General features: G+C 42.0%; 1 protein-coding gene across 1 annotated transcript; it reads right to left on the bottom strand.

The window, feature by feature from the left end:
* Positions 1–26999: 26999 nt before the first annotated feature.
* Positions 27000–56547, bottom strand: LOC124699656 (achilleol B synthase-like). The gene is made up of 18 exons (XM_047231923.1): positions 56350–56547; positions 54362–54547; positions 42172–42261; positions 41890–42084; positions 41703–41787; positions 40623–40789; positions 39970–40158; positions 39769–39882; positions 36705–36827; positions 36511–36630; positions 36304–36402; positions 35059–35115; positions 34569–34615; positions 34326–34469; positions 34055–34232; positions 31348–31422; positions 31131–31214; positions 27000–27116 (listed from the first exon to the last, which is right to left on the bottom strand). Exons 1-18 carry the CDS (start codon positions 56545–56547, stop codon positions 27000–27002), a joined length of 2268 nt encoding a protein of 755 aa, XP_047087879.1.
* Positions 56548–72089: the final 15542 nt, after the last annotated feature.

Genomic DNA, 72089 nt, shown 5'->3' with positions numbered 1-72089 from the left:
AATTCCAAAATCACTCTGTTTTTTCTTCCTCGGGTCATGTCGTGGCAGAGCAGAACCGTCGCAGTATCCTTCATCATGATGCCCTGCCTTCACAACTTCTTTGCAAGATTTGATAGCTTTAACATCACTTCCTCGGAAACCGTAGTGGCATTAAATCTCCACTATACCCCCCTTATTTAACTGTGCCGAACGGTTCGCCCCTTCATCCCCTTGCTCTGTTCTGGCCATCAGCACCTAAAAACCCTCTTTCCCTGTAGCAATGTCTTCCTCTTCCTCCATCTCATCAGGCCTCTCTTTCCAATCTTCTTCCTCGAGCGAGCAGGAGTGGAACTTTGACCACGTGCCCGATGGCCCACCCGAGGCACTCGTCGGGTCAGATGGTGACTTACCTCTGACCGATGGGGAGGACGACCTCCAGTTCCTCATCGAAGGGGAGCTGGAGAGCGAGAGCGAGGACGACCTCCACTCCTGGGCGAACTCCACCTCCTCCGACGAGGAGGAGGAGGAAGAAGAAGCGGAGGAAAAGGAGGAAGAGGAGGAGGATGACTCCTCCTCCTCCGCTGGGTATCCGCCGGCGAAGCGCTTCCGCGCTTGGGCGGACAGCGAGGACGATGATGATGACGAGGAAGAAGAGGCTCCGGCCGAGGGCTGGGGCAGCAGCGACGAGGAACTCTCCGGAAGCAGCGCCGACGGCAGCTACGATGCCGACGATGAGGCCAGCGAGGATTAGTAATGTAGGATTAGTAGTTCCTGAGCAATCGACTCTTCTTTTGTTCTTCCTTTCTTGAGCAATCGGCTCTTCATCGTAAAAAACCCCTCTTATTAATGAAGAAAACATCTCTAAGCCGATTCTGTCCTTTTTCCAGTTTTGCCGATTGTTAAAGTAAGTCAACACACCAAGAGCCGATGGCAGCGCATCGGCCCTTGCCATAAAACGCGAGCAAGGCCAGCTCTATTGTCTATTCAAATGGTAACCTGCGACTTATCCGAAAGAGCAACACTCAGATCCCCAAATCGCCGCTCGAACAGATCCAACCCACGGCCATATGAACCTCAGATGTCAATCGCGCAGGTTCGCACCTACAACGGACCCACTGGCGGAATCATCCAATGCCCACGCTATGGTCTCCGGCCTGAAGGTGATCCTTAACCGCTCCTTGCTGTCCGAACATAGCGCCAGAATCAACAATAAACATCTGAATTAATGCTTCGCCCCATCATTAGTTTCTAGGTATCAGACATTCTACCGCCCATCCTTCTCTTCCGAATTCTCCCTGTCTTGGCCCTCGTTCTACCGTGAATCCTGTCCATCTGACTTCATGCGAAGCAAATAGAATCCCTTTTATAACCTTGCTCTATCTTTTTGCAGCAACAGAACGGTCCCGACCCTGTAGATGATGACGGCTCCCCTTTCAGATTCCTTCCAGCAGCTCTGGTGGTCTTCTTCTGCAACAACTCACCGCCTTTGAAGAAGGTTATCATGCAGGGCCAGCCGATGACACCCCAATCGGCTTCCAAAAACAGAGTGTCTACCAGGTCAGCTGCCCCCCGAGCCTCAGTCAAGGCGAGAACAGTGGTGAGGACACACAGTTCAGTCGAAGGGACTCGAGCTCGAGCAATTCGAGAAAAACACCACGCAGAGCCAGCCAGACTTGCCACCGTCGGCTTCCAAGAAAAGGTCAGCCACTGAACCTACCGTTTCCCAAACTCCCATCAAAGCGGGGCAGGGCAGCCCACGCACAAAGAACCGATGCATCAAGAGAGCTCGCAAGGAACCGCAAGACTCTCCATCAAACCAGGAGATATCAAACGTAAATCCATCCCCTCCTCGGCTCATTTTGGATGCTGACCCCTTGTCGTTCTTATCGGCTAACCTCTTCCTCTGCAAACTGATGACACCTTCAGTGGGGAAGTCGAGGAGGTACCCATGCCATCCGCCACTCTGGTCCTAGCAATTTCTACGAGAGTAGTTGAGAAGGTGGCCAACTTGGCTAATCCGACAGCAGAAACACCAGAGCCGATCATCTCTTCTTCCGTTGAAAGCCGATATTGCAGACCAATGCCAACGACTTAATGAGCAGAAGGCTGCCTTGGACGCCAAAACTGACACATCTGACAGCACTGCTGAACTGGCGACCTTGCGTAAAGGGTTGGAGGTCCTCGAAGAGAAGGTTCGGGCAACGAAACAGCTCATTGAAGCTGAGGAAGCCCTCATCGTTCCCTCCCTCGAGGGAGCAGGAGGCCTCGAAGCTGATCTAAAGACCGACTTGGCCGAAATCCGCGCCTTGCACACGCAGCCGGTAGATCCTGTGTAACTTGTACTAGAGTCGATGGCTGTGCATCGGCTTTGTTTCTTAGTTCTAAAGTCGATGTCTGTGCATTGGCTGTGATTTGCATGTACACATTTTTTTTACTGGCCGATTTTTCTATCGGCCCCCAATATTTCACTGCACATGTATCACACATGTTCATCTGATTAGATATTTCACTGCACATGTATCGCACATGTTCATCTGATTAGGTGCCCCCCGAGCCGAATCTGTCAGGTAACTGCAGATATCGGCTCTGTAGTTAGCCAAGGCACTGTATTTGAATGTCGGCTCCGTTAGGACCAATGTTGACTTCTTCCAGCTCATCAACCGACGTAAACTCGTTGCCCGTTAGATCGACGTTGAACGCAGGCAGAACGTATGGTGAGGATAATTTTGGCCGATTGCTTGGAATCGGCCTCCATGTTGATTGACTCGCTCAATGAAGGTTTACATCTTGGTCTTGCTTCAGTATAACTACGTGACATGCTTGAGCCAAGATTATCCCTTTTTATTTTTTGGGGCCGATCACAAGGATCGGCCTTGCCACGTCCATAGATTTTGCTCTTGTTACACGGTCAGGCCGGTGGATAAGACCAGCCTCACTCCGTCCTTCGTCACGTCGATGCGCTCGCAGTCGTCCAAATTGATGCCTGAGAGTGGCTCTTGGCCTGTTGTCTCCCAAACGTTTATGCCAGCCGTTGAAATCTCGGCTGAGTCATCTGCTTAGACAACCTCTACTTCGTCTCCATCCCACTGTATTAAACATTGGTGCATCGTGGATGGAATGCAACAGTTGGCGTGGATCCAATCTCACCCTAGCAGGACAGCATAGGTGCTCTTGCTATCGACAATAAAGAACGTCGTAGGGATGGTTTTCCTTCCTACGGTCGGATCCACGTTCGGAACACCTTGTGCGTCGGATGCTTGGCCGTTGAAATCGCTCGGTGTAACGTTGGTCTTGATCGGATCCGAGCTAGAGCGTCCCAACCGACGTAGCATGGAGTATGGCATAATGTTGACTGCCGCTCCGGTGTCCACCAGACATCTTGTTGACGGGCTGCCCATTGATATAATCTCGCAAGTACGGGGCCTTCGGGTGTACGTAGCTTCTTTCTCGTGGCTTCTCGAAGATAACTGGCCGTGGGCCGCAGTCAAGTTGTGCCACGGGTGCTTCGTCTAATCCTGGAGCACTAAACTCCGCCGGAAGGATGAACACCATGTTTGTGCCAGCCGATGTCTCATCATCGGCTTTCCTTTGTCTGGGGCGCCACTCTTTCTTTTGTGGCCGACCTTCTTCGTCCAGAGTTCGCTGAATTTTTGCGGCCAAATCAGGCCGCGCCTTCCTTAACGTGTACAGGTATAACCTTTCGGCTTCCTCCAAACCACGTAGTCGCTGAACCCTACGCTTTTGGGAACGGCTGAGTCCATCAGGGCACCACCTTGGCCGGTGGTACTTATCTTCTTCTTCTTCTTCATCGTCTTCTAACTCCTCGAGATCTTCCACCCGAGAGGACTCGGCGTGCTTGTTCCGAGGCGGGAGAGGCCCTAGACGTTTGAACACGGACACGTCACCTGCATCCTTCTTCTTCTGTCTACATTCTGGGCAGTTGCCGATTGTAGGCAATCGGCTCATTCCTTAATCCCAGCAGTGTCTGAAGAAGGGACAGTCCCAGTGCCTATCCACATCGTCTTGCTCTCTTGACTTTTCCTTGGCGTGGCGCTCATATCTCTCCTCGTCGCGATCATGCCGACGATGTCTCTCGGCGTCCCCGCTAGCCGGACGATCTCTTTCGTCATCGTTGTCGTATCGTCGGCGTTGGTCGTATTGACTCACGTATTTGTTGAGGAGGTGATCAGAGAGAGGTCGCTGATATCTCACATTCTTCACTTCTCCCTCTTTGATGTAGCCCTTGCCATCGTGCCGGAGCCGATCGCGTGGAGCGGCTTCCTCTTTGTCCTTGTTATGAGAGCAGCTGCCCTCGTCTCTGTCCTTACCAGGGTGGTGCACAGGTCCTACCATATTGATGTTGAACGAGAAACCTGGCTGGCACCTCCCAGGGTAAGTGCACTCCACCATGTTAACGGCGGGGAAGGGGTGTGTGTCGACTTTCATGGCGTGCCGGCTGAAAATTAGACACCCTTGTTCTATCGCCATTTGGATCTGCCGACGCCACACCCTGCGGTCGTTGGTGGCATGGGTGAACGTGTTATGCCACTTGCGATCGGCTTTCCGTTCAGCTCCTGCGCTGTGGGGATTTTGTGGCCTTCGGGTACCTTTAGCTGCTTCTCCTTAAGCAAGAGGTCGAAATTTTGCTCAGCCTTGGTCACGTCAAAGTCAAACCCTCTTGGAAGACCTTGTGGCTTAACCCATTTGCAGGACACGGGGCTTGCCCCCCGAGTCCATTCAGCCACTGCTACCTCTTGATCTCCCGCAGAGCCTTCATCTTCATCTGCATCAACCAGGACCACCGCACGCTTGAATTTATCCTGGTACACCTCCGGATGGCGCCTGTTCATATAACGGCGACTTCGCACCATATGCGCCGGTGAAGGGTAGTACGCTTGGGAGGCCACATCCTTGATCGGTGATGCGAGACCCACCACCGCCAACTCGACTGCTTCTTTTTCGGTCACACGAGCCGAATAGCATCGGTTCCTAACGGTCCTGAAGCGCTGGATGTATTCGACACTCGTTTCTCCGCGCTTCGTCGTACTTGTGCTAGATCGGCAATGCCGGCCTCGGAAGCCTCTAAGTGATACTGAATGTGGAACTTGCTCTTCCAAGCGCTTCCAAGTCCGGATTGAGTCCGGTGGCAGCGATGTGTACCACCCGAAAGCCGATCCTGTGAGGGACTGTGCGAAGAACCTCACACGTAGTTCATCGATGTTGAGATTGTGCCCGAGTTGTGCCAAATATCGGCTCACATGCTCGATTGAGCTGGAGCCATCTGATCCACTAAACTTGGAGAACTCAGGGAGCCGATATTTGGGTGGTAGTGGGATCAAATCGTACTCGTTGGGGTACGGCTTGAAATAGCCGATTGCCCTCCTTTTCGGCACCATGCCGAACTGGTCTCTCAAGATTGTGCTGATCGATCCGCGGCGCCGGCTGCGAGAGTCGAACTGCGAAGATTCGGCGGAGTGGCATACTTAGCCAGCCACGCTTGCTTCTCAAGCTGCGAGCCAAGCTGCAGGAGTTGAGCTACGGAGGTTCGTCGGAGTGGCATACTTAGCTAGCCACGTACGGTTCTTAAGATCCGTTCCCGAAGTTCCTCCTGCTCGTTCCCGAAGTCCCTGTTCGTTGCGGTCTAGTTCGTGAGTGCCCGATTCACTGCAATCGGCACGTATGTGCACGTGTATCCGTGAGGGATCTCCTTAGGCGCCTCGTACAAGAGCCGGTAATCACTCGGGTCACCACCGATCTTGTAGACGACGTATGCCGGTGAACTCGGCACTTACGGTGCTGCCAACGCGAACGGCAGCGGTGGTCGGGGCTCGGAGTGGTATCTCTCCTTGGTGAGTCCCTAGAGCTGGTCTCGACGGAGAGTACTGATGCCTCATGATTTCTGGATCACCCGAAGGGCGACACGCTCCAAAGTGTTTACCGAGGCTTTCGGAATGGCGGTGCGGCGAATGAGCTACCATGAAATTAATCTCCGACACGGAGACACGGTGCGTTCTTCGACGGGGCGGATAGGTCTACTCCATCGAGCGCGCCTTCGGGTGAGAATCCTTTCCACCCGATGTCGTGTGAGCGGAGTTCTCTGGAAAGAGCCGATGAGGTCGGCTTCGAGGATCGCTTTGACCTCGTCATACTTCTTCTTGAGCTCCTCGGTCGGATCTTCGTACGTGAGTCGGAGTACCTTCCGCCATCTCGGATGTAGATGGCGATGCGGTTGATGTCGAAGACTGTCCCACCGGGCGTGCCGAGAATGTGTTGCGGTCGGAAACCCACCGGCGAGCGGCGACGGGCAGCACGAGTAGAGCCGGGAGGCTCCCGGGACTGCGGCTGGCCCTGGTCCCTCGAGCGACGGCCCGCAAAGCCTCGGCACGCATGTCCGATGCTCTGGTGCAAGGGCGTGCCACCGACCTATACCTGGTCGGGAAGGTGATGGATTTGCTTCGCTTAGTTTCCTCCATGGCATACACGTAAACATTAAATACGAGCCTCGATCGGCTCTCGGGTTGTCTGTGAATCGGCTCAAGGAGCCGATCCGCCCATGATTCGTATGAGGTATACGATCACATGGTGGTCCTGCTTGATCAATATAAAGCTAAAACGACCTACGACGATTTAGGTTTTTCACCACATAATCGGAACATCCTACGAGTGATTGAGCCTGGCAGCCACGCACGGTGATAATAAACCGACCCTAGACAAGGCCTAAAAACCAACATGAAGTTGATCCCCGGAACATCTCATCTAGGGCTAGCAGACTACACCCTACGTGCTACTGGATCCTTCAACCCGTTTGCAAGGCCTAACTATGCAGATATTAAACTAATCCTTGAAGAACAAGGAGCAATCATAACGGATCAGATCTACTAAATAAGGATCAAGCGAGGTGCCGCCCTTACACCTAAGATAGGTGTAAGGGCGGCTAGACGTCTAAGGGTTGCATGGACGAAAGCATATGATACGATGAAACAATGCTAACCCTAACACATCTATGATAACTACGTTGCTCGCCATCAACAAGGCTTCAGCACGAGCAACGCATGAACAGCGAATAAACGTGTACTGCCTAGATAGGCAGCATGATGCTTACCCGGAAGAAACCCTCGAAACAAGGGAGTTGGCGATGCGCCTAGATTGGTTTGTGATGAACGTGATTGTTGTTTTTCTCAATAACCCTAGATACATATTTATAGTCCGTAGACTTTCTAACGTGGGAATAATCCCAACCGTGCACGAGCCAAATTCTATCTAACCGACACGTATCCTACTATATTTACAGATACACGGGCAAACTAGCCCAAACTTTGTATACAAAGCCGATTCATGTATATCTTCCATGTATATTCTTCAAGCCCATCTTAATCGCGGCCCACCTCTGATCCGGTCAAATTCTGGTGATAACAATGTTTCAACCAAGTGTCACAAAGGGGTACCTCTATGCCGCCTGTACAAAGGTCTAATGAGAAAGCTCGCATTGGATTTCTCGCTTTTGATTATTCTCAACTTAGACATCCATACGGGACAACATAGATAACGAGATAATGGACTCCTCTTTAATGCATAAGCATTCAACAACGAATAATATTCTCATAAGAGATTGAGGATTAATTGTCCAAACTGAAACTTCCACCATGGATCATGGCATTAGTTAGCGGTCCAATGTTCTTCTCTAACAATATGCATACTCAAACCATTTGATCATGAAAATCGCCCTTACTTCAGACAAGACGAACATGCATAGCAACTCACATGATATTCAACAAAGGTAAAAGTTGATGGTGTCCCCAGAAACATGGTTATCGCTCAACAAGCAACTTATTAAGAAATAAGATACATAAGTACATATTCTTCACCACAATAGTTTTTAAGGCTATTTTCCCATGAGCTATATATTGCAAAGACAAAGGAATAGAATTTTAAAGGTAGCACTCAAGTAATTTACTTTGGAAAATGGCAGCGAAATACCATGTAGTAGGTAGGTATGGTGGACACAAATGGCATTGTTTTTGGCTCAAGGATTTGGATGCATGAGAAGAATTCCTCTCAATACAAGGCTAGGCTAGCAAAGTTGTTTGAAGCAAACTCAAGTATAAAACGGTCCAGCAAAGCTCACATATGAACATATTGTAAGAATTATAATACTTTACATCGTCTTCCTTGTTGTTCAAACACCTTAACCAGAAAATATCTAGACTCTAGAGAAACCGATCATGCAAACCAAATTTTAACAAGCTCTATGTAGTTCTTCATTAATAGGTACAAAGTACATGATGCAAGAGCTTAAACATGATCTATATGAGCACAACAATTTCCAAGTATCAAATTATTCAAGACATTATACCATTTACCACATGCAGCATTTTGTGTTTCCAACCATACAACAATGGACGAAGCAGTTTCAACCTTCGCCATGAACATTAAGAATAAAGCTAAGAACATATATGTTCATACGAAACAGCAGAGTGTGTCTCTCTCCCAAACAAAGAATGCTAGGATCCGATTTTATTCAAACAAAAAAAAACAAAAACAAACGAGACGCTCCAAGTAAAGCACATAAGATGTGACGGAATAAAATATAGTTTCACTAGAGGTGACCTTATAAGTTATCGATGAAGAAGGGATGCCTTGGGCATCCCCAAGCTTAGATGCTTGAGTCTTCTTAAAATATGCGGGGATGAACCACGGGGGCATCCCCAAGCTTAGATGCTTGAGTCTTCTTAAAATATGCAGGGATGAACCACGGGGGCATCCCCAAGCTTAGAGTTTTCACTCTTCTTGATCATTTTGTATCATCCTGCTCTCTTGACCCTTGAAAACTCTCTCCACACCAAACTCGAAACAAACTCATTAGAGGGTTAGTGCATAATTGAAAATTCATGTATTCAGAGGTGACATAATCATTCTTAACACTTCTAGATATTGCACAAAGCTACTGAAAGTCAATGGAACAAAGAAATCCATCAAACATAGCAAAACAGGCAATGCGAAATAAAAGACAGAATTTGTCAAAACAGAACAGTCCGTAAAGACGAATTTTTCAGGGGCACTTCACTTGCTCAGATGAAAATACCCAAATTGAATGAAAGTTGCGTAAATATCTGAGGATCACGCACGTAAATTGGCAGATTTTTCTAAATTTTCTACAGTAGGGGCGGCTCAATTTCGTGACAGCACGAAATCTGTTCCTGCGCAGTAATCCAAATCTAGTATTGACTTTACTATCAAAGACTTTACTTGGCACAACAATACAAAAAAATAAAGATAAGGAGAGGTTGATATAGTAGTAACAACTTCCAAGACTCAAATATAAAATAGAAGTGCAGAAGTAAAATAATGGGTTGTCTCCCATAAGCGCTTTTCTTTAACGCCTTTCAGCTAGGCGCAGAAAGTGTGAATCAAGTATTATCAATAGACGAAGCATCAACATCATAATTTGTTCTAATAATAGAATCATAAGGTAACTTCATTCTCTTTCTAGGGAAGTGTTCCATACCTTTCTTAAGAGGAAATTGATATTTAATATTACCTTCCTTCATATCAATGGTAGCACCAACGAGTTAGAAGAAAAGGTCTTCCCAATATAATGGGACAAGATGCATTGCATTCAATATCCAAGACAACAAAATCAACGGGGACAAGGTTATTGTTAACCATAATGCGAACATTATCAATCCTCCCCAAAGGTTTCTTTATAGCATTATCAGCAAGATTAACATCCAAATAACAATTTTTCAATGGTGGCAAGTCAAGCATATCATAAATTTTCTTAGGCATAACATAAATACTTGCACCAAGATCATATAAAGCACTAAAATCAAAATCATTGACCCTCATCTTAATGATGGGCTCCCAACCATCTTCTAACTTCCTAGGAATAGAAGTTTCAAGTTTTAGTTTCTCCTCTCTAGCTTCTATGAGAGCATTTGTAATATGTTTTGTGAAGGCCAAATTTATAGCACTAGCATTGAGGCTTTTAGCAAGTTTTTGTAAGAACTTTATAACTTCAGAGATATGACAATCATCAAAATCTAAACCATTATGATCCACAGCAATGGGATCATTTTCCCCAATATTTCGAAAAATTTCAGCAGTTTTAGCAGTTTTAGCCAATTTTGCACGCTTTGCACTAGGAGTAGAAACATTGCCAACACCAATTATTTTATCATTAATAGTAGGAGGTGTAGCAACATGTGAAGCATTAACATTACTAGTGGTGGTAATAGTCCAAACTTTAGCTACATTATTCTCTTTAGCTAGTTTTTCGTTTTCTTCTCTTTCCCACCTAGCATGCAATTCAGCCATCAATCTAATATTTTCATTAATTCGAACTTGGATGGCGTTTGCTGTAGTAACAATTTTATTATCATTATCCTTATTAGGCATAACTTTCAATTTTAAAAGATCAACATCAGAGGCAAGACTATCAACCTTAGAAGCAAGAATATCAATTTTATCAAGCTTTTCTTCAACAGATTTGTTAAAAGCAGTTTACGTACTAATAAATTCTTTAAGCATGGCTTCAAGACCAGGGGGTACACTCCTATTATTGTTGTAAGAATTCCCATAAGAATTACCATAACCATTACCATTAGGCTGAAGGATATGGCCTATAGTTGTTACCGGAATTATTCCTATAAGCATTGTTGTTGAAATTATTACTTTTAATGAAGTTCACATCAACATGTTCTTCTTGGGCAACCAATGAAGCTAAAGGAACATTATTAGGATCAACATTAGATCTACCATTCACAAGCATACACATAATAGCATCAATCTTATCACTCAAGGAGGAGGTTTCTTCAACAGAATTTACCTTCTTACCTTGTGGAGCTCTTTCCGTGTGCCATTCAGAGTAATTTATCATCATATCATCAAGAAGCTTTGTTGCCGCCCCCAAAGTAATGGACATAAAGGTACCTCCAGCAGCTGAATCCAATAGGTTCCGCGAAGAAAAATTCAATCTCTGCATAAAAAGTTTGGATGATCATCCAAGTAGTTAGTCCATGGGTAGGGCAATTCTTCACCAAAGATTTCATTTTCTCCCATGCTTGAGCAACATGTTCATTATCTAATTGCTTAAAATTCATTATGCTACTTCTCAAAGATATAATTTTAGCGGGAGGATAATATCTACCAATAAAAGCATCCTTACATTTAGTCCATGAATCAATACTATTCTTAGGCGAAGATAGCAACCAATCTTTAGCTCTTTCTCTTAAGGAGAAAGGAAACAATTTTAATTTTATAATGTCACCATCTACATCCTTATACTTTTGCATTTCACATAGTTCAACAAAATTATTAAGATGGGTGATACGTCTCAAACGTATCTATAATTTCTTATGTTCCATGCTACTTTTATGATGATACTCACATGTTTTATACACATTATATGTCATTATTATGCGTTTTCCGGAACTAACCTATTGACGAGATGCCGAAGGGCCGGTTGTTGTTTTACGCTGTTTTTGGTTTCGAAATCCTAGTAAGGAAATATTCTCGGAATCGGACGAAATCAACGCCCAGCATCTTAGAATTCCACGTAGCTTCCAGAACACCCGAGAGCCACCAGAGGAGAGCCACAGGGCCACCAAACAGTAGGGCGGCGCGGCCAAAGGGGGGGCGCCCCCCTATTGTGTGGCGCCCCCGTAACCCTCCCGACTCCGCCTCTTCGCCTATTTAAAGGTCCCTGACCTAAAACATCGAGACGGAAAAGCATCGGTACGAGAAACCTTCCAGAGCCGCCGCCATCGCGAAGCCAAGATCTGGGGGACAGGAGTCTCTGTTCCGGCACGCCGCCCGGACGGGGAAGTGCCCCCGGAAGGCCTCTCCATCGACACCACCGCCATCTTCATCAACGCTGCTGTCTCCCATGAGGAGGGAGTAGTTCTCCATCGAGGTTAAGGGCTGTACCGGTAGCTATGTGGTTAATCTCTCTCCTATGTACTTCAATACAATGATCTCATGAGCTGCCTTACATGATTGAGATTCATATGAGCTTTGTATCACTATTCATCTATGTGTTACTGCGGTGATGTTATTAAAGTAGTCTATTCCTCCTCCATGATGTAATGGTGACAGTGTGTGCATCATGTAGTACTTGGCGTAGTTTATGATTGTGATCTCTTGTAGATTATGAAGTTAACTATTACTATGATAGTATTGATGTGATCTATTCCCCCTTTCATAGTCTGTCGGTGACAGTGTGCATGCTATGTTAGTACTCGGTGTAATTGCGTTGGTCTATCATGCACTCTAAGGTTATTTAAATATGAACATTGAATGTTGTGGAGCTTGTTAACTCCGGCATTGAGGTGCTCTTGTAGCCCTACACAATTAGTGGTGTTCATCATCCAACAAGAGAGTGTAGAGTGGTTTTATTATGTGATCAATGTTGAGAGTGTCCACTAGTGAAAGTATGATCCCTAGGCCTTGTTTCCAAATACTGCAATCATCGCTTGTTTCTTGTTCTATCGCATCTTTACTTCCTGCAATATTACTACCATCAACTGCACGCCAGCAAGCTATTTTCTGGCGTCGTTACTACTGCTCATATTCATTCATACCACTTGTATTTCACTATCTCTTCGCCGAACTAGCGCACCTATACATCTGACAAGTGTATTAGGTGTGTTGGGGACACAAGAGACTTCTTGTATCGTGATTGCAGGGTTGCTTGAGAGGGATATCTTTGACCTCTTCCTCCACGAGTTCGATAAACCTTGGGTGATCCACTTAAGAGAAAACTTGCTGCTGTTCTACAAACCTCTGCTCTTGGAGGCCCAACACTGTCTACAGGAAAAAGGAGTGTGCGTAGACATCAAGCTATTTTCTGGCGCCGTTGCCGGGGAGGAAAGGTAAAAGGCACTCACACTCCGGATCCAGGCAACTAAGCTATCTTCCAGGCCGTTGTAAGTGCTCAGAGCTATTTCCTTTAGATCCTGCAATTGCATCTTTTTGTTTCTTGTTTACACTAGTAAGGCATAATGGACAACAATGAGCTTCTTATTCTATTTCCTGAGTTAAGACATGGATTGTTTGATGCGAAAATTAAAAAACCTATGGAACCTTATTTGCATGCTTTGGTAGTAATATTAGTATGAACGCTTTGAACACCATTGTTGATAATGATATAGAAAGTTCTAAGCTTGGGGAAGCTGGTTTTCATGATCTTTTTAGTCCCCCAAGCATTGAGGAGAAAATTTTCTTTGATGATACTTTACCTCCTATTTATGATGATTATAATGATAGTGGTCTTTTGGTGCCACCTACTATGGAGGATAAAGTTTATTATGATTATACTATGCCTCCTATATTTGATGATGAGAATAATAATGATAGCTACTTTGTTGAATTTGCTCCCACTACAATTAATAAGAATGACTATGCTTATGTTGGGAGTAGTAATAATTTTATGCATGAGACTCATGATAAGAATGTTTCATTTGATAGTTATATTGTTGAGTTTTCTCATGATGCTACTGGATATTATTATGAGAGAGGAAAATATGGTTGTAGAAATTTTCATGTTACTAAAACACCTCTCTATATGCTGAAATTTTTGAAGTTACACTAGTTTTATCTTTCTATGCTTGTTGCATTATGCTTCATGAATTTGTTTATTTACAAGATTCCTTTTCATATGAAGTGGGTTAGGCTTAAATTTGTTTTGAATTTGCTTCTTGATGCTCTCTTTTGCTTCAACTCTTATTTCTTGCGAGTGCATCATTAAAACTGCTGAGCCCATCTTAATGGCTATAAAGAAAGCACTTCTTGGGAGATAACCCATGTTTTTATTTTACTACAGTACTTTTGTTTTATATTTGAGTCATGGAAGTTGTTTACTACTGTAGCAACCTCTCCTTATCTTTATTTTATTGCATTGTTGTGCCAAGTAAAGTCTTTGATAGTAAAGTCAATACTAGATTTGGATTACTGCGCAGGAACAGATTTCTTGCTGTCACGAATTTGAGCAGTAGTCTCTGTAGAAAATTTATAAAAATCTGCCAATTTACGTGCGTGATCCTCAGATATGTACGCAACTTTCATTCAATTTGGGCATTTTCATCTGAGCAAGTCTGGTGCCTCTTAAAAATTCGTCTTTACGGACTGTTCTGTTTTGACAGATTCTGCCTTTTATTTTGCATTGCCTATTTTGCTATGTTTGATGGATTTCTTTGTTCCATTACCTTCCAGTAGCTTTGTGCAATGTCCAGAAGTGTTAAGAATGATTGTGTCACCTCTGAACATGTGATTTTTTGATTATGCACTAACCCTCTAATGAGTTTATTTTGAGTTTGGTGTGGAGGAAGTTTTCAAGGGTCAAGAGAGGAGGATGATACAATATGATCAAAAAGAGTGAAAAGTCTAAGCTTGGGGATGCCCCCGTGGTTCATCCCTGCATATTTTAAAAATACTCAAGCATCTAAGCTTGGGGATGCCAAAGGCATCCCTTCATCATCGACAACTTATCAGGTCACCTCTAGTGGAACTATATTTTTATTCGGTCACATCTTATGTACTTTACTTGGAGCGTCTGTGTGCTTTTATTTTTTGTTTTGTTATTTTCATTCTCTGAATAAATGCTTGTGTGGGAGAGAGACACGCTCCGCTGGTTCATATGAACACATGTGTTCTTAGCTTTATTCTTAATGTTCATGGTGAAGGTTGAAACTGCTTCGTTAATTGTTATATGGTTGGAAACAGAAAATGCCGCATGTGGTAAATGGTATAATGTCTTGAATAATATGATACTTGGCAATTGTTATGCTCATATAGATCATGTTTAAGCTCTTGCATCATGTACTTTGTACCTATTAATGAAGAACTACATAGAGCTTGTTAAAATTTGGTTTGCATGATTAGTTTCTCTAGAGTCTAGATATTTTCTGGTTAAGGTGTTTGAACAACAAGGAGACGATGTAAAGTCTTATAATGCTTACAATATGTTCATATGTGAGTCTTGATGTACCGTTTTATACTTGAGTTTGCTTCAAACAACCTTGCTAGCCTAGCCTTGTATTGAGAAGAATTCTTCTCGTGCATCCAAATCCTTGAGCCAATAACCATGCCATTTATGTCCACCATACCTACCTACCACATGGTATTTCTCTGCCATTCCAAAGTACATTACTTGAGTGCTATCTTTAAAATTCTATTCCTTGTCTTTGCAATATATAGCTCATGGGAAAATAGCTTAAAAACTATTGTGGTGAAGAATATGTAGCTATGTATCTTATTTCTTATAAGTTGCTTGTTGAGCGGTAACCATGTTTCTGGGGACGCCATCAACTATTACCTTTGTTGAATATCATGTGAGTTGCTATGCATGTTCGTCTTGTCTGAAGTAAAGGTGATTTTCATGATCAAATGGTTTGAGTATGCATATTGTTAGAGAAGAACATTGGGCCGCTAACTAAAGCCATGAATCATGGTGGAAGTTTCAGTTTGGACACCAATCCTCAATCTCTTACGAGTATATTATCTGTTATTGAATGTTTATGCATTAAAGAGGAGTCCATTATCTGTTGTCTATGTTGTCCCGGTATGGATGTCTAAGTTGAGAATAATCAAAAGCGAGAAATCCAATGCGAACTTTCTCCTTAGACCTTTGTACAAGCGGCATAGAGGTACCCCTTTGTGACACTTGGTTGAAACATATGCTATGCAATGATAATCCATGTTAATCCAAGCTAATGAGGACAAGGTGCGAGCACTATTGGTATACTATGCATAAGGCTTGCAACTTATAGGATATCTTATACATAACACATATGCTTTATTACTACCGTTGACAAAATTGTTTCTTGTTTTCAAAATGAAAAGCTCTAGCACAAATATAGTAATCCATGCTTCCCTCTGCGAAGGGCCTTTCTTCTACTTTACTGTTGAGTCAGTTTACCTACTTCTTTCTATCTTAGAAGCAAACACTTGTATCAACTGTGTGCATTGATTCTTACATGTTTAGCTATTGCACTTGTTATATTGCTTTATGTTGAAAATTATCCATGAGATATACATGTTACAAGTTGAAAGCAATTGCTGAAACTTAATTATCCTTTGTGTTGCTTCAATGCCTTTTACTTTGAATCTATTGCTTTATGAGTAACTCTTATGCAAGTCTTATTGATGCTTGTCTTGAAAGTACTATTCATGAAAAGTCTTTGTTATATGGTTCATTTGTTTACTCATTGTCTTTACCATTGCTTTGAATCGCTGCATTCATCTCATATACTTTACAATAGTATGATCAAGATTATGATAGCATGTCACTTCAGAAATTATCCTTGTTATCGTTTACCTACTCGAGGGCGAGTAGGAACTAAGCTTGGGGATGCTTGATACGTCTCAAACGTATCTATAATTTCTTATGTTCCATGCTACTTTTATGATGATACTCACATGTTTTATACACATTATATGTCATTATTATGCGTTTTCCGGAACTAACCTATTGACGAGATGCCGAAGGGCCAGTTGCTGTTTTCTGCTGTTTTTGGTTTCAGAAATCCTAGTAAGGAAATATTCTTGGAATCGGACGAAATCAACGCCCAGCATCTTAGAATTCCACGAAGCTTCCAGAACACCCGAGAGCCACCAAAGGAGAGCCACAGGGCCACCAGACAGTAGGGCGGCACGGCCCAAGGGGGGCGCGCCCCCCTATTGTGTGGCGCCCCCGTAACCCTCCCGACTCCGCCTCTTCGCCTATTTAAAGGTCCCTGACCTAAAACATCGAGACGGAAAAGCCACGGTACGAGAAACCTTCCAGAGCCGCCGCCATCGCGAAGCCAAGATCTGGGGGACATGAGTCTCTGTTCCGGCACGCCGCCGGGACGGGGAAGTGCCCCCGGAAGGCCTCTCCATCGACACCACCGCCATCTTCATCAACGCTGTTGTCTCCCATGAGGAGGGAGTAGTTCTCCATCGAGGCTAAGGGCTGTACCGGTAGCTATGTGGTTAATCTCTCTCCTATGTACTTCAATACAATGATCTCATGAGCTGCCTTACATGATTGAGATTCATATGAGCTTTGTATCACTATTCATCTATGTGTTACTCCGGTGATGTTATTAAAGTAGTCTATTCCTCCTCCATGATGTAATGGTGACGAGTGTGTGCATCATGTAGTACTTGGCGTAGTTTATGATTGTGATCTCTTGTAGATTATGAAGTTAACTATTACTATGATAGTATTGATGTGATCTATTCCCCCTTTCATAGTACTGTCGATGACGAGTGTGCATGCTATGTTAGTACTCGGTGTAATTGCGTTGGTCTATCATGCACTCTAAGGTTATTTAAATATGAGCATTGAATGTTGTGGAGCTTGTTAACTCCGGCATTGAGGTGCTCTTGTAGCCTTACACAATTAGTGGTGTTCATCATCCAACAAGAGAGTGTAGAGTGGTTTTATTATGTGATCAATGTTGAGAGTGTCCACTAGTGAAAGTATGATCCGTAGGCCTTGTTTCCAAATACTGCAATCATCGCTTGTTTACTGTTCTACTGCATCTTTACTTCCTGCAATATTACTACCATCAACTGCACGCCAGCAAGCTATTTTCTGGCACAGTTACTACTGCTCATATTCATTCATACCACTTGTATTTCACTATCTCTTCGCCGAACTAGTGCACCTATACATCTGACAAGTGTATTAGGTGTGTTGGGGACACAAGAGACTTCTTGTATCGTGATTGCAGGGTTGCTTGAGAGGGATATCTTTGACCTCTTCCTCCCTGAGTTCGATAAACCTTGGGTGATCCACTTAAGGGAAAACTTGCTGCTGTTCTACAAACCTCTGCTCTTGGAGGCCCAACACTGTCTACAGGAAAAGGATTGTGCGTAGACATCAATGGGCAGCAGCATCATCAGAACTAACACTAGAAAATTGCTCTCTCATAACAAGATTTAGTAAAGCAGGTTTAATTTCAAAAAATTCTGCTGTAGTAGCAGGTGGAGCAATAGGTGTGCATAAGAAATCATTATTATTTGTGCTAGTGAAGTCACACAACTTGGTATTCTCAGGAGTATTCATTTTAGTAGTAGTAAATAAAGCAAACTAAATCAAGTAAATGCAAGTAACTAATTTTTTTGTGTTTTTAATATGGAGAACAAGACAGTAAATAAAGTAAAACTAGCAACTAATTTTTTTGTATTTTTGATATAAGAGCAAACAAAGCAGTAAATAAAGTAAAGTAAAGGAAGACAAAACAAAGTAAAGAGATTGGATGTGGGAGACTCTCCTTGCAGCGTGTCTTGATCTCCCCGGCAACGGCGCCAGAAAACTGTTGCTGGCGTGTAGTTGACGTGGGAGGTAGAAATCTTTGTGGTGTAACTTTTCTTCGTTCCCCGGCAACGGCGCCAGAAAACTGTCTTGATGGCGTGTAAGACACACGTCCGTTGGGAACCCCAAGAGGAAGGTGTGATGTGTACAGCGACAAGTTTTCCTCAGTAAGAAACCAAGGTTATCGAACCAGTAGGAGTCAAGGAACACGTGAAGGTTGTTGGTGGCGGAGTGTAGTGCGGCGCAACACCAGGGATTCCGGCGCCAACATGGAACCTGCACAACACAATCAAAGTACTTTGCCCCAACGTAACAGTGAGGTTGTCAATCTCACTGGCTTGTTTTAAACAAAGGATTAGATGTATAGTGTGGATGATGATGTTTGTTTGCGAAGAACAGTAAAGAACAGAGTTTGCAGTAGATTGTATTTCAGATGTAAAGAATGGACTGGGATCCACAGTTCACTAGTGGTGTCTCTCCGATAAGAAATAGCATGTTGGGTGAACTAATTACAGTTGGGCAATTGACAAATAAAGAAGGCATAACAATATACATACATATATCATGATGAGTACTATGAGATTTAATCAGGGCATTACGACAAAGTACATAGACCGCTATCCGACATGCATCTATGCCTAAAAAGTCCACCTTCGAGGTTATCATCCGAACCCCTTCCAGTATTAAGTTGCAAACAACGGACAATTGCATTAAGTATAGTGCGTAATGTAATCCACACAAATATCCTTAGACAAAGCATCAATGTTTTATCCCTAGTGGCAACAAGACATCCACAACCTTAGAACTTTCCGTCACTCGTCCCGCATTCAATGGAGGCATGAACCCACTATCGAGCATAAATACTCCCTCTTGGAGTCACAAGTATCAACTTGGCCGAGCCTCTACTAGCAACGGAGAGCATGCAAGAACATAAACAACATATATGATAGATCGATAATCAACTTGACATAGTATTCAATATTCATCGGATCCCAACAAACACAACATGTAGCATTACAAATAGATGATCTTGATCATGATAGGCAGCTCACAAGATCTAACGTGATAGCACAATGAGGAGAAGACAACCATCTAGCTACTGCTATGGACCCATAGTCCAGGGGTGAACTACTCACACATCGATCCGGAGGCGATCATGGTGATGAAGAGACCTCCGGGAGATGATTCCCCTCTCCGGCAGGGTGCTGGAGGCGATCTCCTGAATCCCCCGATATGGGATTGGCGGTGGCGGCGTCTCTGGAAGGTTTTCCGTATCGTGGCTCTCGGTACTGGGGTTTTCGCGACGAAGGATTTAAGTAGGCGGAAGGGCGGAGTCGGAGGGCTGACGAGGGGCCCACACACTAGGGCGACGCGGGCCCTAGCCTGGCCGCGCGGCCCTGGCGTGGCGGCGCCTCGTCGCCCCACTTCGTAATCCTCTCGGTCTTCTGGAAGCTTCGTGGAAAAATAAGACCCTAGGCGTTGATTTCGTCCAATTCCGAGAATATTTCCTTTGTAGGATTTCTGAAACCAAAAACAGCAGAAAACAACAACTGGCTCTTCGGCATCTCGTCAATAGGTTAGTGCCGGAAAATACATAATAATGACATATAATGTGTATAAAACATGTGAGTATCATCATAAAAGTAGCATGGAACATAAGAAATTATAGATACGTTTGAGACGTATCAAGAACTACCATAGAGCTTGTTGAAATTTGGTTTGCATGATTGGTCTCTCTAAAGTCTAGATATTTTCTGGTAAAAGTGTTTGAACAACAAGGAAGACAGTGTAGAGTCTTATAATGCTTGCAATATGTTCTTATGTAAGTTTTGCTGTACCGGTTCATACTTGTGTTTGCTTCAAACAACCTTGCTAGCCAAAGCCTTGTACTGAGAGGGAATGCTCCCGTGCATCCAAAACCTTGATCCAAAACTTATGCCATTTGTGTCCACCATAACTACCTACTATGTGGTATTTTTCTGCCATTCCAAAATAAATTGCTTGCGTGCTACCTTTAAAATGTCATTCCTTGTCTTTGCAATATATAGCTCATGGTAAAGTAGCCTAAAAAACTGTTGTGGTAAAGAATATGTCGCTTATGTATCTTATTTCTTATAAGTTGCTTGTTGAGCGGTAACCATGTTTCTGGGGACGCCATCAACCTGTTACACCTTTGTTGAATATCATGTGAGTTGCTATGGATGTTCGTCTTGTCTGAAGTAAGGGAGATTTGCCATGAGTTAAATGGCTTGAGTATGCATATTGTTAGAGAAGAACATTGGGCTGCCAACCAAAGCCATGTTACATGGTGGAAGTTTCAGCTTGGACATTAATCCTCAAATCTCTTATGAGAATATTATCTGTTGTTGAATGCTTAAAGCATTAAAGAGGAGTCCATCATCTGTTTTCTATGTTGTCCCGGTATGGATGTCCTCAAGTTGAGATCTATCAAAATAGAGATTACCTCCACCAGTTACCCGGAAGCCAGCCGATATTTGGCCAAGAGCATCATAATCTGAGAATTGTCGAGAAAAGCGTCGTCTATTTTGACTATTTCGGTTGCGATCGTCCTCGGACGACCTATGCCGTTTGTTATGAACATCATCTTCTCCATCTGCCCAGCGATTCGTTATTTCCATAAACGCTGCTGTTGTTTTCGGATTGGTCCTTCCCAGATCCTCGACCAAGTCCTTCCTTCGGATTCCAGCAACAAACACATCTATTGCTCTTTCGTCAGATATGTTCTCTGCTGAATTTTTAATAATGTTCCACCTTTGGATGTACGTCCTCATTGGCTCGTCATACTTCTGTCTGCAGGCCCTCAGCTGCTCTATCGACGCGGGTTTTTTGCATGTCGATAAGAATTTCTTCACGAACATGTCCTCAAAAGTTTCCTAGCTGTCGATGGATCCAGGTGGTAACTTATTTATCCATGACCTCGCTGCTCCACTTAGGTGTACCTGAACACTCTGCATAGCGGTTGCTTTGGTTCCGCCCGTCAATTTTACTGTCTCCATGTAGTCGACTAGCCAGTCCTCGGGATCTTGCAGACCATCGAACTTCTTGTAGTTGTCAGGTAATTTAAACCCATACGGAACCCGAGTTTTGCGGACTCGTCGAGTGAAACAAGGGAGCCCGCACATATCTTGCACCACCTGATCTTGGAGGATCTTGTACCACCACAGCGGGTCGTGGACTATTTTCCTTGCAGCACCTTCGGGAGGGGTACTTGTACCTGCGAACGCTGTTCCCATGACTCCAACTCCTGCCATAGCCTACTTGATGCGGGAGGTGGTCTGGATGCAAGTATGTAAGCCTGAGTCGCCATGTATCCAGCTTCCGGTGTTTTAGGAATAATGTTTCCTCTTGTGTCTATCGACATAAAAGACATGTCGAGGTTTTCGGCCAGATGCTCCCTCTCGCCCTCAGGTATGTGGTGCAGCCGAGATCTTCCTCTATTACGAGCTGCCATGTGACTATCTCCCGAAGTTCCTGATTGTCGACTCAGCTCGGCTCTTCGCCTACTTGATGCGGAAGCTGCAGCTTTTCTCTGCTCAAGTATCGCCCTTTGTTTTCGCTAATCTCGACCAGCACGTGCGAGCCTATATTGGTATGCATGCAACTCCTCCACCGTAGCGGCGGTGGTCAACGGATCTGTACCATTTAAGGTTGTTGTCGCTTTGTCCCAAGCTACTTGCGGAAGTTGCAACCTCTGGCGTGGTGTAGTCCCGACATACTTGGTGCCTAAACCTCGCGTAAGATCAGCGGGATCGATGTATGGATTTCCAAAATCATCGAAAGCCTCTGATGTTTCATCCACCGGACGACTTGACTCGCCAATCACGTAGACTTGATGGTATGTTGGCCTTGAGTGATCATCTTCTGGGTCGGTGACACCATCGTAACGATCGGCGAAGACCTCCCGAATAAGGGTAGATTTATCGATAAAGTTTAAGCTGTCAACGCTTTCTGAGTCGTTGTCTAGATCGGAGTCCGTGAATGACCCGAAAGACATCCTGCCAAACAGATTGGCGAGATCTCCACCGGCGGTGGGCTTGATGCTGCTTGTCGACGAATTTTCGCCGGCGCTTGACTTGGTTGACGATGATGATCCCGAGAAATCAGGAACAACCACTAACGGTCCCGAACGGATCGGTGCCGCTAAACGATGTGAACCTTCTCTCCCGACGCAAAAGTAGAAGCTCCCGAACTTCATCTCCATTGGCTCTTCCAAGTAGGCATCTGCATCCAAACGGGCGGGAGGGTGAGGAACAAAATCAACGAGACCAGTTTTGATCTGTTTCCCTCCGTCCATCGCATTGCTTTCCACCGAAGATGTCGACGATGTTGAACGTGCCATCGAGATCAGCTCCTTGTCGCCTCTAATTCCCACATACGACGCCAATTGACAAGGTATCGACTTGTCAATGCCTACGGATTGTAGACTAGGGTTTTCGTGGAAGTAGAGGGAAAGTAGATCTCGAGGGTTTCAGCCGGAAAAGTACTCGACTGCTAGAAAACTAGGGTTGTGTTGACAATGAAATCGATCCTTTCCTCATCCCTCGACTCCCCCTTATATAGGAGGCGGAGCCGAGGGTTTTGTATTACACAAGTTACAGATTCTGGGAGACTCTTTTTGTCCGTCCCGTATTGGTTACAAGTCTTTATTCCTAATATAATTCTATCTTTCCATATAGACAGTTAATTGGGCTTCCGGGATTCATATTCTTCGAGTCATGGGCCTTCAGTAAACCCCGGGTACCTTCTTCGACAGGCCCATTGGGGATGCCTATGTCACCCATGCCGCGAGACAAGGTACAACTATTGCAAGAAGCTTGGGATAGAGCTCAGAGGGCTATGGATGGCACAGAGCCGATGACTACCACGGCCATACCAGAAGAGTTGCAAGCATACCAATATAAACTCGCTCGCGTCGGACGAGAGTTAGAGAAACAGATAAGAGTACTCCAAGCAAGGAAAGCCGCAACTTCTGCGTCAAGTGCGCGCAGGGCCGAACTAAGTCGACAATCAGGAACATCGGGAGATAATCACAGATACGCCCGTGCAAGAGGAAGATCTCGACTGGCAAACGTGCCTAAGCATGAAAGAGAGAACCTGATCCAAAATCTCAACATGTACTTTATGTATATAGACACGAGAGGGCACATCATCCCAAAAGCGTCGGATGTAGGATATCTGGCTACACATGCTTTTATGTTAGCATCCAATCCACCCGCAGGAGATCCCAGGGAAGCATTGTATAACATGACCATGGCAGGAGTTGGAATCATGGGGACAACAATACAAGGATCAAGTACACCACAACCCAGTGCTCCAAGACAAAATAGTCCTCGACCCACTACGGCGACGCGAGATCCTCCACGAGAAGGTGACGCAAGAAATACAGTGACACAAGCACGAGTCGATAGAGCACGACAGGAGAGGGACCGTGAAAATAGAAGAGAGCGTCGATACTCACCGGAAGTTAGCAAAGAAGACATGTGTGGACTCCCTTGCTTTACCAGACGGGTTCGCAAAACTTGGGTTCCCTCTGGCTTTAAGCTACCTGATAATTATAAAAAGTTCGATGGACTGCAAGATTCAGAGGACTGGTTGGTCGACTACCTAAAAACAGTGAAGCTGATGTGCGGAACTAGATCAACAACCATGCAAAGTATCCAAGTTCACCTCAGTGGAGCCGCAAGATCTTGGATGAAGAAGTTACTAGGAGGATACATCGACAACTGGGAGACTTTTGAGGACTTGTTCGTGAAATTTTTTCGTTCCACGTGCAAGAAGCCTGCATCAATAGAGCAGCTGAGAGCCTGCAAGCAGAACTAGAGCATGGCTTATTTGAGTTTCACATAAGAACTCCATATCCATTTCTTGTTCTTGATCATTCACATTATTCTCTTTAAATTGATGATCTTGACGCAAATACTCAAGGTATATATCTTTATCTTCATGACATACATCCTTTTAAATAACACATGGATTACAAGCATTACCTATGGAATATTCCATCATATGGAACTTAATGAAAACATTAGTCCATAGGAATTGTTATTAGTTACCAAAACCTCGCGCAGGGGCACTGCACCCTTATATATGTCCATGATGGGGGAGATCAAGTTCTTCCTCGGATTTGAGATCAAGAAACTCTGACAAGGAACCTTCATCAACAAAGCCAATTACATTCAAGATATGATCAAGCACTTCAAGTTGAATGATGCAAATGGTACGAGAATTCCTATGGACAAGAATTTCCATATTGATCCTGACCCGAGTGGAAAGCCGGTGGACCAAAAGCTATATCGCTCAATTATAGGTTCATTGCTCTACCTTTTCTCATCTTATCCAGACATAATGTTAAGTGTTTTTGTTTGTGCACGATACCAAGCCAAACCGAAGGAGAGCCACCTTGTGGCTATCAAGAGATTCTTCTGATATTTGATTGATACCAAATTTTGAGCTTTGCTACCCTAAAGGATCGGATTTCACACTTTGTGGATGCACGGATTCCGACTGGGCAGGAGACAAAATGGACTGGAAATCAACATCTGGAGCGTGCCACTTTTTTCCTAGGTCATTGGTATGTTGGTCATCTAAGAAACAAAACTGCGTCTCTCTTTCTTGAGCCGAAGCCGAATATGTAGACGTGACGAGTTTTTGCGCTCATTGTGGATGAGACAAACCTTGAGGGATTATGGAACTGAGTGTGACAAGGTGCCTCTTTTGTTTGACAATGAGAGCGCCATCAAGATTGCCTACAACCCGGTGCTACATGCAAAGATGAAGAATATTGAGATCCTTAACCATTTCATCCGAGGGCACATTTCACGTGGAGATATTGAGCTATCTTTTTTTGGGACTGAGGATCAACTCGGTGACGTTTTCCCAAAGCCTCTTGATGAAGCAATATTGTGGGAGTTAAGGAGTGAATTCAATACCATATATTCCGCGCACTTGGTTTGAGCATCATGCACCTACACCTTTGCTTTAATGTTATCCATTTGGGATGTACGCATGAACATAGGGGGGGTGTGGTCCTAATTGTTGGGCTAAACTTCCCACCATAATGCATAAATCAAATAAATCATACTCTATATATCATTTGGTGACAAAATGAGATTCAATGATGAGTATTGGTCGTGGACCCAAGATATTTATCTTAGCGGGACCTGAAGTTCAGTGTCGCGAGTTCTAGTGCCAAGTTGCATCTGCGCACCAGTGTCATGGTACATACCTTTGTTAGGTCCGTTGGCTTGAGTGACCCGAGTCCCCTGAAACATGCCAAGAATTCCCTTCTCACCAGATCTTTGAAGCAGAGCACGATCCCACTGCCCTGGCGTCGGCGGAATTCTCGCCGAATGATGGGACAACTCAAAGGAACGCCCAATCTGAATTGCCTCCCCATCCACAGAAATCTCGTCTCCACTACCACGACAACCTTCCTCAAATCATGCCTCGGAATCAAAATTCCATCGATAAATCTTTGATGGTAGTTTCTGCGCATCACCGTACTAGCGAATGTGACTTGCCATCTCATGATTCGTGAAGAGGATGCCACACTCATGGCCTGGAAGGATTTTCCTCCTATAGAGTTTCCCCGGTCACCTCCGGGCGCCATCCCCATGGCTCCGACATGGCCTCTAGTTCCTCTGGAAATGCCAGCCTTGCCAGTAGGATGACGATCTTGTGTTGTAGATTTTGTTGTTGCCATAAACCCTTCGTTCTCTCCTTCTTGATGTGTCTCTGCACCATCTCCTCCTCGACACGTCTCTGCACCTCTCTCCCCCCTCCCGCCCGTAGCCTCCGCACTAAGAACCCCAAATCCTGGTCCTCCATCGGGGGCGATAGGTGAGAGGAAGATATCAATGGCGCGGAAGGGATAGGGTGCAGTGGTAGTGGCAATCGCCGTCGGCATGCGGTGGCGCAGGAGCATGTTTAGAGCAGGAGCGTGTTTTTCCAAAATAATACCAACCTGTTGGCCAGTGTTTGTTGGCTTGTCGTCAGTCATTAGTTCATTACCTGCCATTACTTCACCAGGTCGAGGTGGCTGAAGCACTTGCCCTTCATGTGCGATAGCCTTGGCTCAAGAGGAGGGATACGAGAAAAAGGTTGTGCAACATGATTGTCTGACACTTGTTCTGAAGGTGAATCCTCCTACTAGACATCTATCTAGAACATGCTCCTTTGCAGATGACATCAAATGCATGACTAGAGATTTAGTCTTCGTTTCTCCTATTCATGCATGTTGTAGTGTGCTAACGAGGTGGTGGGTGTACCCAGTCTTGCTGAATGAGTGAGTAGCCAATCCATCCATTTCAAAATGTAAGATGTTTTAGCTTTATCATGAGTCAGTTCGATCAAGTTTGTAGAAAAAATGGCCAACATCTATAGACCAAACTTGCTTCACTAGATGCACCATAGTTCCATCCCATAGTTATTGATGTGGTAGACCGTAGACGTTAAACAAATTTTTCTATAAACATGGAACATCGTACATTATTATTATTAACCAAGGGAGTACACACATACAACCAATATCAACGATATTCAATTCTTTCATGCCACATAATGACATAATAACAAACTCTTAAACAATAACTGCATTATTAGAAACAAATCCCTCCCATAAGCAAAGGTTTTTATTTTACAGGATTATCGTAGGCATCTGCATTGTTGAAGTACAGTAATCACGCGTAACCCTACGCACCCATCAACTTCTATATGCATTCATTCGGCGACGTAACTCTCCAAGAGCCAAAACAGGGAACAAGTTGCGATAGTTGGCATAGTTAAAAACGTGATCGGTGCTGGCACTTCCGATATGTTCCTATCATCAAAAGGAAAACATAAGCATGGATGATTAATTTGTTAAAACATCAGAGCCTTTTCAATTTAGACAACAACATAGGGCCATTGCTCCAAAAGCGCAGTGATATTACAAGTTTGGATCCTTTGAGGAATTAATCCTTTGGTGGTAGAAAATAGATATTACACATTGCATTGGTTCGTGAAGCATCTAAATATCGTCTTCAACATGCTCTCAAGAACTGTATAGATTTGGTATTATTTTTGTGGAACAAAAATAGCAATGTATCTACCACCTATATAATCTGTTCATAAAAAAAATGGACGGATCTTATAAAAAATTCCTCTACAAACAAATGACCTACTTCATATTGCTGTTAAAAAACTGTTCAGACTGAATTCATTCAAAATGAATAGGACTTATTGTTTCATTTTAGGGAAAACTTGAATAGAGCACGTGTGCTCTGCGCACATTCACCTTTTCTGATTTTTGTTTTTCATATCTCTCAAATTATATAATATTTTGATTTTATATTTTTGCAAGTCACTAAAAATAACAAATAGAATGGGGGAAAATAGTTTGGATATTTTTTCGCAATTTCAATTTTCATATTTTTTTTAAATTCAAAATAAATGCTTGAAAAATATATATAGATAATGACATAACCAATCCAAAATATTTTTTCCACATTCTAATTATTATGTTTAAGTTATTTGCAAATTTTAGAGTTCAAAAAATGTGTAGATACAAAAAAGAGAAGTTGTTTGAGAGTGGAACAAAAAGAACTAGCACGAATCTTGATGCAGTATAGACGGCCTGGATGCGGGTGCACACCAAGCACCTGCTCTGAAAGTTCTCTCTCTTCATTTTAGATTTGCATATAGGCTGTGTGAATTTGTCTATTTTATTGATTTATTAACAACTAAATCTAAAATAACAAATAAATAATATGAAATTTGTTTGTGCATGCCACAATCCATTTATAAATGTATACTGTCTATATCAACAAAAAAATACATAGAGAAACAAAAAAAAAATAGAGTATGTATACCAAAAATACTTTTGTACTTGTATGCATGCATGAAAATGAGAGAAACGAGGAGGCACATGAGGCATGTATGTTGCGCGGAAGAATAGAGAGGGCATGGAAGAAACACACTCAGTAGCATGCATTATGTTTTTTCAATTAAACTTTCCATGCAATGAGTTCGGTGTCTTGGGTTGATCTAATTTTGGTGTCTCATGGCTCAGTTCTTTGATAAATACAAATGTAATTTGGTCCCACCAAGATGAGCGGCCAGATTACCCTCCGACACTATCTTTTCACCATTATAGTCCATTTTTAGTATATAGCTCAACTTTAGATAGACACTATAGGAATGGGAGGCTACGCCGAGGGCCAGACTATACGCTGACGACCAAAAGTCGGGGCCGTCGGCGTATGGCCCGGCCAGACCAGTCTGCCCTTTCGACGTTCGGCGTAGCGCGGCCGTCGGCGTAGCGAGGTCTACGCCGAGGGCAGCCCTCGGCATATCTTTGGCCCTAGGCGTAGACAGGGCTACGCCGACGGCCACCATCGGCGTAGGCAATTTTTCAAATTTGTCTAATTTTGTAAAAATCATAACTAATTCATATGATGTCAGAAAAATGCGTATGAGGTATCAAAATCTTCAGAAAAACATCCTCTATCCCTTTATGTTAAAATCATGCATATTTGAATCATGTAAAGTACCATGTTAACATAGAAACAATTCAATCAATTTCTTATATGTCCTCAGGTTCCCGTTTTAGCTAGATGGCAATTTAAACGAAGTAAGAAAATCTCGCGGAGCCGCATGGCATCATTTTATGTGTACTAGTAACCACTCCAAAAGATGAAATTGGGATACGGCAATTATTTTGTAAAACCCTTCACGAACAGGGCTATCAAGTCCGGAGTTCTATGGCTTTTAGGGCAAATGAGTAGGAAACGGCCCGTGACACCGCATAGTTTGTCGGAACGAGACCATATTTGGTACGTGCGTGGTCCCTGGGATGGGAAGCAAGGTCTCGGGAGCGGAATTCCAATCCGACCCATGGGTGATGGTTTTTTCATTTTCGGGGTGCCAAAACAGGTTTTTTGTGTGACGCAGCTACATGGGGCGCATTTCAGTATTGTGCGAGACCTCCGCGTAGTGGTAGGACACCGCCTTCACACCACATATCACATGCCATATGTGCGCGCTAGCTATCTGGGAATCCATGCGGCTTCCTGCGGTGTCTCGCCGAATCCACTGGAAAGTGACCGGAGTTGAACTAGGGCTACACTTTTCGTCGCTCAATAAATTCTGGGAAAAATGTTTTTAGGTCTATGACATATAACTGTATATGCGAATTGTTTTCCGTTTAGCGTGATGGTAAACGGGTGCACCAGCGCGCCCGGTACGGTGATACCGCATCTCCGTGGGGGCCCGTTTTGGCCAAATGGAAATTTAAACAAAGTCAGAAAATCCCGTGGAGCCGCGTGGCATCATTTTATGTGTCCTAGTAACCACTCTAAAAGTCGGAATTAGGATACGGAAATTATTTTGGAAAACCCTTCACAAACAGGGCTATCACGTCCGGAGTTCTATGGCTTTTAGGGCAAATGAGTAGGAAACGGCCCGTGACACCGCATAGTTTGTCGGAACGAGGCCATATTTGGCACGTGTGTGGTCTCTATGATGGGAAGCAAGGCCCCGGGAGAGGATTTCCAATCCGACCCATGGGCGATGGTTTTTTCATTTTTGGGGTGCCAAAACGGGTTTTTTTTGTGAAGCAACTACATGGGTCGCATTTTAGCATTGTGCGAGACCTCCGCGTAGTGGTAGGACACCGCCTCCGCACCATATATCACATGTCATATGTACGCGCTAGCTATCTGAGAATCCCTGCGACTTCCTGCGGTGTCCCGCCGAATCCGCTGGAAACTGACCGGATTTGAACTAGGGGTACACTTTCCGTCGCTCAATAAATCCCGCAAAAAATGCTGTTAGGTCTACAACACATCACTTTATGTGATAAAAATTTTCCGTTTAGCGTGTTGGCGAACGGTGCACCAGCCCGACCAATTCGCATCTCCCGAGGGGGGCGTTTTGCCCAAATGGCAAATTAGGCGTTATATTTGGATTCCTCTAATTTTTAGGTTCAAATGATGATATGGATGTTATATTTGGATTCCTCTCATTTTTCTGATCGATTTAGACATATTATTTGTGGAATTTTGATTTTCCGATTTAAAGATATTAATTATTCCATATTAAATAGAAAAAAGACCAAAAAATAAAATCATTTTATTGTTATTTGAATTCAATATTATTATTACTTATATATTCATTGTTGTCTACTTAAGTAATTGTTTGAGATTCAAAAATAAAGAGGTGTGCATCACGGTTCAAGGTTAATAGGGTTGATATGCTATTATTATCAGCAAGAGGTGTCAATTATATAATGGAAGCTCATCCGAATAGAACCAAGGAGTTAAGCGTGCTTAGGCTGGAGTAGTGTGAGGATGGGTGGCCGATCGGGAAGTTTAACCATGATTGATTTAAGATTAAGTGTAGTTAGAGTTAAAAGTGTACTGGGTGAAAGATAAACAAGTAAAAAAAAGAAAAAAAAAGATTGTACAAAAGAAATTAAAATTTTAAAAAATTTAAAAGTCTATGCCGAGGGTTTTGCCGTCGGCATATAGAATATTTTTTTTCGATTTCTTTAATTGATTTTTTTTGGAAAAAGGAAATTTGAATATTTTTTTCGATTTTTTTAAGTATATGCCGAGGGCTGGGCTACACCGATGGCGATAGTGGCTTTGCCGAGGGAGCTAAACGCCGAGAAGCTATGCCGAGGGTGGCCCTCAGCGTAGCCTACGCCGAGGGTTCTCGGCCCTCGGCATATAGCTCCATTCCTGTAGTGAGATGCTTTTGCAATCTCGTAACGGATCTCAACTAGATTGAGAGCATGCCTTCAGTAAACAAGATTGTTTTTTTAAAACAAGAGTAAACAAGATTCTCAATGTACCTGCTGGGGAAACTCGCCGGTGTCTAGCTGCATGTTGATCAGTAGCTTTGCGGCACGATCTAGTGGTACTGGGTCCATTTCAAACTGGCGAGCATGTCCATTTAAATGAACTCCTCAATCAGATAGTGTAATTGGTAAAAAATAATAACATGCTGTATGGAAGTATTTCGTAAAAGCAGCACCTTAATAATGCATTTCAAAGGAAAAATAAACAAACCTGTCCAGCATGCATTAAAGCTAACATCGCCCAAGAAGTGTTGACTGCATGAGCAGTTCCGCTGTCAATATAACCCTGTCAAAGTTTTGAGTACAAGATATAATAAATTTAGATTCCCGTACAAACCCAAGGTGTCAACTTAAACTTACATCAGTTGCTACAACAATTCCTTCCTAGTTGTATGTATGAGGTATCAGCATTGTGAGTGTCAGTATACATTATATTTCAATTCCTTTTCGAGGGTACGCCAAAATAGCGTACCTGATCTTTATAGAAGAAGAGAAACAGATTTACAAGATACCGAACATTGCTGCGAACAACAAGCCAGTAAACTCCCCAAACACACCCACTACGCCTACTATTGCGACATTATATTTCAATTTCGTAGATTGGAATAAAACAAAGGGAATAGAAACAGCTATCCTAGATTTGAAGCCCTAAAAATGAAGTTTGATATTTCCACTTAAAGTTATCCTATAATTGGTTGTTTTTCATTCATCTTATTTAGGTACTACTACTTTTAAGTAGAACTAGGAAGGAATAGTGCTCTGTACACATCTTGACGGGGATTGTAAAATGGTCCAGCTGGCCAATTATTCATAATTCATCTCAGCTCTTGTGCTTTTGCTTCTTGCAAGATCCCTTACCCCAAGGCCCATTCTTCCAAATCGGGAAGTTGCCCTTTCGCAGCTCAACACAGCTTCCTTTGATTCCAGTTTCGCACAAGGCACACTGTCTGTGTGGCATTGAAGACATGCATTCACCGTAAGAGTGGTTTCTACTTGCAGAACATCAACGGAGGTGTGGTGGCGCAACATAAGTCACCTCAATACAGCGCCAGATGGCACCTCGGGTCGTCGCTGGACACCGCCACACAAACTTGAGGGCTTTGGAATGCTGACTCGAACTGACTCAATGCATAATTTTTTTATGAAATGAAATCGGGAATCCTACATTCCAAAAAACTGAATTGATGTACTTATTCAGCTCTATATGCTTTTGGAACGTGATGTAATTTCTTAAAAAATAATTCTTGCATCCTTGCGTAGTAAGACTATTCATTCAACTTTTAGGATGATACTAGTATGATCCTATACACAATTTACTCCATACTAATAATTTTCCTGTAGCATATCAAATGATTAAAGTTGCTATTAATTGGCATTCATGTCTGACTAAGTTCCAACGTCCAAACCGCGATTTGTCTTTTATTCTGCAACCGATGTAACATATCCATTTCTTCATTATTGTTTTCATATTGCCATGCAGTAACGTGATACTTTTCATGTTCAAGCTCAACTATGTAATCTTCCTTTGGGGTAGGTGTTGCATGCTAGTAAGAATGGAAACGAGAATAGGCACTCATTGAGGATGAGTACAAGGGTCTCAAGGTTCAGTTGGTTAAAGACTTTCAGATCGGCCGGAGATTTCTTTGTGTAGCTTCATCGCTGGATCTCATTGCTGCCTTGGATGATGTTTATTGCTGTTGTGGTCTGAGATTCCACTTCAGGGTTCTCGAAGATGCAAAAATCATTACAAGGATTCCCATGTATTGCAACTACGGCAAACATCATATTTGTGTTAATAGTGTCTGTTTATTGGCACAAGTTTGCATCATCACAATAAATACCCGTTATATGCTTCAAAAATGTTAGTACTATAACCCCTTCTGAGCCAAACTGCTCATGTCTTTACAAAGATGGTTTAAATAGTACATTTCAACAAAGTAAACCCCTTGGCCGGTCAGTTAGTGGCCTTCCCATTTAGTTTGGTTAGGCCTTCATAGAGGGCCGGGCAGCTGATTATGTAATGTACACATGGTACATGTTGTTTGATATTGGTTCAGATAGGAGAAGATTAAGAAGAAGGGCTTTGAGGACAATCTGTTGACTTGCCTGGGGGCTAAGATGGGCTACTATGGCGATTTATCTTTCCGCTGCTGAATAAAAGGCTTTAGTGTATTAAATATGAGATAAAGTTCTCATACTGAAGCCATGTACTTAATAGAAGGCTTTGAGTAGCATTTTTTTTACAAAGATACATTCCATATCTGATAGCACTCCTCTGTGTTCATCAAAAACATCCTAATGTGATGAAGATAAACACAGAGCCGTAATAGCATTATTCTGGCCTTACTATCCATATATTACCTCCGTCTCGGTTTATAGGTCCTACACGTACTTCTAAATCGTTAACTTAACCAACGTAACACAAGATATACTTTTAATTGATCGTTAACTTAATCAACGTAGCATTTTTAATTGATCGTTTATAACATCTGAACTTTCTATATTATGTTTATAGGTACCATTAGATCGTTTATATGTTTTGATGGCACTCCTCCGTGTTTATAGGCCCTACATGCACTTTTAATTGGACAACCCAGCCTGGGCCTAGCAAGAAGCCTTTACAGTCTAACAAGGCGTACCATAGGGTCTGGGCCTCTGGGGTGGATGTGCAGTGGCAACATCGGCAGTTTAGGGTAGGGTGGGGCCGCATGGATTATATGATACACATGACTCCATTTTTTTGCGTTGGTATGTATATACTTCTCACTCTTCTCCTGATCCAGGAAGCAAGGTGGAAACAAGAAGGCGAGAGAAAAGATGAACGCGACATAGACCTAAGCAAGCAGAACAAGATTGGAATTATAAAAGAAAGGAATACATTTTGTCACTAACATTAAAATAACTAATTTTTTTATCACCTCATTTTCAACAGAAAGATGACTTTCTCCCCATCCACCGGTACTTTGTTGGTGTGACAATAGAAACCTGCATGCTTTCCTGATGGATAAACAATTTTCAAAAGTTCTTCCAGCAGCAACTAATCCTTTTATCGCAAAAAAGGTTCCATAAGTAAAACAAATACCCCAAGTGCCATACCTGCAAGATAAATGATACATAATGGAAAATTTTAATTCTGAAGTCAGTAATTAGAAGTAATTTTCATACAGTAGATGACTTAATGTTGCTTACCACGAACCATCTTTCCGTTGTTTGTTCTCAATAAACATAGAAGCATTTCTTATACAATGTCCTATCTCTTGGCTGCGGTAACGTGGATAAAGCCCTTTAAACAATACTAGAGAATCAAGCACCGATGATGTGCATTCAACAGATCTACCAATTGGTTTTGTTCCATGAGTCAGTTCTCTTAAGTTAATAGGAAAATATAAGTAATTGTACTTTTCAAAGTAAGATGGTATTTAGATTTCTTACGGATGATCGACGAAAACATTGTGAAAAATCTCGCATGGATTGAGAATCTAGGATATAAAAAATTAAAGTTAGTCTAGATGCATATGTAGTGATAGTGTGTACGATGGATAGGGGATGGCAGAAAAATTTCCACACTATTAGGATATTGTTGGGAAAATGAAAAACACAGAAGGGTGTGCATGCATGTGGAGGAAAAATGTAAAAATCGATAACCATGAAAAATTATGAGTGCATTCTGAAGATATTGTAAGAGGTAATCAAGGAAAATGGTAAAAAAAAATGTCTCTTTTCTTTTCTTATTTCAAAAGTTTAAATTTCTTTTGCAGTAAATGGCCATATTTTGTTTGATAATATTATGATATGGGCCTTTGCGCCAGAATTATTTAATGTGGCAATGTTCCTTATTTCTCCTCTAATATATGACGAAACATACAACCATCTGTAACCAATCTTTATTCAGTTGATAAAAGTACAATTTATAGTTGCTTACCTCTAACCAAGAGCTTGTTCTTTGGCATTCATATGCAGAAAAGGAACCATCTTTATTCTTCACCACCATAAAAACAAATGGAAAGAAAAAGCTGCAATCAATAAGATGACCTTTGCACCATAGTAAAGGAGTCAATGGTTTTTTTTTCCTTCTTTTACCATGACGTTGGACAAAGATTTGAGGTATCAAACAACAATGGTTTTGGTAAAAATCAAAATTTCTTTTTATTGCAAGGTGCGAATTCAATTTTTTTAAGAAACTCAATTACAATTATAAGGAAAATTTAAAAGTTTCTTTATTCCTTGTTAGTTCACTCCCTGGATGATTTGGAAGCAACACAAAAAGTGAGTGTTTGATGGCTCCCAGCCCTCCGTCGCAAACCTCATCACAAGAATTAAGGATGAAGCAACCTTATGTGCTAGAGCTGGCGCACACGGCCTCATAGTAGCCCTGCCTCAGGCATGGAAAGTCCACTGATAGATGGATGTGTTTTTTTTTTCTTTTCTGTTTTCCTCCTTGGAGGCTTGTAACGCCAAACCTTCAACCTATTCAATGAAATGAAACACAAAAGCTCTTTTGCATTTTCTCGAAAAAATCTTTGTTTGACATTTATTAATTGTTACAGTTATCTGTATTTTACGTATTTGCTAAACATATGTGAACTGAAGTTTCCATATTAATCCACTTTCTGACCCTCTGTTTTGATTTTTCGTGTTTGTGCTACGGTTTGTCAACTTTACATGAAACTGTAGTTGTGGTGAGTTCACTGAGGCTCGGGGTTTCGTCCAACTTTGTCACTAGAGGGATTCTTGTGATCGATAGCTGTCTCGTGGGGAGGCAGCAGAGCCACCATGGGCCTTGTGGCTGGTGGTGGGATGTGACGGTGCTTTAGTGTGTTCCATCATAGAACTCATAGGACTGGTGTTACGGTTGCGGTTGGGGGGGGGGGGTCAGTGTGTGTTACCACCACTGCCGGAAGGGCGTATCAGCAGGCGAAGAGCTCACTGGTGTGCATGGGGAAGATAGAGTTGGCAGCTAGAGGCCTGGGTTAGTGTAGCTGGATTATGTAGTAAGTGAAGGGGGAGATGAGGACTATGTACCTACAAGACTAGAAGAAATTACTGTAGTAGTTTTCTGTACAAAATTATCGGTTAATAAACAGACATTCATTATTATAGAACACGGTTGCAAAAAAATTTAGGAAACATAAGCTAATGTTAGTTTACTTAGTTCAAAGGATCATACCATGAAAGAAAGTAGGCAATCAATGCCATCATACAACCTTTCTTCTTCTATTGGGTGGCCAACAAGGTCAGGGGACATCTTTGACAACAACAACAATGCCTAAAAGAAATAACATCATGTAATTTAGAGTTTAGTAATCCAGAAAAATTATGGTTAGCTTATGTTGCACTTTATGCAACATTACTGTATCAAAGGTCATAAATTAACCTTAAGAGCTTCTGCAGTACAATCAGACACGGACCAACCGGCATCTACGGTTGAAAGAGTCCACGAACCTTTTGATCTATGGCGATAAAAGCTTTCATAATTTGGATGGTTTTCAAGGATCTTCAAAGTTAAATAAAAGAGCATGTTAGTTTTACTAAAAAATATTATCATAATAAATACAGAGCACAACATACCTGTGATTTTTTCATAAACTCGTGAGCCTTTGCAATTGTTGGGCTGAACTCATCAATTAGATCAGTTGAAAGAAATGCTTGAATTATGAATGCTGTCTCCCAGCTTTGGCAGCCATCCATTAACTGTTTTCAACAGAGTTGAACTAACTTTTACTCAATTTTGTCTCTGAATACATTGGTATTTTAGAAAAACACTACGTCCGCAAAAAGACGGTCCAATTAATGACACGAAAGTATCGACATGGAACAATTGGAAAAATGGACTGTAGTAGAGACATCAGTGTTTCCTAAAAAAAAGTAAACATAATTTTGCAAACCACTACAATAAATTGAACAAAACTCCAAATTTATCATTATTTTTGGTTTTTTTATCTATTTTCGGGTACATATAACCTAATATGTATGTGGATGAGTGCTTACCGTGTTTGTGCGCCATCCATCTCAATTAAGGGCTGTTCTTAAACTATTTCTGTCATTAGATACAGTTTAGTATTTTCTAGAAGAACAAAATTGTATGTGTAGATTAATATAAATCTTACAAAACATTTGAATGTGACTGGAAACTTCAATATTTTGGGTACATACCCAATAATCAGATCCATTTATTTATCCTAAACTAAAAGGTCAATAAATGTACCAATTATTTTTACGGATGAAGTCTAGTGATCAGGGGGATACGTGAGCACCCCTTCTCTGCTCGACACGTGTCTAACGACGTTAGCACTGTACACGCATCGACACGGTCCAGCGCGTCGAGTGGAAGGATGGTGAGACGCGGGGAAGGTGCACGGTGACGCGCTTGGCCGGGGAGCGGATGTGCGAGGTGGAGGCCGGCGAGGTGGAGGTGGAGGACGACGAGGTATTGGCCGTTAGTGAGTGGCCGTTAGTGGCCGTTAGTGAGTAGCAGTCTAGCAGAATCCAACGGTGGTGGACCAAATCCAACGGTGATAACCGGATGCTCACGTATCCCCCTGATCACCAAATCCACTCTCATTTTTTTTATAATTCAAATCATGTTGACCAGGCACCCTATTGATCATATGTTACCATTACCAGGAGTACATGCTAGTACAACATTTGTCTGTCATGAGTTATGCACAAAGTGCGATCGAATTAACATCAAGAGTACACTACATCATATGTGTACAACCAAGTGCAAGCGATCAAGAAACATTGTCGGTCGTCTTAACACAAGCATGTGGCTCGAACGTGAGGGAACCAATGAGGACAGGGTTCGATGGAGGCAACATAAGTCGGACGGCACCAAACTTGCTATAGCATGGGGTTACACAGATGCTGGTAGATGGCACGGCGTTGCGAATGCTAGTCCCAGACAAAGGTTAAGGCCCTTCTACTGTGAGACGTAGGCGCTTGGACATATACTCCCCACAATATGTGTACTAGGCGCTTTTTCACTAGATAATTTGTTCATATAGTATGTACATTAACTAATTTTAGCAATGCCATCTAGCCCTATCTTTCAATGATTCCACTTATTCCAAGCGGTTATGTCTCGCATGCCTCCTCTAGTAGACTACTGATGATGTGTTAATTAGAAGTAATCTTTTTTGTGTGGGAGAATTAATTAGAAGTAATATTTTAATAGCATAAGTTGTGTTTTTATTTTTTCTCACTCCTGAGAACACCTTACATGTCGAGATTTAGCTAGTAGTTCATGTTATCACATGGTTACCACACAAAGATACTAGACACTACAAGATCGTTATTCTTGGGGTGATAGTTGCCCTGGTTCTCTTGTCTAGGTAGACAATTCTCAACTGTTATTTTGCAAGGATGGAAAACATACTTGCCCCTCTTGTTGGAAGGAGCATACTTCACTTTAACTTGTTTGATTTAGATGACGTACCTCATGTTTTTCACCTTCCCTTCTCTTCTGAGGACTTCCTACACTCCTAGGAATTGCATAGCGGATTGGTTTTGGCTTATAATCATGACCTTGGTACTCCTGGGTCGTGATCATATGCCATTCTCTGGTACATCTACCAGTGGGTCTTGTCCAACAGAATATGATGGTGCAAAAGATCTTTTTATGGATTCAATTGGGTGGCCACATGAATACTAGAGGTCTAAGGGTCATGAGGACATGCTCCATCTATACATTCCTTGGAATACTTATATTTGGAGGCATTGGATCCATGCAAGAAGAAAAGCGATTTCTTAAGTCCTAAAGGAACATCTACATGATTTTTGTTCAAGTTACTCGAAGCAAACTTTGATGAAAAAGGATGAGCCCTTTCAGAATTGGAGGTCTGGAAAAAGAGTTCATTCAAAACGTACGAGCCTTTGATCAGATGTGTTAGTTAGCCAGCAGACAGATATTCAAAGCAAGGAATCACCTGTTCTTCCAATGCCCATTTGCCCAGATGTGTTGGCGATACCTCTGTCCAGATTGGACTCTTCCCCAGCAGATAGATATTCAAAGCTTTATTGCAAGGTTGAAGCTTTCCCTCAATGTCTCATTTTTTATGGAGCTGATTATGTTGATAACTTGGGCCATCTGGACTACTCGAAATGACTTCAGCTTCAAAAGTATTCTACCAAGTCTATACAGATGTCGAAGAAAGTTTAAGGATGAAGTCTTGCTACTTCTACATAAGACTCCTAGAAAGTCTTATGTTGGCCTCAAGTCTTGGGTTGAGAGATTTCAATAATCCCAGATAAGTTTGTTCTTTTTTTTCTTCTTCCTTTGGGCTTAGAGCCTGCTAGTTAGCCAGCTATTGCTTATCTCTAGCAATATGCTTCTCTTTTTGTACATATAACTTTTGAAAATTTTATAAATATACACAGTGGGAAAACCCACTGATTTGCCTCAAAAAAAAAAAACGTACGAGCCTTTGTGCCCCTCGATTAGTTTCCGGAAAGAGTCCAACTTGCATAACTTATCTCTATCATATTTTTTTCCTTGTATTTTAGTTTTTTTACTACACACCTGTATTATGTTATCTCATCTATTATATGTATAATAGGAGCTCATTACTGTTCCCCTAAACAAGTATAATCCACATCAGCGCCCAGCAATTCACATACACATGGTAATCAGTACCTTAGCCGTCATACCATCTTCTGCAATCCATAAGTAATCATATACCCTTGGAAGATGTCGCTTCAATGCATCTGAATTTGGATTTTCTACCCAGCAGCAAATCATATTCAGTGCCTAGCAACCGAAAGTATGTCAAAAAAGTTCGAAACAATTTAGGTTGTTTCCTTGTTGGGAAAACATAAGTGCAATTTACACATTTACCTTGTCAACAGGACAGATGGCAATATATTCAGTTGTTTCATCATTATAGTGGATATGTTCCATAAGTTTAGTCAAAGATCTTTCTCTTAGTTTGTTTGCCGGCCAGCTATTCAGTATTGGCTCCACAAACTTGTTAAGGAAAAAAAACACACCATCTAGCAACCGCGAGCGAGGATAACGAAGGTCTTCCTGTAAAAAAAAAACAGAAGTGGATGAACTTCAGAAATCTACCTATTTAATTTTTAGCAGCATATTAGGGAGAGGAAGTTTCTGCAAAATATTTCCCCCCTTTGTGGTAAGATATAATCTTTTCCTAATGCGGAATGGTCAAGATATTTTGAAGTGCACTAACAAAATTATATCATCACTACTCCACGAATCCTCTAAACAATCATGTTTGTAGGACACTTGGCTTGTTCTCGTGCAAAATTTGTAGCACAAACATAGTCAAATATGTTTCTGCCGGACTTGCTTAAAGAAGGGTCACTTTTACTTTTTCTTAGGATTCGCGCAATATCTCATGTTTGTCCTAAAGAATTGATATTTTTATTCTCCTTATCCAGTTAGTCGTATAAAACATGAACCTTTTGGATACAGGTCAGATACCAATATACTGAATTAACAGAGGTATTGAATGTAAGATAGTAAAATACCTTGGCACAAGAATCACGCGCCTTCTCCCAGTCAATATTCTCGTATGGCATGTTATAGAGCTCCTCTCGTAATGCCAATATAGTTGGAGTGATGGGCCCAACAAATTTCTTTCCATAGAGATATGCCATTGACATATACACCAATCGGCCAAAGCACCAAAATCGTCCTATGGAGAACAAAGCTTATGTAATACGAAATTATATACTCCGTATAACAAAGATTAATTATCTAGGACAACTCCGTTGACTGATCTCACTGAAGGGTTTCATGAGCAGATTTCAAGAAAAAATAGTTGGAACTATATGTAGCTCTTATTCTTCATTTTCCGCGTAGAATGTCGAGCATTGTAACTTTGATTTTTAATATCTGCGTTATTATTTTTGATTCAGATATAAACAATCTCACTATAGTGTATTTTTTCTGAAGATGTTATTAGACCTTGCCAATATCGAACATCTCTATTTTTAAAGGAGCGAGTAATTTTTTAGGATGGTGACTTTTTTTCTTCAAATCATTGAATTTAAGAGAGTGACCTAACTGTTGCTGTTTCACTTCTTCCACTATCCTTATTTTGTGGTTATTAACTTGCATAGTCGCATAGAATGCCAACTTTTTGTAATTCGGATTTTAATACTTGACTAATTATTTTTTTACTAAGAAGAGATAACTAATCTCATTAATTGTAATGAATTTGGCTTTCATGATATACTTTCCTAAAGATGTTCTTTTAGACCATGCCAATATCTAAAACAGCACTAGTATTGTGAAATGGAGGGAGTAGTTGTTTAAGGTAATGATTTTTTCTCTCTAAATAATCGAGTGTAAGCACACAAGGCTGTTCCAATATATCTTGTTCTATTAGATATTTTTATTTCCAATAAATTGCCAGTATTGTAATCGAAATACTTTTTGACCGAGTGACACAGTCTGGAACTAAGAAAGAAATGTTATGCAAATAATAATTATACTGAATGCTAATAAAAATGCATACGTGATTGCACGTTCATTTTTCTAATTAAAAGAATCACCTACAAAATAAGAAGCTGTAGACCTTGTGCGTCAATTTAAAAAACAAGTACCTGGATGAATTGGAAGAAAGTGTGGAACTAACCACAATTCAGGATTAATTGGATTGTTCCCTGACCAATGGTAAGCACCAATTATCTGTGATTGCAGACAAGAATAGGTCAGTTAGTTTAGTCAATATTCCACTTAGGAATAACTAATGCATGCTAAATAATGTTTTTTTTGGACATGTTCTCTGACCGAGAGAAATATCTTTCCCCACTGTGGTACTGCAGTTGCACTTCCATGAGATAAAATCCAAGCACGCCCTTTGTTCAACACATCATCATCACCGCCTAGCTTCTCTCCAAGAAGTCGTAAGGCTGTATAGTTTAAGCATGTTACAAACATGGTGCTTTGACCCAAAACATGCAATCCCCAACCACCATCCACATTCTGCGTATATTGTTATGTTAGACGAAATGAAATCACGGGGTTAATTCACTTGAGAAAAACTTAAGTTATATCTTAGAATATCCTTGCCTGATGGTTGTAAATGTACCGGCGTATCTCGCGTCGATGTTCAGATGATATGACATTGTCAAGTGATCCAGTAACATACAGCGAGAGTACCTACAAGATAAATTACACAATAGAACAGAATTAGTACAGCCAAGTTCACTGTCAGCTATTGTGGTTTTCCTTGATTCTACTGACGAAAGTATGCAAACGTTAATTATGACTATGAAATTAGTTCTGGATAAAGGGTTAACTTATCAAAGTCTTCAAAAAATTCGGCCCAGGCTGCCCGTCTGGGGTGAAAGAGGGCTTGAAGACTATTGTTAAAATTGCATCCGACTCTCTCTCTCTCTCTCTCTGAAAAGTACGTGGAACTGCCCATGGTTGTTAATAAATTGAAGGAGGGGTCTTTTAAACACACTAGGGAGGGATCATGGGGAAAGGTACAAGGCTACAAAGGCTAGGGCTATTGAAGGTTGGTAAAGGTGTGCTAATAAAATTTGTCTTGCAGGCTGTGCCAGCGTGCAACATGAGTTGTTTCAAATTTCCAAAAATGCTCTGTAAGAAGCTCAGCTCCATCAATTCTCAATTTTTTTTCGACAAAGGTCAATTCTCAGTTAGCTGGGATCGGATGTGTAGAAGAAAAGAAGAGGGCAACCTCGGCTTTAGAGATTTTGAGTCCTTTAATAAGGCTCTGTTTGCTGATGATAAGTGGATCCTGAGAACAGGTGCACAATGCCCACCGGGGCGTAGCAGGAGAAACGCCCGGAGAGAATCTCAGAATTTGTATACCCTAACGGAGGAGGTTGGGACAAAATATATCAGCCATGGCATCTGGCCAAGGGAACGACAGTCGATTATCTAGCTTGGAACTTTACAAAGAATGGTCTTTTCTCAGTAAAGTAAGCCTATCATCTTGCTATTCAGCGGAAAAGGATGGCTGCAGGTGTTGCTGAATCCTCGAGAAACTGTGATGATCATAAAAACTGGTTGGCTCTTTGAGATACCCAAGTACCATATAAGGTGAAGGTGCACATGTGGAGAGTGATCGAAAATGGCCTGACGGTTAGGAATGAGATCAAACATAGGAAGATAAAAGACAGCGTGGTCCCCTCAAAAAAAAAAACAGCGTGGTCTGTCTGATGTACGACGGGGAGGAGAGCTTGGCTACACTGTTTTTTGTCATGCCTTCATTCAGCCGTAGCATAGTTCGCTCATTTCCCCCCACCTCGCTCTTCTCTCTCTACAGTATCTGAACCCCGCTTCTCTCTCACCGGGCCTCTCCCTTCTCCTCTCCGCCGGCCGGCCGGAGTTGGAGGGGAGATGGCGCCGGAGTAGCTAGGTGTAGTTTTAGGTTTAGTCTTTGGTCCTCTATGGCGTATGGCGCTCATGCCGGGAGGGAAGTGGCAGATCTCATCGGCCAGATCTAGCACTGCCTTGCTCCCCTTTTCTGCCTCGTCGAGCTTCGGTGGTCGGAGCCGGAGATGTGGTGGTGGAGGGAGGCGAAGATCTCCATAAATAAGCCCGTTCTTGGTGGATCTGGTGGCCAGAGGTGCAGCGGCAGGCTCTTTCTTCTTCCTCGTCGCGGTGACGAGAGGGAGAAGGTGCTGCTTGCTGTCTCCAGATGGTCGCCGTATCTGCAGCAGCGAAGCTCGGTGGCTTCTTCTCGGAGGATCTCCACGGCGCTACTGTCGCCGTACCCCATGGCTGAAAGGCAGCCCCTCCATCTTTGCGTGGCGGCGACAAATCTTGGCCGCCCGCAGATCTTCTGGAGGATCTCCATGGCGCCACTGTCACCGTATCTCATGGCCGAAAGGCGGCCCCTCCACCCTCGTGTGACGGCCTCAAGCCGTCCTCAGGGAAACAACTACCTCCGTTCTTGCCAACTCGGAGGATCTATAGGCTCGTTGGAGTTGGCTCCCACTTATGCACCCCAAGTGGTGTCGTCCCCGGCGGCGCAGAGGTTGACTCCGGCGAGCTTCGTTGCGGTGAAGATGGAGCTGGACCTGATCGCTTTTTTCATTTTTATCTGGAGGTCCTCAATGCAATTTGTAAGGGCTGGCTTGTAATTTTCTATTTCCTTCTGGCCTTATCTGTAGAATGTAACTCCACCGCTCAAGTAATGAAGCCCTAGGTCCTTCGGGACCCTTCCTGTTCAAAAAAATAAATTCAGCCGTAGCATGGAATGCCCTACATGATCTGACGGGTACCAAGTTTGCTGAATCACCAAAACAGCAAACGTCTCATGTGAAATTGATAGGTTGGGTGCTTGGCTGGCTTGGGAAAAGTGATGCAGATCAGCTTTCATGGTCTTCCATAATGATATATATGTGTGGCAAGCTAGGGACGATCCAAGGGAGTCGAAGAACATAGAGAATCCAATATATGTCTCTGGCACGCAAGACTGGCAGGGGTAGAGAAGTGGCTGAACCTGAAGAATGCAGTAGCGCGTGTACCTGCAAGACCGGTGGAGCGGTGGCATCCTGGGGTGGTGTAAGACAAACCTCCTTAATTTTTGATTATTATTTTTTAATTGGGCTAATCTGTGGTCCTGTCTACATCAGCAAGGTTAGCTCTTTTTTTTTTTGAGAAACACAGTACAAACGTATAGACGCCCACATACACGCGCATACACTCACCCATATGAACTCACACACGCACACCCTAGCCCTATGAGCACATCCGGAAGACTGAGCTGGCGGATTTGATCTTGAAATTGACGAAGTCACCACAGGCGCCTCGCCTCCGACTGAATGAATATTCCACCGTTATGAGACACACAGATGTCAAACCTGGGGTTTGAACTCTGGTGGGCTGGGGGTACAACCACCCTCCTAGCCACCCAACCTCAGGTTGGTTCTCATCAGCAAGGTTAGCTCGGTTCGGCTACCATTTCGGTTCCCTATCTTCACGAAAACTCCCATTTACTTGCGTTTTTCTTTGTTTTAAGTCAGTTTTTGTGGTTTTCTACTTTACTTTCTTTTTCAGTTTTTTCTGTTTGGATTTTCAAAAATTTCAGTAAAATTCTAATTTTAAAAGTGTTCATATTCGAAAAAATTCAGATTACAAAATATCTATTTTTCTTGAAAATGTTCACATTGTAAAAAAAAGTACTAGTACAATTTTAAAAAACTAGGTTTGGAAAATGTTCAATCTTGAAACTGTTCAAAATTTTAGAAAAGTTTAGATTTGTAAAAGTTGAGATTCTAAAAAAGCTTAAATTTTGAAATATGTTTAATTTTAAATATATTCATATTTTGAAAAAAAACGATAAGAAACAACGAAACAACATAGTAAACTCATAGAAGGTGTCATATATGGGTGTCATGTATAGGAGCTCCCCTGCCTCCATGAGCCACCACTCCGTGTAGGACAGGCAATGGGCATCCTGACCCAATAATCATGCCCCCGTCCTACTAGGGATTCCCAATGGTCTTGGCTTGGGCCTCATTGTATCTTACATGGCAGGTTAGGTTGGTTGGACTTTATATTTAGCCATGATATTTGGGAGGCTCTTTTCTTTCTTCTATTTGAGTTGGGCTTAGACCTTTTTCTAGCTCGCAGGTTGGGCCAGACTTGAACCTGCAATTTATCATCGGACATTCTTGGCTTAGGCGAAGCGGAGGTCATGAATGGCAACCTGGTTGGCTGTTACCACATGCCGAATACCCCTGGTGGGGGGTGTTATGCAGGCCCAACAACTTTTCTCTTATTTCGTTTTTTCTTCCTATTTTTTTTGACTCTAAACATTTCAAACAATTTCAAATTTCAGAAGTTTTACATCTATTTTTTTAATGACCAACTTTTTAATCTGAGCGTTTTTTTATTTTCAACAAATTTTTGAATCTGAATATTTTGAATAGCTTTCAAATTTCAAGAAATTTTGAAATTCCTCATTTCAAAGTCTGAACATTTTACGAATTTCAGTAAAAATTTGGGTCTATATATTTTGAAAAATTTACGAATTTCAACAAAATTTGAAATCTAAACTTTTTTGAAGTTTGGAATTTTTCAAATCTAAACAATTTTCGAATTTCAACAATTTTCAAATCTAAACATTTTTTAGAAATTGAGTATTTTGTAAATGTGGATATTTTTCAAATGCAAAGCAGTTTCTGAAACAAAAAAAACTAGGAGAAAACCATGACAGCCGGAAAATAAACCAAAAAACCGGATAGAAAACAGGAAAACGGATTTGGGCGATTCCTATTTATCGTTGCTGAGGCCTAGCCCATTTCATTCACTAGCTTTTATTTTTATCCACATGTGGACATTATTAGTGACCCTGGTAGTGTTTTGGTAATGGAGATCGGCTATTTTTGCGTTTGTTTATTTGGTAGTTTTGTGCCATCTGTCCTCTGTTGTGGGGTGCTGCTATTTATTTTGTTTCTACTTTTTAATTTTTTACTATGTATTGTTTTATGTTACCGGTTACGCTCCCGGTGTGGGAGTGAATCGATAAGAAACTGGCGACCGCTTGCATGGGACCTAGATACTACGCTTTTTCTATAAGAGCATAGGGCCCCTTTTTCTCTCTTCAGATCTAATCTTTCATGTTAACATTTCCTCCATCCAATACTAACAAAATAATGTTGGGGATTATTGGAGAAACCAAATTCTATATGTGCAAGAGTGCTCGGAGAAAAGTACTAACTTGGTGGCAATTTACTTAACGAAAAATTGAAGCCTGGTAGTTCCTTCACGTGGCAGAGTGTAATTGCAGTTCTAGAAACCCTGAAGAGAGGTTGTATATGGCGGATTGGTGATGAGACACAAGTTGGCATATGGGAAGAAGCGTTGATCCCCAGGATTCCTACACCCATGATGGCAACACCTCAGGGTAAAATTGTCCTGAGCAAAGTTCTAGAGCTCATTGACCTCGGACTGCAACTTGGAATGAAGAGAATTACTTCGATCACTCTTTTAAGATGTTGATATGAATAGAATAATAGAGATACCAATTTATCTTGAAGGTATGGAAGATTTTATTGCATGGCCTTTCGCAAATAATGAGTAAAATCAGCATATTTCAATATAGATTTGCCCGAAGAGAGAGAAGAGCTCTAGGGGTAGAAATACCCAGATCAGCCTTGTATGGAAAAAAAGCTATAGAAATTGAATATACCTGCAAAAATCAAAATCTTTGGATGGAAAGATTTCCATGGTTTTATGCCATGTTTGGGTGTGTCATGTTTTCAGTATGGAATATGAAGATGTTATGCATACTCTTTCCACCTGTCCAAGGGCCAAGATGATTTGGAAAAGCTGGGAGTGCAATCAATGATTTTTGAAGCCACTAGTTTGGACGGGGCAAGGATTATTTGCTCTAAGGGACATTGGGATCAACTTGGTGGAGTTGGATTGCCGGAGATAGTTCTGACAAGATCGTGGTTCATTTGGTGCGGACGTCGCGGGCTGGTCCATGGCGAAGACATCCAAACACCGGAGGGAGCAACTTTGTCTATTGGAGCCTTGGCTACAAATTACTAGAGAGCTAGAAAAAGTCCCATTCAGGGAAGAGAAGAGAAGTGGACTTGGCCACCTGAGGGGAAGGTGAAAATCAATGTAGATGCCACATGTAGTGATGACGAGGGCCGGAGCAGTGTTGGTTCTATCACCAGAGACTGTCTAGGTAACTTTATTGATGCCCAAAACAAGGATCTGCATTTTATTGTTGATGATGTGAGCATATGACTTCTGAAGACTATACTATTCGAGATAACTAAAGCTTATGCTTTTCGGGAGTGTCTTTGGTTGGCTCAACAGATGGGATCCAATAGTTGTATCGTTCAGTTGGATAACAAAACACTGGTGAAGACGATGAAAAATGGAGGGTTCTTAGAAAATGTTGCAGCTGCGATCTTCTTCCATTGCAATATTCTTGCATTGGGTTTTTCAAAAGTGTCGTATGAGTACTGTCCACGGGAGGAAAATTTGGTAGCGCAAAGAACTAGTTAAAAAAAATTCAGGCTTTAAGTTCATGTACTTGGGATGATGATCCCCTAGCTTTATTTTAGCTTTTTTGATAAACGATATGTTAGTGTGGACCTCGTAAAAAACATCGCCATAGAATTTTTTGCTACTGTAACCAAACCGACTTCACTGGAGATGCTCATCGAAGATATCATGGCAATAATTTTGCACCATTCTAGCAAAACCACAAAACGACTAAAGTAAAAAATATATGTTATTGTAGCAAAACAGTAGAACGATTAAAGCAAAAAATTCATATCATCCAAATTCAAGAACGGTTGTAGCAAAAACTTGATTACTATGATACAAATTCACAAACCGCGTGGTGCGAAAACATAGAACGCTTGGAGGAAAAAAATTAACCACCAAATGTCCAGTGACGGGACCTTGTAGTAGTGCCGACTGCCCTTTGTAGCACCACTGGCGAGGGTTGGTAGCATAAAAATTGTTTGCAGCATCAGCGACAACAAAAAGCCTTGTAGCACCAGCTTGACAGCACATTTGCCCACCAATGACTGATGACAAGGTTGTGGAGGACCATGAGCTTGACGCGCGGTGGAGGACGACTGTACTAGACCCAGAGAACACCGACGACCTCCCCTGGGAGCACCAAGAATGCGACCAGCGGAGCCCCATGCCTGCTCCATCTGGAGTGCTCTCCACGGGGCCGGCAGCGTCTCTCTCCACGGTGCTACGTCGGGATCCAGGGGCGTGCCGTGGTCCTACTGCGGCGCAACGGCAGAGGCTGCTAGGGCACGACGCACGATGGGGGCATCATGGTAGAGCGCCGCGGAGAAATCATGGTGGAGTGTGGCAGATTCGCCAAGTTCTAGGGGATGCGATGGTGGCTTCCTAGAACGATGCGACGGTGGAAAACGTGGATGAGGAAGAGAGGAGGTGGAAGACGATCAAAGACGGTAACATTTGCATGGTGGGGAACACGGCATGGCCTACAAGGCTGGTGGGCTCTTTTTTCTTTCCACGCAAGTAACGCGTGTCAATGGTAAACAAGGTGGAAAATGGGAACGCCCGATCCCCTAGGTGATAGTAAATACTCCCTCCGCTCTGAAATAGTCTACATTCTAGCCTCAAAATTTGTTCTGAAATACTCTACATTCTAGCTTTTAGTCAACAACAACACTGAAAACGAAGTGATTTTGCTCTCTTTATTGGTTGTTGTTGTTTTCAATGTAGCTTGGATTGGTTGTTCACATATCTAAGTAGTACTAATAAATGCAATACTAGTTTGTCTCATTTTTTCTAGAATGTAGACTAAATCAGAACGGAGGGAGTATTTCCTAATGAAAAGCAAATTGTTGTGTCGACTAATTTTTTTAGGACATATGAAGTTTGATAGTTCAAAAGTTACTCCAAAAATCTTGAGCAAGTCTGATACCACCCATTTAGATGAGGCGAGGAGTTGCATGCCACAATTGTTGGTCAGCTAGTTTTACATCTTCTATCAGAGGTTCACTTGGATGCGGCGGCGGTGCTCAGTTTAGTTAATGATTTGAATTTATTCTGCTCCAATTTTATTTTTTGGGACTTCATAGTCTTTAAAATTTTATCTAAGATAACGATGCATCACATGAGAAGAAGAATTTTTGTTTGTCTCAAACCATGAAAGATAAAACACCCCCAAGAGATATTTAGATTGCAGTAGATGGAAACCATGTACATTTCACTTTACCTACCAGTGTCAAAACACGGATTTATGACCTGCATTTTATTTTGTAAAAATGCATTCCTATCTTTACTTTTCAATGATGTTTGGGTCAATAAGCCAGATTTCCTCACTAAGGGCCCACTTGATTCATAGGATTTGCATAGAAATTGTGTAGGATTTGGATCCTACGGAAAAAATTCTACATAAGTTGTTTGATTCATAGGAACATATCCCATATATAGGAATTAATCCTATCGAAAATCTTGTAGTGTAAATTCTATAGGAAAAACATTAGCTCATACCTCATGGAAAATTTCTTTTCTACAATCAAATAAACTTCATCTTTCCATATGATTCAACTATGCGTGCCATCCCAATCCTATGATTTTCCTATTCCTATGCTTTTTTTCTATCCTGTGAAGCAAAGGAGCCCTGAGCTTATTCATATATGGTGCTTCAAAAAGAATAGAAGTTTGATGCAAATGCATTTGTATACAATGTCTGAAAACAACAAGGCTAGATCAAGCATTTTTACCACTAATAAAGACGACTCCATCCAGATAAAATATTCCGTTTGAATGGAAAAAATATCACGGTCATATGCTTATCATGGTAATTATTACTTGCTACATGAGTGAGTTAGTGCATGTGTTTGTTCTGTTGATCACCTTTCAGTTTTGGAGTACATTGTAGGATGTTTAGTGGATCTTCTATCTTCAGTTAGCGCTGATAAGTATTTGGAGATTTTGCATGTTGTTTCAGTTCGTGAAGTTGATGAATTGAGTAAACAATTTCCTTATTCTAGCATAAGCATTTTCAGGGGAGAAGGTATCCATCTAACTTATGTGTGGCACTCTACTCATTAGGATAATAAGTTCTCTTGGTAACATATGAAATTTGATCTTTCAATTTGCACCTCCTTTTTCAGATCTTTTTATTCCCTAAAATATGTCGAAAGAGATTCATATATACCATTGAACATGTATAGGAGGATGAGAAAATAAATGAATGTGAAGGGCATGGATTCTTGGCAAGATGAGATGAAAACTTTTTGTATAGATCGAAATATGTGTGATGTATCATAACCCATAAGTAGAAGAATAGAGTAGGAATTGATACCTAGATACTATGTTGCAACCCTTTGGAATTCCATAGGTGGGAAAAAACGGTTGGTATAGCATCACTGAATATAATGAAGAGGATGCATTGTTTCCCTATTCCGATTTTTTTGGTGTCTTGGTGATGAACACAGTGATGTATTTAAAAAGTCATGAAATCTGTTACTGCCATATTCATTGCATAACTGTTGTAATGGTGTTTGTATTATCTCCAGGGGCCACAACATGTGGTTGTTATTGTTTATTTTTTCTTCTGCTAAAAAAAAGTATGTAGGACAAAAGTCTGCGATCGAAGGGGTTACTTAGTGCTTTATAATGCATGGCATTTCAAAAGAAGTTATAAGAGATGATACCATGGGAACATGTATGACAGGGGCGCAGCATGCAGCTACGACAAGGCTTACTACTAGTGATGCTTCATTTTCCTCCACGTGAGAGTGAGGAGACTTGCTGACCGGGATTTTTTTCTCAAAATGTTAGTACTTATACCAATCAAAGTAAAAAAAAAAGTAATGATAAGGAGTTGAAATAAATTGTACGAATCGGAGTTAGGAAGAATTTTCTTGCCTTCTTTTATATATTTATTAATTTTTCTTTCTTAATTTACTACTCTCTTTATTTTATTCTAACCTTTTTTTAAAAATCCCATTTTTGGTTTCATTTCACTTTATTTTTCATAGCAAAAGTGCCCGTGCGTTGCTACGTGAATAGAAAAAGATAGTGTTGAGCATCCCCGTGGACCAAATCACCGATCCCTAGATCCGCGTCCAACCGATGCGGTCGATGTCAACCATCCAAGTTCATCTCCTTTCCCAATCGTGCCACTTTTCCTGGCCTTTCACTCCGCATGCCCAACTACAGGAGTACATGCACTAAAAGAGTACCCATACCTCATCCTCTCTTCAACAACTTTCAGGACAGGCGGTGCTCCGCCATGAGCCGAGACCACCACCAAGACAGAGCGCCGCCGTGGACCGCGACCGCAATCAAGTAGCGCGAGGCTCGTACACCCGAGTCCCCTTGCAGCAACGGGCGGCGCCTCTGATAGAAGTTGCAGCTACAATAACAACTTGAAGCAGTCGGCGACGGTTCAACATGTCGAGCCATAGAGGTGGATGGATTGCAGCAGCACCGGCGCCGTTTGTAGCAACACTGGTGCCCGGTGGTTTTGTGTAGAAGCACCGGCGAACTTCTATAGCAGCGAGGGCGGCCTTCGGTACTTTTTCTTCTTTTTAAGAGAGGGCTGCTGTCATTATTGGATCACAGGCAGAAACGTGCAGGTATAATAAGCTTTAAAGTGAACACACGCTCAGATGATTAATTTGGGCCTCCATGCTGCATGTATCTCCTCGGTGCCACCATGCAAGAGGCATACGAAGCAATGCGAGGTATGGTCTTTCCAGATTGTGTCTTACCAGCCGATTGTTGTGCTGCTAGCCATAAAAAGATCTTGCTCTTGGGTGTGGCTTGATTTCTCCATGTTTTTTCTAGGAAGCTCAAATCGGATATTTCCACGGGCCAACTGAATTTATCAGCCACGCGGGGTCGCTCTACCCGCTTGGATTGCTCCCTGAACTGACTGTCTTGCTGCTACATCTGAAGCACAATGATTGCTTTTCTGTCCCTGATCCTGATTCAAGTAGCGCGTGTTTCTGTCGGCTGCCGTGCTGCGCGGCCGCTGTCTGCTAGGTGTCTACCGCCGCTGCCGTCGTCTACAACCTCCCATGCATCAGGTCCACGTCGAAGTTGAAGAAGCAGCAGTGCCCCTGCGAGCACATGTTTCGCCGCGAGGTAGCACATCAATCTCTTCGTTCCCTTCACGCACGGAGACAACCAGCACAACAACCACCACAATGACCGTACGGCGAGTCAGAAACCACGACGCGTCCCTGCGGCGCCCCAAGGACAAGTACTCCATGCTATCGGCGTGGACCGCGATGAACTCGTCCGCCGCCGTAGAGGCGTAGACTACTGCTTCACGAGATCAGAAAGACGAGTTCATGTCCTTCTTGGGCGCTGTGGCCTGCGCAGCGCCGACTTTTCGTCGTCCTTCTTGGCTGTTGAGGCCGCGAGATACTTTTCCGGCACTACCTCCGGTTTAGGTGAAGGCTTCCGCACAGTCATGATGACCTTCTTGCTTCCCTGCACCAGCACCGGCCTCGATTCCACCTCCGGCGCTGGGTTGTTGAGGGGACCTACCCTCCACCTCTCGCGATTTGCCAGGGAGTATTTGTACTCATTGAAGGTGGATCGAGAGAGTTTACATACCACAACCGTAGGTCGGTTGACCTGGACTCTTTTTCTGGCGTGGATCGCTCTGGACTCCTTTTTGTGCCAAGCAAGGCAACGATACGTGATACAAAATTGGCCGAAACGTTTTATTCACTTACCCATGGCAGTGGTGGGTAATTTATGCTAACTTTAAGGGTAGTTTCAAGTTGAACGACGACCGAGGGAGAAATCCTTTTGCTTTTATTATTAGGTATAGATTTAAGGACTTTCACCTTTGTTATACTTTTTTCCATAAATACATTAATATTTCTTATGATACACAAACATTTACTTTTTCATTCCATTTTTGTGTTTGACTTTTCATGTTTATTTTCATTTTCTATTTTGTATTTACTTTTTTCATGGATTCATTGATATTTTTTAAAATATGTGAGCATGTAATAAATATTCATAAATGTCGAAAATATGTTTATGTTTATTATAAAATGTTCCAAAAAAGTTCAATAATTCAAAAAAATGTCAGCGAGTTTGAGAATTACGTACCCAATTCAAAAATATGTTCACAAGTTTGAAAAAAGTATGCTCGTGAATTCAGAAAATTATAATATTAATTGATAAAAGTACATTCCCACATTCATAAAATGTTCGAGGCTACAAAAAAGTTCATGCGAGTTGAAAAATGCTCCATCGATTCCTTTTAATTTTAATTTCTAATTTTCTTATCTTATTATCGGTACATGAACAAATTTTTGAGAGGCGTGAACATTTAAAATACTCATTTATCTCAAAAATATGTTTGTATTTTAGAAGACTTCACGGGTTCGATAAAAAGGATGTTCACATATTAAAGAAATTTTCTATGGTACGACAAACTATGTTCCTGGATTTAAAAAAACGTTCATGTTAAAAAATATTCATGGTTTCCAAAGAAAAGTATGACATATCTTGTTCAAAAATAATCTCGGGTTCAAAAAAAATATTCATGAGAGTTCTGAAAAATGTAATGGATGCTAGAATTTTATTGTAGACATTTTTTATATTATTAAGTTTACAAAGTAGTTGTAAAACATTTAAAAATATACATGACTTGTTTATTTTGGCCATACACTCTGCGCGAGTGGACAATATTTTGTACGGATGAATCGCTTGAAAATATATGATAAGATCAATAAAACTTTCTTTATGGAAAAATTTCTAGTTCATATTATTTAAATGAAATACTTACCATAACAGGCATAATGAACATAATGCCAGTGTATTCGCCGGGCCAATGCCCATCATGCGCTTGTAGAGTAAACCACTGATTTAGAGCCCGCCGCAATGGAACAGATATAATCTCCTCCGTTAGTTCCGTACTGTTTTCAAGCTTCATGATTGGAACTTCCACCGAAGGATGGTTTAGTTTTGCATACTGACATAAAAATGGTGTGTTGTCAGTATTTTATAGTGGGTGATGAACAATGTGAAAAAATTGACATAGAGGTATTATTGTATAATATTAATAACCAAAAATCATGTTTGGTGCGCTATGTGATCGGTATTGCTCATGCATAAAAAAATACAAAATTGAGAGCAATGTAATAGTTACTCCCTCATTTCCGTGATACAATGCATTATAATTTTTTTGTTCTGACTTCAAACCAAAAAAATTATAGTTGAGACATATAATATTAATTACTCCCTCCGTTCCTATATATAAGCCATATAGTTTTTTGAGAAAAATTCCAGAATATAAGGTTTATTGGATTGCCCTACTTGTATGGACAATATTTTTGGAGATTTGATTAGGTTTACTTATCTTATGCAAGGTCCTCTATTAGCTCACGGCAATTGCCTAGGGTTAATCCTAGCCAAACATGGTATATTTTTTCCTAAATATGTGTTTCTTAATTTCTGTGCCAAAAACTATATGGCTTATATTTAGGACCAGAGGGAGTACTAAAAACATGTTCGGTGCGCTATGTGTTTGGTACAGCTCGTGCGTAAAAAAAAATGCAAACTTGAGAGCAATATAACGGTTACTCCCTCAATTTCATGTTACAAATGCATTCTAATTTTTTGGTAACTTCAAACCAATTTATTAAAATATTATAGTTAATATAACATGTAAAAATATGGATAAATGAAACAGAATAAAAAATACATTTCCATGCATTTTTTGTCAGCTTAAATTAAGTTAGTAGAATACTACATTACACAAGTACATAATACGACATAAATAATTTATTTTTTCTATCAAAAAGTTAATTATCCAAAGATAAGTTTTAATTATAAGCGGCATATCTAGATTAAAGATTCCTTACCTTTGGCTATACTTAGTGGAATACTGCCATCATAGAACTTTTTTTTTGGAATTGGACTGAAAAAAATATCCATTATGTCGGATATATTCAAAGTAAGATATCGTTTAGTATCTAGATCCTCCAAAGCTCATATATTGTTTCTCCAAGTCAAAGGAGGCCTTAATTAACCTCAACTTAAATTTATATTTGTGTTGGTGTGCAAAACTTCATTATGATTTGCATAGTTGATAGAAATACTGCCAAAGCTAAGCTCGGTACAGCTGTATTTACATATTAATCATATTATCATACCAAGGAAAAATTTAGTTTATTTTATATATTTTGGAACGATTGGATCCTTCGACGTACCAGTTGGGACGTGCTCGTCAGCGACCCAACGCAAGGTGACTTACGCTAGAGGAGCTGTGTCCATTCAGGAAATAGCCTGCCACGTGTAATCTTTGGTATTGGTGATCACTAATCTCTGGCACTCAAACTACCCATAGTGCAAAAATATGATAAGGCATGTAATTATAAAGAAGAGAGACAAATGCTAACGTAAAATGTTATCATCACATAGCGCCTCCCAATAAATTTGACTACATAAATAATATAAATAAAGATCTCTATGTTATCACACACATACAAGGGCGTACCCAGCTTAGGCCAGGACCCAGGAGGGGTCACAGACTCACAGGACACGCGTAAAAACTGCATTCTTTCCTAGTCTGTGACACTCTAGTTGGAGGTGAGAATTATGCGTGGTTTTTTTTATAGTGACAGCGGGTTACTTTAGCTCTACGTCCGCCACTGCATACATATATATTACCTTACCGGGTTCATATGTATTTTTAAATTTATTAGTATAATTTAGTCCCACTGAAACTAGCCTTTTGGCACTCGTTTCATGCATTCGAAAACAAGAATATACCTGCAAGCGTAGGAGCAGATCCTGAGACTCCTTCTTGGTGAACCGGTGCTTGGTGAAGTCCTCACGCAGCCTATCGACCTCTGCGCGCTCCTCCGGCGTGCCGGCGTCGGGGTTGAACTCCCACACCTGCCTGCCGAGGAAGCCCTTGGTCGACCGCAGCCACGGCCCAGCGCCCTCGCTAGTCTTCAGCCTCCACATTCTCAAATGCCGGCTGACGGTAGCAATGCAAAGCTCGAAGACAGCTGTTTCTTCAGTTTTCGGCAATGTTAGCAAGCTATGCGGCAACATTTATAGGCTAGCACTATACTAATGGGTAGTAGCACTGCTGTGCAATAAAATATGTCACAGGAACAGTGTACTCTGTGCTAAGAGTGCACATAGTGTGAGCAACATAGGTAGTAACATGATATGTTTATGACATGACATGATAATAAATTAATAAAGACTGTGGTGGTAACTATATTACTGTAATGTTACACTTATAAGGCAAAGATGAGATGAGTCTAGAACCTAATAAATATGACCTTGCATTATACCACATATATGTTATTACTCACTACAAAGGTAATGACATAGAGACTACTCTATGTTATTCCCCGCTATAACTAGTCTAAGTTAATGTGTGCTATGAAGATGCTCCCCTAGCTGCACACTGCGGCTATCCTATCCGGGTAGATGGCTCCATACAATAGGGTGACGTTCGGAAATACGCAGCAAATACGCATCGAGGCTCCGCCCAACTACAACGGGTTGCCGCATTCGGACATTAGATCTTCGTTGTTGTCCACGAGATCTAAATGAGAGGCCCAACGGACAACGACCAACCATATACGGACCGATGGGTCGTTCGCGTCTGCGTGAGACCTATTTCAAGTGGATAAATACGCTTGTTTGCGGTGGCCGCAGACGGCGCATGTGTCCGCGCGTATCCTCCCGAGAAAATCGACAGGCTCATGCGTTGGCGGCCGAGGGAGGCAAGGAGGCACGGGCCCATGAGCGCGCGCTGGTCTTCTTAAAGGAAGGTTCTGTCAACACCCGGATTTTTAAGTCCAGATGTCTATTATGCCATACATCGCAATCCCAGGAAGATTGTTGTTGCGAGACATAACAGTTGATATCATAAAGTCATCATTCATTACAAACCATAGTCGTCTTACAAAAGTAGACCACATGATCCAATATTACACAAATAGTTGATCTAATGATCAACGAACACAATACATAGCGGAAGCGTAGTAGTAGCGGACTATCTAATCCACAGGCCAACGCTTGACGTTAGAAAATACTCCTAGTTGTCGTAGACGTCCTGCTGTCCGTCATCTTGATACTGCTGCTCCTCTTCATAGTCTTGCCATTTGAATAGCTAGGGACACAGCCGTGAGTACTTTAAAGTACTCGCAAACTAATACTAGTGTAAGTACTATCAATTTTAGTAATGGGGTGCTAAGCTCTAGGTTTATTTGCATAAAGCCAATTTTAGTTCATAAGTGTTTAGTAAAAGACTCCTCGTTTGCTAACTAACTCAAGTGGGAACATTAGTGTCATTCCCACAACTCAGTTGTGATTCAAATCAAGTTCACCATTCAACTCATCATTCTTTTTCAAGAAAAATATCTGACAATGGAACAGTATGGCCTTTCCAATCGTCCGTAACCGTGGACACGGCTATTCGAATAGATTTACACTCTGCAGTGCAGAGGTTATACACTTGTGCCACAACTTTTGATTACATCCGTGAGGGATAACCCTGAATAATCGTAAGTCAGTACGCGGATCATCAACCATAACCTTTCACTTACATACCCTAGTATAGGCACCTCTCCCCATGAGCTTGGCCTCCCAGTGTAGACAAACCGTCTGACTGGGAACTGCAGGGCTTGGGCCGGACATTCACCTCATTTCACGTCATTTCACATCAGTTCACTTTCAACGGAGGCAGCCTCGGCATAACCCCTATGACGGTTGTTTAGAGGGAACGTATACTAAGACACATGAACTTCTAGTTAAGTGATACGTCCAAAACGTATCTACTTTCCCGAACATTTTTGCTATTGTTTTGCCCCTAATTTCTGTATTTTGGATACAACTAACACGGACTAACGCTGTTTTCAGCAGAATTGCTCTGGTGTCTCGTTTTTGTGCAGAAATTCAACTTTCAGGAAAATCCTCGGAATTTATGTCGAAGGGCTTAATTTTCCAGAAGAATCACGGAGCCAGAAGGGCGGGCCCAGGGGAGGCCCAGGGCCCCCACACACTAGGCCGGCGCGGCCTGGAGGGGGGCGCGCCGCCCTAGTGTGTGGCCCCCTCGGCTGGCCTCTGACGCCCCTCTCTGGACTACTTAAGGGTTTTGATCTAAAAACGCGAGACGAGAAGTCGAAGTCGCCAGAAACCATCCAATACGCCGCCACTGTCGCGAAACTCTGTCTCGGGACCAGAAACTCCGTTTTGGCACTCCGCCGGGACGGGGAATTGGAGGAGATCATCGCCATCATCACCATCGACGCCTCTCCATCGACCAGCCATGTTTCCCACATCCATGTGTGAGTAATTCCCCCGATGTAGGCTGAAGGGGATGGTAGGGATTGGATGAGATTGGTCATGTAATAGCATAAGATTGTTAGGGCATAGTGCCTAGTGTCCGTAATTATGATATTGTTGCAACTTGTTATGCTTAATGCTTGTCACTAGGGCCCGAGTGCCATGATCTCAGATCTGAACATGTTATCAATTCATGATGATATTCATTGCTTTATGATCTTACCTGCAAGTTGTATACACGTATTGTTGTCCGGAACCCGAGGCCCCAAAGTGACAGAAATTGGGACAACCGAAGGGGAAGGCGGTGATATGAGGATCACATGTGTTCACGGAGTGTTAATGCTTTGCTTCGGTGCTCTATTAAAAGGAGTACCTTAATTTCCAGTATATTCCCTAGAGGCCCGGCTGCCACCGGCTGGTAGGACAAAAGATGTTGTGCAAGTTTCTCATTGTGAGGACGTACGACTAAATATGGAACACATGCCTATTGATTGATTAGTACTTGGATGCCGTTTTATTATTATCTGCAAATGCCCTACCTTGATTGTTACATGAGTTTCTCTCATCCATGCAACGCCCGTTCATCCATCCCTGTGCCTACGATATTTTAATCCTGCTGTTTACTATAATCACTACTGCTGTCTTTGTTACACTGCTGTCGTTATTGCACCACTCGCTACTGCTATAAAACTGTTACTACTGATAAACTCTTGCGAGCAAGTCTGTTTCCAGGTGCAGCTGAATTGACAACTCCGCTGTTAAGGCTTACAAGTATTCTTTGTCTCCCCTTGTGTCGAATCAATAAATTGGGTTTTACTTCCCGCGAAGACTGTTGCGATCCCCTATACTTGTGGGTCATCATTAAGCCCTACCCATAATCAGGTATTGTGGGGGTACTAAATAATTGGAATGATACCGCATCCGAACCCAACCATCAGTTTTTATCAAATTCATCATGTCATTCAAGTCATATTCACCTTCAAAATCTTTCAAAGTCATTTCATTTCACATGTTCTCATCTAGAGTAGTCACTTTTATTTGTTAGCACTAGCAACTAGTTATGAGGGGTGCTAACTAGCTTTGATTGCTCTAGGCTAAATTTGATACTCTTGTAGTACGCTATATTTAGACCAAAGTTAACTATAAAAGGAAGCTTTAATAATCAAGTAAAAGCTTGTAAGAATAAAACTTGGGATGGGATCATGAGGCATAAAGTAATAGGTAAGTGTGCCTTGCTCTGATAGAGCTTTGCACTTTGCAAGAATATTAGCTTGCCTTGGTTGGTGTACTGATCAAAGTGGTCTTCTTCTCCCTGGAAGTAGACCTCCCCCTCCTCCTGGTACTCCTTGGTACTAGCGTCTAAAAACGGATACGAGGTACACAATCACCAAACAAAGCTTAAGAGCTAGGCTAAGCACACCATTGGTTCACACAAGCTATCACAACATTATTATCATGTTGGTTGACTTTGTTTTCTTCTTAAGAAAAATAATTTCCTCTCATTACAAATATTGATTAGGGTTTCTATTTAGTTCTTTGAGAAATAATTTCCTCTCATTGAATCTTGTTAAGATTTAATCTCCTCAAATAATAATGTATGAACCCATGTTTACCAGGGTCAACACTTCATAATCATCATTTGGGAAAATGATTTAAATGAGGTAATATACCTCATGCAATTTAATACTATCTCATTAACAATTTAATATCACCAAATAATATCACATGAGCTAATATAGACCAAGGTCCCTACCTCATATTGAATTACTTGGGACAATGATTTAAATGAGAGAACTACCTCTCATATGATTTTAATAAATAGTTTTGCCAATTTAGATGGACTAGAAATAGCCATATAGCCATTATTTAATCTAGACCATGATCATATGCAGTAACTATATCATATTTTTACATATTCAGATGGACAAGATGAAATGTGATTTTTGAGAGTTGGAATCAACTCCAAATCCTTTATGGTTGATTTTTAAATAATGTTTGAAGTTTGAAAAGGCCATGCCTTGTTATTTTTACCACATTATTTCTACAACGAATCTAGGGTTGAGACCAGTGTAGTTATTTAGATAATTTCCTAAGCTTTCCAAATATATAAAATTTGTTAAATTTGGCCCAGTAGATTTGTTCCTATTTAAATTTGAACATGGCTTCAGTAAGGTTTTTGAATTAAATTGGAATATTCAAATTTGAATTACTGGGCCAGCGCGAGAAACGAACTTGGGCTCAACAGAGAAAGAAAGTGGGCCGGCCCAGCTGCGTGTCTCGCACGAGCGGGCCGCCTGACAGCGGGCTCCACCGGTCAGCCTCACTTAAACAGTGAAGCGGTAATGGCTGCTCTGGGATGCACGATTAGATTAGGATCGGACGGCGCACGGCTGTCGTCATCTCCGGCGAGAGAGGGGTACTGGCGCGGCGAGGGTTGGGGGTCGGCAAGCTCACCGGAGCTCCGGCGAGGGTCGGCGAGGTGCGCGGGGACGTTGTCGACGACGGTGAAGCTCCTGGTACCGGCGGCTTCTCCTGGAGCGGCTCCAATCGACGGCGAGCTTCTGCGGCGGCTCACGGACTCCGGTGGTGGAATTGGGCGGCGCTGGTGCCTAATGTCGAGCGGTGAGTGGACGAGGCGAGTCAGAGAGGAGAGGGGAGGTGAGTGCTGTGAAGATTTGAGGCGCGGGAGGCCTCTATTTATAGCGGTGCGAGGTCTGCGGCTCGGTGGATGGGGTCGACCATGGCGCGGGCGTTACAGAGCGCTAGCGAGCTAGGCGAGGGCGTGGCGCTGTTCAGCATGTCCGGGCGGTCCTCCTGGTGGTAATGGTGCAGCTGGGCGGTGCCTAACGAGGTCGGTAGCCGTTGATGGTCATCGCATCCGGGGCGGGTTTTGTTTCCTTCTCCGGCGACGGCGGGCTACGGTCGGGGAAGCGAGGGTGCCCGCGAGGCTCGCGGAGCAGTGGCGAAGCGAAACGGTGCAGTGCGGAGGCTAGGCGAGGGCTAAGGCAGTGGCGCGGCGCGGCGTCCTGGCGCGCCCTGCCGTGCACGCTCTGGCGATTTGAGCGGCATGGGCACGGTCTGGTCTGGGCCGTGTCGTGCTCTCCTCGACCAAGGGCGTGTACTGATAACCCACAAGTATAGGGGATCGCAATAGTCTTCGAGGGAAGTAAAACCCAAATTTATTGATTCGACACAAGGGGAGACGAAGAATACTTATAAGCCTTAACAACTGAGTTGTCAATTCAGCTGCACCTGGAAAAGCACTAGTAACAGGGGTGATGTGAAAGCAGCAGTAATATGAGAGCAATAGTAACAGTAACACAGCAGCAGTAGCAGTAATACAGAGGCAATGGCACCAGAAAATAGTTGATACTACTTCTAATGACATATAGGATCGTGTGAGTATTTGATGATGAAAGATGGACCGGGGTTCCCATCTATCTACACAAGTGGTAACTCTCCAATAACAAGTGACAAGTGTTGGGTGAACAAATTACAGTTGGGCAATTGATAGGATTGAAATAGCATTAAGACATAACATCAAGTCTATTAATCATGTTGGCATGTTTTCCATATATAGTCATACGTGCTCGCAATGAGAAACTTGCATAACATCTTTTGTCCTACCAGCCGGTGGCAGCCGGGCCTCAAGGGAATCTATCGGTAATTAAGGTACTCCTTTTAATAGAGCACCGGAGCAAAGCATTAACACTTGGTGAAAACATGTGATCCTCATATCTAAGCCTTCCCCTCGAGTTATCCCGATTGCTTGTCACTCGGGGCCTCGGGTTCCGGACATAGACATGTGCAAACAACTTGTAGATACAATCTAAGCAATAGTTATAGAGCTTAAATCTAAGATCATGCCACTCGTGCACTAGTGACAAGCATTAAACACAACAAGATTGCAGCAACAATAACTTCACAAACTTTATAGATAGACTGATCATAATGTAACAATTCATCGGATCCCAACAAACACAACACCGATTACATCAGATGGATCTCAATCATGTAAGGCAGCTCATGAGATCATTGTATTGAAGTACATGGGAGAGAGAGTACCAACTAGCTACTGCTAGAACCCGTAGTCCATGGGGGAACTACTCACGGAGCATGATGGAGGCAGTGGCGTCGATGGAGAAGACTTCCGGGGGCACTTCCCCGTCCCGGCGGCGTGCCGGAACAGAGATTTTGTCCCCCGAAACAGAGTTTCGCGATGGCGGCAGCGCCCCTAGAGTCTTTCTGGAGTATGATTGATTCCTATAGGGGTTTCGCGTCGCGAGGAATTTATAGGCGGAAGGGCGGCGTCGGAGGGTGCATGGGGGGCCCACACCACACTTGGGCGCGCCCCCCTCTTAGGCCGCGCCGCCTGGTGGTCTGGAGGCTGTGGGCCTCCTCTCCGTCTCTCCTTCGGTGTTCTGGTCTGTCTCGGTGAAATAAGAGGTTTGGCTTTTGTTTCGTCGAATTCCGAGAATATTACCCGAACAGCTTTTCTGGAACCAAAAACAGCAGAAAACATGAACTGGCACCTTGGCATCTCGTTAATAGGTTAGTGCCGGAAAATGCATAAAATCATTATAAAGTGTGAGCAAAACATGTAGGTATTGTCATAAAACTAGCATGGAACATAAGAAATTGTAGTTACGTTGGAGACGTATCAAGCATCCCCAAGCTTAGTTCCTACTCGCCCTCGAGTAGGTAAACGATAAAAAGAATAATTTCTGAAGTGACATGTGATACGTCCATTTTGCATCAATATTTTATATCATAATTTACTGTTATTCATTGATATATTTCATATTTAGGGATGATACTTATGTTATTTCATCTATTTTGCATGTTTCATGATTATTGGAGAATCGCGCACCGGAGTCGGATTCTCGCCGGAAAAAGCACCGTCGAATGCAATATTTCGGAAGATCAACAATTGACGGGAATTATACTGAAAATCCTATTTTTCCGGAAGACGGAGGTAGCCAAAGGGGAGCCGAGGAGGGCCGCCATGGGCCCCCTCATAGGCCGGCGCGGGCCCTGCCCTGGCCGCGCCGCCATGTGGGGAGGGGGCCCACAGCCCCCTCTGGCCTCCTCTCCTTCGGGTACTTCTTCGTCCCGAAAACCTAAGCCCCAGAGGATAGTCGCGAAGAGTCACAGCCGCCTCTGCGGGGCGGAAAACACCAGAGAGAAAAGAGCTCTCCGGCAGGCTGAAATCCGCCGGGGAAATTCCCTCCCGGAGGGGGAAATCGACGCCATCGTCACCGTCATCGAGCTGGACATCATCTCCATCATCATCACCATCATCTTCATCATCATCACCGCCATCTCCACCGCTGCACCTCATCACCGCTCGTAACAATTAGGGTTGGATCTTGATTGTTTGATAGGGGAAACTCTCCCGTATTGATTTCTACTTGTTATTGATGCTATTGAGTGAAACCATTGAACCAAGGTTTATGTTCAGATTGTTATTCATCATCATATCACCTCTGATCATGTTCCATATGATGTCTCGTGAGTAGTTCGTTTAATTCTTGAGGACATGGGTGAAGTCTAAATGTTAGTAGTGAAGTATGTTGGTTAGTATTCAATGTTATGATATTTAAGTTGTGGTGTTATTATTCTAGTGGTGTCATGTGAATGTCGACTACATGATACTTCACCATTTATGGGCCTAGGGGAATACATCTTGTATTCGTTTGCTAATTGCGGGGTTGCCGGAGTGACAGAAACCTAAACCCCCGTTGGTATATCGATGCGGGAGGGATAGCAGGATCTCGCAGTTTAAGGCTGTGGTTAGATTTATCTTAATTACTTTCTTGTATTTGCGGATGCTTGCAAGGGGTATAATCACAAGTATGTATTAGTCCTAGGAAGGGCGGTGCATTAGCATAGGTTCACCCACACAACACTTATCAAAACAATGAAGATTAATCAGCTATATGAAGCGAAAGCACTAGACTAAATTCCCGTGTGTCCTCAAGAACGTTTGGTAATTATAAGTAAACAAACCGGCTTGTCCTTTGTGCTAAAAAGGATTGGGCCACTCGCTGCAATTATTTCTCTCGCACTTTACTTACTTGTACTTTATTCATCTGCTATATCAAAACCCCCTGAATACTTGTCTGTGAGCATTTACAGTGAATCCTTCATCGAAACTGCTTGTCAACACCTTCTGCTCCTCATTGGGTTCGACGCTCCTATTTATCGAAAATACTACGATACACCCCCTATACTTGTGGGTCATCAAGACTATTTTCTGGCGCCGTTGCCGGGGAGTGAAGCGCTATTGGTAAGTGGAATTGGTAAGGGAAACTTTTACCGTACGTGCTGTTTTTATTTCTGCTCGCTTCTATAATTCATTATGGAGAGGTCTTCTCTTGAATTCCTCTTTGGAAAATCTACTACTACTGCAAAGGTAGTGGATGAGGCGCCAGGTGAGAAAGAGGTTCCATACAAAATACCTATGAAAATTATTGAACGAGTTGTGGATAACAGCTATGAAGGGGATGGAACTGTCCATCCTGGAGATCATTTACTGTTTTTACATGAATTATGCGGGTTATTCAAATGTGCAGGTATTGCTATGGATGAAGTTAGGAAGAAACTATTATCTATATCGCTGTCTGGTAAAGCAGCGCATTTGTATAAATTGCTGAAGAATAGGGATTCTCTTGATTGGGAGGACATTGTGCCTTTATTTTATTCCAAATTCTATCCTCCAAGTGAAATTCACAAAGATCGGAACCACATATATAATTTCTGGCCTCATGATGGAGAGAGTATTGCCCAAGCATGGGGGAGATTGAAGTCTTTAATGCTCAAATGCCCCATTCATGAGCTTCTTGGTAATATTATTATTGATAATTTCTATGCAAGACTATCTTTTCAAGATAAGACTTTGCTGGATACTTCTTGTTCTGGATCATTTACACGCAACAAAGAAGAGTTTAAAAGGGACCTTCTTGATCGGATCCAGGAGAATACTCAAGGATGGGAGAACGACAAAGATAGAGAGTCAGGTATAAACTATGATTATAAATGCATTGAAGTTTTTATGGATACTGATAAATTTCGTAATATGAGTGCTGCTTATGGTCTTGATTCTCAAGTCGTTGCAAACTTTTATAAAGCTTTTGCCTCTCACTTTGAATTGCCTAGGAAGAATTTTGATAAGTATCATGAACCTTATAAAGATAAAATTGATCCATCTATAAATAAATGTGCTATAATTGAAACTGTTGATCATATTCTTCCCGAAGCTTATATTGAAAAAACTCCTTTCCCAGCTAAAATGAAGGAGTATTCTGTTATATCTAGTGCGGTTAATAAAAGTGCAAAGAAACCTATAGAACCTGAAGAACAAATAAAGGTTGAACTCTGTTGTTGCAATAGTTAAAGATCTTGTGACTCGAAAATGTAGAAGATGGTCATATTATTTTCTGTGAAGATGCTTCTAATATTGTTTCGCATCCTAATAAGTCTAGGAAAGCCAGTGTTCCTATGCTCTCTGTTAGAATTGGTGATCATTGTTATTATGGTTTATGCGACATTGGTGCAAGTATTAGCGCCATTCCTTATGAGCTTTATACGGAGATCATGCATGAAATTGGTTCTTGTGAACTTGAAGATATTGATGTGGTTATTCGGCTAGCTAATAGAGAAACTATCTCTCCTATTGGTATTGTTCGAGATGTGGAAGTTTTATGTGGTAAGATTAAATATCCTGCTGACTTTTTGGTACTTGGTTCTGCTACTAGTAAGTATTGTCCTATTATTTTTGGTAGACCTTTCCTAAATACTTGTGGAGCTGTTATAGATTGCAAGAAGGAAAAAATTATGACTAAATTTGCTGGTGAATCTTATGAGTTTAATTTCTCTAAATTTGCCAAAACTCCTTTTAAAGCTGATTTGCCTAATAATGATTTTAGAATTGAACAGTGTGCGTCTATTGCTCTTGCTCCTAATAATCCTTTGCAGCAACATTTGGAGAATAGTGAGAGTGAAGTCTTTAGGGAAGAAAGAAATGAGCTTGATGAAATTTTCCTTCGTCAACCTATTCTTAAACATGACTTGCCGGTTGAAGATTTAGGTACAACACCACCACCAAAGGAAGATCCTGTTTTTGATTTAAAACCGTTGCCTGATAATCTTAAGTATGCTCATATGATGATAATAAAATATATCCTATTATTATTAGTTCTAAGCTTTCAGATATTGAGGAAGAAAGGTTATTGGAAATATTGAAGAAACACCGAGGAGCTATTGGCTACACTCTTGATGACTTGAAGGGGATTTCTCCCTCTATTTGCCAACATGCTATCAATATGGAGGATGATGCGAAGCCTGTTGTTGAACATCAGCGTCGTCTAATTCCTAAGATGAAGGATGTGGTAAGGAATGAGGTATTAAAACTTCTTGAAGCTAGTATTATATATCCTATTGCTAATAGTAGATGGGTTAGTCCTGTGCATTGTGTTCCTAAGAAAGGAGGAATGACCGTTGTGCCTAATGATAATGATGAGCTCATCCCTCAAAGAGTAGTTGTAGGGTATAGAATGTGCATTGATTATCGAAAAGTTAATAAGGTTACTAAGAAAGATCATTACCCTTTACCCTTTATTGATCAAATGTTAGAAAGGTTGTCTAAAAATACTCATTTTTGCTTCCTTGATGGTTATTCTGGGTTTTCACAAATTGTTGTTAAAACTAAAGATTAAGAGAAAACCACTTTTACTTGTCCCTATGGAACTTATGCTTATAGGCGTATGCCTTTTGGTTTATGTAATGCTCCTGCTACTTTTCAAAGATGCATGTGTGCTATTTTTCATGGATTTTGTGAGAATATTGTAGAGGTATTCATGGATGATTTTTCTGTTTATGGGAATTCTTTTGATAATTGCTTGCGAAACCTTGATAAAGTTTTGCAGAGATGTGAAGAAACTAACCTTGTTCTTAATTGGGAGAAATGCCACTTTATGGTTAATGAAGGAATTGTATTGGGACATAAAATTTCCGAGAGAGGTATTGAAGTTGATAGAGCTAAAGTTGAAGCAATTGAGAAGATGCCCTATCCTAGGGATGTTAAAGGTATTCGTAGTGTTCTTGGTCATGCTCGGTTTTATAGGAGATTTATTAAAGATTTCTCCAAGATTTCAAAGCCTCTTACTAATCTTCTTCAAAAAGATGTACCTTTTGTTTTTGATGATGATTGTAAGGAAGCTTTTGAAACTCTAAAGAAAGCCTTAACAACTCGCTCTCCGTAGTTGAACCTCCTGATTGGAATTTACCTTTTGAAATTATGTGTGATGCTAGTGATTTTGCTGTAGGCGCTGTTCTTGGACAACGAGTAGATAAAAAATTGAATGTTATTCATTATGCTAGCAAAACTCTTGATGCTGCTCAAAGAAATTATGCTACAACTGAAAAAGAATTATTAGCTGTAGTCTTTGCTTGTGACAAGTTTAGATCCTATATTGTTGATTCAAAAGTTACAATTCATACTGATCATGCTGCAATTAGATACCTTATGGCAAAGAAAGATGCTAAGCCAAGGCTTATTAGATGGGTGCTTCTCTTGCAAGAATTTGATTTACATATTATAGATAGGAAAGGTGCTGATAATCCTGTTGCTGATAATTTGTCTAGATTGGAAAATATTACTTATGATCCTGTTCCTGTTAATGATAGTTTTCCAAATGAACAATTGGTTGTAATAAAGGTGAGCTCGCGAGATAGTCCTTGGTACGCTGATTATGCTAACTTTATTGTTTCCAAGTACTTGCCTCCAACCTTTTCAGCTCAGCAAAGGAGGAAATTCTTTTATGACTTGAGACATTATTTTTGGGATGACCCACACTTATATAAAGAAGGAGTGGATGGTATTCTGCGAAGATGTGTTCCCGAATATGAACAACAAGAGATATTGAGTAAATGTCATGGTAGTGTTTATGGAGGACATCACGCCGGAGATAGAACCGCGCAAAAGGTTCTAAAATCAGGTTTCTATTGGCCAACTCTCTTCAAGGATGCAAGAAAGTTTATTTTATCTTGTGATGAATGTCAAAGGGTTGGTAATATCTCCAGACGCAATGAAATGCCTATGAATTATACTCTTGTTATTGAACCATTCGATTGTTGGGGATTTGACTTCATGGGTCCTTTCCCTTCTTCAGAAGGTAACACTCATATACTTGTCGTTGTTGATTACGTTACTAAATGGGTGGAAGCCATACCTACAAAAAGTGCTGATGGTGAGACCTCTTTAAGAATGCTTTTAGATATTATTTTTCCTAGATTTGGAGTTCCTAGATATCTTATGACTGATGGAGGTTCTCATTTTATTCATGGTGGTTTTAGAAAAACTCTTGCTAAATATGGTATTAATCATAGAATTGCTTCCACTTATCATCCTCAAACTAGTGGGAAAGTAGAATTATCAAATAGAGAGATTAAATCTATCTTGCAAAAGACTGTTAATAAATCTAGAAAGAACTGGGCTATTAAATTGAAGGAAGCACTATGGGCTTATAGAACCGATTACAAAAATCCCATGGGTATGTCACCGTATAAAATGGTTTATGGGAAAGCTTGTCATTTACCTTTAGAACTAGAGCACAAAGCTTATTGGGCTGTGAGAGAACTAAATAAAGATCCTAAACTTGCCGGTAAGAAAAGATTGCTACAATTGAGTTCTCTAGATGAATGGAGAAGTGAAGCTTATGAAAATGCTAAACTCTTTAAAGAGAAAGTTAAGAAATGGCACGATAGAAGAATTATCAAAAGAGAATTTAATGTTGGGGATAAATTCCTATTGTATCGGTCTCGTCTCGCATTTTTTGCGTGGAAATTACTCTCAAAATGGGAAGGACCATATGTCATTGATGAGGTGTATCGTTCAGGAGCAATTAAAATTAGCTCTCGCAAGGTAATGCCACACAAGTGGTAAATGGGCAAAGACTCAAGCATTATATCTCCGGTGATTCTTATAATGAAGATGTTGATGTTATTCGAGTGGTAACTCCGGAAGCCTTCATCAAAGGTCAAATTGACAGTCCTGCAGAGTTCGACTTTGAATATGTAACAGTTCTGGTAAGAAAAAGTCCGAGTTTAACTTTCCGAACAATGTTTTTGCAACTTTTGGAAAATATGAAAAATTACGAGATCGAAACGGAGTGGAGGAGTCGCACGAGGGCGTGCCCCCATAGGCCGGCGCGGGCCCCAGCCTGGCCGCGCCGCCCTATGAGGAGGCTACCTTGCTGACCCTCTCCGACTCTGGTTCGACCTTGTACTTTCCTTTTGACGTAAAAATGTCTGCTATATAATCCCCCTGACCCCTGGAGGTTCGTATATCGTTTTCTCGACGTGTTTTGTTTTGAGCTGTTTTTGTCAGGATCTGTTTTTGATCTAGAAGCACCATGGTCTCCAACAACAAAGGCAAGGAGCTTTCGGATGAAGATATTCAAGATCCCGAGTGGAAAGAGGTGGATGAGAGTGTCAAGGAAGAAGATGAAGAAGAAGTGGAGGAAGACTCGCGTGCATACCCGCGTGCCACCATCGCAAGCATCGAGGTGGTGGAAAACTCTTTAAGTACCAAGAAGAGCGCAAGAATTCGCACTGGAGGAAAGGTTCCACGTCACTACCTAGCTCCTAAGACATCTCCTCCAGGGACCTACAACACCTTCCACATTCTAATTCATAATAGTCAAACTGAAAGGGTTCCCAAGGCAGTATTGCCCAACAACTGGGATATAGATCTTTCTAACACTGCAGGAAGGACGAAGCCTGAAGCTAAAGAGTGGGGAAACAACTCTAAGAGTTGGGACTCGCCGTCGGACATACTTCTTAACCGCGTCGAGCACAATTCGGAGATGATCCGCAACCTCACGTACAGGATTGACGAGCTAAAGGAGCTTGTTGAGAAGCTTATCAGGAATTCATCATCACCACCGCCGAAGGAGTAATTCATCATCGGTATTGGCACCCCTTGGTTTGTTCCAAGCTTGGGGGAGTGCCGCGGTATCACATCATCACTATCTTTTACCTTTTTATTATCAAGTAGTGTCATATCATGAGTAGGGAAGTTATCATATAAGATGTGTTGCGTTATGGAAGTATCTCTCTTTAGTTGGTTATCTATGTATCCCTTGGTGTGAGTTATCGTTATGGAATATTAATGAGAAGTCTTATCATTTACATATTGCACATCTTATTTTAGTTTGCAATTTCTATTATATAATTGATCTTGTTGTTAGTATTGGTATCACTTTGGGAGCGTTGAGTAATCTATTTGGTTTTGGAAAACTTAGCATTGGTCAATAGCAACAACACTTTGAGTTTTAAGTAGAGAAGAGGAAATACATGTAGATATGTTATTATCTTTCTTGTTAGTTCCTAGCTTAGTATTCTGAAGTTAAAATTGTTTGTGCCTACAAGGAAGATGTATGATTGTTTCTATCACATGTATATTTGTTTGTTTCCCTCAACTCTTATGCTTGCTAATCAACCTTGCTAGCCAAAAAACCTGTACTGAGAGGGAATGCTTCTCGTGCATCCAAACCCTTAAACCAAACCTAAGCCATCAGTGTCCACCATAACTACCTACTATGTGGTATTTCCCTGCCATTCCAAGTAAATACTTCATGTGCTACCTTTAAATAATTCGAAAGCTATTACCTCTTATTTGTGTCAATGTTTTATAGCTCATGAGGAAGTATGTGGTGTTTTATCTTTGAATCTTGTTGGGCAACTTTCACTAATGGACTAGTGGCTTCATCCACTTATCCTATAATTTTGCAGAAGAGCTGGCAACGGGGTTCCCAGCCCCAATTAATCAACTTTCATTAATAACTCTCTTCACATGTTTTGCCCTGATTCATCAGTAAGCAACTTAATTTTGCAATAGACACTCCTACATGGTATGTGAAATGTTGGAAGGCACCCGAGCATTCGGTTAGCCATGGCTTGAGAAAGCAAAGGTTGGGAGGAGTGTCATCCTTAAATAAACTAAAGTACATGTGTAAACAAAAGAGAAGAGGGATGATCTACCTTGCTGGTGGAGATAACGTCCTTCATGGGAGCCGCTGTTTGGAAGTCTGTTTGGCAAGGGGGTTAGAGTACCCGCTACCATTCGTTGACAACAACAAACACCTCTCAAAACTTTACTTTTATGCTCTCTTTATGATTTCAAAACATAAAAAGCTCTA

The sequence above is a fragment of the Lolium rigidum genome, chromosome 3 (genome assembly GCF_022539505.1).
Source record: "Lolium rigidum isolate FL_2022 chromosome 3, APGP_CSIRO_Lrig_0.1, whole genome shotgun sequence".
In the NCBI taxonomy this organism is placed as follows: Eukaryota; Viridiplantae; Streptophyta; class Magnoliopsida; order Poales; family Poaceae; genus Lolium; species Lolium rigidum.
The sequence above is the reverse complement of the archived record's forward strand: the minus strand, read 5'-3'. Positions and strand labels throughout refer to the sequence as shown.

Bases quoted from the DNA above. Each gene is read 5' to 3' on its own strand.
- LOC124699656 (XM_047231923.1), bottom strand. From the start codon at position 56,547: ATGTGGAGGCTGAAGACTAGCGAGGGCGCTGGGCCGTGGCTGCGGTCG. The intron at 36,631-36,704 runs GTATGTTGTGCT...TTAACTTTGAAG, and splicing joins AGTTTATGAAAAAATCACAG to ATCCTTGAAAACCATCCAAA. The intron at 31,215-31,347 runs GTTTGTTTATTT...CATGCTCGCCAG, and splicing joins CTTTAATGCATGCTGGACAG to TTTGAAATGGACCCAGTACC.